This window comes from Schistocerca americana, chromosome 7, assembly GCF_021461395.2.
Source record: "Schistocerca americana isolate TAMUIC-IGC-003095 chromosome 7, iqSchAmer2.1, whole genome shotgun sequence".
In the NCBI taxonomy this organism is placed as follows: Eukaryota; Metazoa; Arthropoda; class Insecta; order Orthoptera; family Acrididae; genus Schistocerca; species Schistocerca americana.
The window spans coordinates 163204575-163275167 of NC_060125.1; the positions used below are offsets into that span (position 1 = coordinate 163204575).

At 40.1% G+C, this 70593-nt stretch overlaps 2 protein-coding genes across 2 annotated transcripts; both read left to right on the plus strand.

The window, feature by feature from the left end:
- Window positions 1-8338: 8338 nt before the first annotated feature.
- On the plus strand, window positions 8339-32583 carry LOC124622817 (vegetative cell wall protein gp1-like). Its single transcript, XM_047148608.1, has 3 exons — window positions 8339-8560; window positions 25128-25505; window positions 31648-32583. Exons 1-3 carry the CDS (start codon window positions 8339-8341, stop codon window positions 32581-32583), a joined length of 1536 nt encoding a protein of 511 aa, XP_047004564.1.
- Window positions 32584-51882: 19299 nt separating this feature from the next.
- On the plus strand, window positions 51883-56270 carry LOC124622639. Its single transcript, XM_047148417.1, has 2 exons — window positions 51883-52284; window positions 56157-56270. Exons 1-2 carry the CDS (start codon window positions 51958-51960, stop codon window positions 56190-56192), a joined length of 363 nt encoding a protein of 120 aa, XP_047004373.1. The 5' UTR covers window positions 51883-51957; the 3' UTR covers window positions 56193-56270.
- Window positions 56271-70593: the final 14323 nt, after the last annotated feature.

Here is a 70593-nt window from a genome sequence, read left to right on the forward strand (position 1 = left end):
AATTGTAGTCGAGCTTTATTGTCACGAAGGGATCAAATTCCGCGTTAAGGGCGGTCTGAGTTGCATTCCAAGCTCAGAACCAGTTTTAAATAACAAGTACGGTATGTTACTTTGAAGAGGAAATCATGAACTTACTACGTGCATTACCTATCTGACGTAATAACTAGATTGGTAACACTTCAGGTATGTCATTTATTGCAATTAATGTGAGCCAACAAGCCTTAAGGACGGTCGTATCTGTGATAAGGTATTCCCTGATATTTGTAGTATCGTGGTATTACTTTACATTTTGAGTTATTGCGATACAGAGCAGAGTTTTCTTGCGGTGACTTGTTGGAACCATTTTCAACAGTCAAACGACTGTACCAAGGGGCGATTAGAGGACCTGCTACACAGCTGCGTTATGCGGGTTGCACGCGAATCAGGCAAAATGCAATTCAGGTCTTCCGGATATTTTTCTAAACGTAAAGTTTAAAACGTAACAGCTCATTCATTTTTTCATAAATTAAATATATTCTAGAGATTCAGACACCTGTAAGTATGGTTTGTATGCTGTGCAAAATTCATCGAACAGTCTCTCTTACTTATGAAGAAAAGTGTACCTATAGCAACAAATGCAGCCAATAGTAAGTGTCAAAATGATGAAATTTCACATGTAAAAAAAAAATTTGTCATGTTTTTGAACTTCCGCTGCTACGAGTGTGAAATCTGAATCCTTCCTGATCATGCTGACATAGTTTTATGAAGTTACTTGTAAAAGTATCGACAATGGAAATTAAAATGTCCTGTGGTGCCTCTCCTAATCCAGTCGGCCCCTTTGACGTCCTACCCTCCTTGAGTACGAGAAAGGCCCACTGAGATTTAGCAGTGAAATTCGGAAAACACTGAGGAAGCAAAGGCTGCTCCACTCTCGGTTCAGAAGAGAACGCGCTAGTGATGACAGGCAAAAGATAACAGAGATGCGTTTTTAAAGAGATCTATGAACGAAGCGTACAACGACTACCACTGTCATAACCTAGCAAAGGATCTGGATGAGAATCCTAGAAAATTCAGGTGCTATGTACAATCGCTTAGCGGTTCTAAGCTTTCATTCAGTCGGCTGTGGCAGTTGAAGACAGCGATCGAAATTTTAAATTCCACATTTAAAAAACCTGTCACGTAAGAGACTCGTGCAAACATACAGTCGTATGAGAACCATACAGAGCTCTGTATGGACGACATGGTAGAGAAACAACTGAAAGAGATGACATAAATATGTCGCCAGATCCGGAGGAAATACAGGTCCGGTTTTACGAAATGTACACTACTGGCCATTAAAATTGCTACACCAAGAAGAAATGCCGATGATAAACGGGTATTCATTGGACAAATATATTATACTAGAACTGACATGTGATTACATTTTCACGCAACTTCGGTGCATAGATTCTGAGAAATTAGTACCCAGAACAACCACCTCTGGCCGTAATAACGGCCTTGATACGCCTGGGCATTGAGTCAAACAAAGCTTGGATGGCGTGTACAGGTACAGCTGCCCATGCAGCTTCATCACGATACCACATTTCATCAAGAGTAGTGACTGGTGTATGTGACGTACCAGTTGCTCGGCCACCATTGACCAGATGTTGTCAATTGTTGAGGGATCTGGAGAATGTGCTGGCCAGGGCAATAGTCGAACATTTTCTGTATCCAGAAAGCCACGTACAGGATCTGCAACATGCGGTCGTGCATTATTCTGCTGAAATGTAAGGTTTCGCAGGGATCAAATGAAGGGTAGAGCTACGGGTCGTAATACATCTGAAGTGTAATGTCCACTGTTCAAAGTGCCGTCAATGCGAACAAGAGGTGACCAAGACGTGTAACCAATTGCACCCCATACCATCATGCCCGGTGATACGACAGTATGGCGATGACGAATACACGCTTCCAATGTGCGTTCACCACGATGTCGCCAAACACGGATGCGACCATCTTGATGCTGTAAACAGAACCTGTATTCATCCGAAAAATGACGTTTTGCCATTCGTCACCCAGGTTTGACGTTGAGTACACCATCGCAGGAACTCCTGTCTATGATACAACGTCAATGTCGGATAAAATTCCTGTCATCTCGACTGCTAGTGATACGAGGCCGTTGGAATCCACCGATTCCATATTCTGCTAACAGTCATTGGATCTCGACCAATGCGAGCAGCAATGTCGCAAAACGATAAACCGCAATCGCGATAGGCTACAATCCGACATTTATCAAAATCGGAAGCGCGGTGTTACGCATTATCCTCCTTACACGAGGCATCACCAGGCAACGCCGGTCAACTGCTGCTTTGTATGAGAAATCGGTTGGAAACTTTCCTCATGTCAGCACGTTGTAGGTTTCATCTGCGGCGCCAACCTTGTGTGAGTGCTCTGAAAGGCTAATCATTTGCATATCATAGCATTTTCTTCCTGTCGGCTAAATTTCGCGACTATACGGCGTCATCTTCGTGGTGTAGCAATTTTAATGGCCAGTAGTGTACTCTATGGATTTGGGCCCTTACTTACGTTGCATTTATCGCGTCTCTCTCGCCCAGCACTGTGTCCAAACCACTGGAAAAAGCGCCGGTGGCGCTTATAATAAGAAGGCTAAAAGAACGGACCCGCAAAATTACAGACAAATATCCTTAGGACCGGTTTACTGCAGAATTCTAGAACAGAATTTCTTAGAGACCGAAACGCTTGTATCGACGAATCATCCCGATTTTAGAAAGCAAAGCTCGTGTAAATCTCAATTTGTCCTTTTCCCTCATGATATACTGCGAACTGTGGATGAAGGACAGATTCCATATTCCTAGACTTCTGAAAAGCATTTGGCACGGTACTCCACTGCAACCTGCTAACGAAGGTGCGAGCATATGGAATAGGTTGTCAGATGTGTGAGTGACTAGAACCCTGTCTGTTGTCGAATAGCTGAAAGACTTCTTAAGCAACAGAACCCAATATGTTGTCCTCGACGGCTATTGTTCATCAGAGACAAGGGTACCGCGAGGAGTGCCCAATGAACGTGTGGTAGGACCGCTACTGATTTTTATATACAGAAATGGTCTGGAGGTCAGAGTGGGCGACAATCTACGGTCGTGTGCTGATGATGCTGTGGTGTAAGGGAGGATGTCGAAGATCAGTGGCTTTGGGAAGATACAAGATGTCTTACACAAAATTTCTACTTGATATGGTGAATGGTACACAGTTCTAGATGTAGAAAAATGTAAGTTAATGCGGATGAATAGGAATAACTAAGCCATAGTCGTCGTATACAGAATTACTAGTGTCCTGTTTGACACAGACACATCGTTTAAACACCTAGGCGTAACGTTGCAAAGCGATATGAAATGCTGCAATCATATGAAGATTGCGGTAGGAAAGGCGAATGGTCGACTTCGGTTTGTTGAGAGAATTTTAGGAAAGGGTGGTTCGCCTGTAAAGGAGACCGCATGTAGGACGCCAGTGCAACCTATTCTAGAGTATTGCTCGAGTGTTTGGGATCCGCACCAGGTTGGATTAAAGGCTGACATCGAAGCAATTCAAAGGTGGACTGCTGGATTTGTTACCAGTAGGCTCGAGCAACGGAAATGGGAATCACTGACGGGAAAGCAGCGTTCTTTTTGAGGAACATTATTAAGAAAATTTAGAGAACCGTAATCTGATGCTGACTGCAGAACGAACCTACCGCCGCTACAGTACATTTCGCTTAAGGATCACGAAGATAAGATAGGAAATTAGGACTCATACGGATGCGTATAAGCAGTCGCCTTTCCCTTTGTCGATCTGGCAGTGGAACGGGAAAACAAACGACTGGTAATGGTACAGGATACCCCCTGCCATGCACAGCACGGTGGCTTGAGGAATATGTATGCAGATGTAGAGTATGCTAGCCAGACTGCTGACACTATGGATTTTAGTCTTTTCCTCATACACATTCAAGGGTGTGTTGTGATGGTTAGCGGCTTTCGTTTTGGTTAATCGTTGACAAACAGGAACAACAAGAAAACTTTTTTTAGCTTGTAGTCCATTCAACGAAGGCCATAAAATGTCGACTTGGGGAAGACACTCGTGCAGTCGCGAACTTTTGTACTGTGGTAGGAGGGAGCCTCAAGGACAAAGAGATGTCGACTCTGACCTGTGGGCGTGATCGTGAAGTGGGGTTGGAGGGGTCGTGTAAATGTCACTCTTTAGATATTTCTTCAATATCTCGAAGACCTCAGGTTCTAGCGAAAATTTTCCCCAGCACACAATTAAACAACATAAATTTCCTACAATAAAGGTACTTTTCTCTAGGACTAATAATTTCCGTATTGCACGGCTGGAAAACTAGTAGATTACTAAAAATATGGTTTTAATGGTACAAAATTGATGTCCAATCTCATATGAAGTACGTTCACAACAATAATTAGATGTGTGTACCACATACAAGTGCAGGACGTAAATTATGTTCTGTGGGTGTAACAGTCTGGAAAGGGGAGTCTGGAGGTAAAGGGCATAGGGAAAGGAAGGTCGCCGGATGGAGGCCATCCATTTCCTTCCTTCATAGGTCTGTAAAATTAAAAGCGAACAGGCAGATCTCCAGTCTTTTTGTCGCACTACGTCACTAAAAGAAGGTACAGGGTATTTCACGATGTTAGCCAGACCCTTCCACTGTCCGCCTAATGAATCACTGGCGACGCACTGTGCCGACACTCGCAGAGTGGATGTTTATTTTCCACAAAGTGTGTCAACCTTACATTGAATGCAGATTTGAGACACACGCTATATCGCCCCAGATTTCCCTTCTTTGTCAGTAGATAAAATAACTTCACTGAGGCCGTGTTTATTTAGTGCAGTCGTATTAATCTTGTTGAAAGAGTAATTTTGTATTGTTGTTTAGTGAGCTTTTAAATAATATACGTTCCTATGAACAGTGGGTGAGAAGTGTTCAATTTGTAAGTGTGGTGTTGTCGGGACCTACGTGGTGTTGGTGGGAAAGGAATTCAGTTGATAATTTGGAATCTTGCTGCTGTCCGTCACTGACTACGCTTTGTGACACACTGTATTCCTCGTGTAGTCCCTTGGTAATGACGTTACTGCACCATGAACTGTGTTACTGATACACAGAGTAAAATATCTTCCACTTAGGAACTGCTGCCACTTGTAAAGTGGAACCACTTCCCAGTAGTCCACACTACATATTGCAAGATGGGTATCAATATGTTTGATGCAACAGGACTGATCATGTTTAAATGTAGAACAGTAATCTGTTATAATGCAATGCTTGACTCTCGTTGAAATATCCGAAGTTCCATATTCCGCGATGCAGGGGATTGAAATACTGCAGATTATTAAATATAGTGTTTCAATGGTATAAAATTGATGTATATTGTTAAATCTCATATGAAGTACGTTCACAACAATAATTAGATGTGTGTACCACATACAAGTGCAGGACGTAAATTATGTTCTGTGGGTGTAACAGTCTGGAAAGGGGAGTCTGGAGGTAAAGGGCATAGGGAAAGGAAGGTCGCCGGATGGAGGCCATCCATTTCCTTCCTTCATAGGTCTGTAAAATTAAAAGCGAACAGGCAGATCTCCAGTCTTTTTGTCGCACTACGTCACTAAAAGAAGGTACAGGGTATTTCACGTCTTTTCTAGAAACCTTAGTTTAATTTTGTACTAGGATAAATTTCCGCTAGAAGCCACAGTTTTCGAGACAGTCAAGAAGAGCAAAAGAACGTTACCTTTAAACTCCCCAAACGCTCTCACCACCACATTGGCACACCACCGGTAAAGGTTTTTGATATGTTATTCTTTTCACCCCCGTACCACTCTACAAAAATTTGTGAAGATACGAATTTTTCCTCTAATTTCCCTTTGTTGACTGGACAGTTAGTGTAACTACGAAGACTGTCTGTTAATACCGATAAATAAATATGCTTAAAATTTAGTCTAATTCATCTCTCAAGTTGTCGTTATCGGCAGCTTCACGACCCGCCAGACGCAATTTCATTTATAGAGGGTGATCCAGGTGGCAGAGACTTGAAGTACCGATAACGTTTACTGTCAGTCGTTCGCCGTCCATGATGTAATTCACATAATTTCAAGTAATGTAAGCTACGATTCATTTCAGTGGGTCGTAAGTGTAGACTAATACGTCTAAAGTGCGACATCTCAAGTTTTATACTTCTCTATATTCACTGAAACTACACTACTGGCCATTAAAATTACTATACCACGAAGATGACGTGCTACAGACGCGAAATTTAACCAACAGGAAGTCGATGCTGCGATATGCAAATGATTAGCTTCTCTGAGCATTCACAAAAGATTGGCGCCGATGGCGACACCTACAACGTGCTGACATTAGGAAATGTTCAAATGTATGAAATCTTATGGGACTTAACTGCGAAGGTCATCAGTCCCTAAGCTTACACACTACTTAACCTAAATCATCCTAAGGACAAACACACACACCCTTGACCGAGGGAGTACTCGAACCTCCATGACTGCAACGCCCTAGACCGCTCGGCTAATCCCGCACGGCGACATGAGGAAAGTTTCCAACCGATTTCTCATACACAAACAGCAGTTGACCGGCGTTGCCTGGTGAAACGTTGTTGTGATGACTCGTGCAAGGAGGAGAAATGCGTACCATAACGTTTCCGACTTTGATAAACGTCAGATTGTAGCCTATCGCGATTGCGGTTTGTCGTATCGCGACATTGCTGCGCGCGTTGGTCGAGATCCAATGACTGTTAGCAGGATATGGAATCGGTGTGTTCAGGAGGGTAATACGGAATGCCGTGCTGGATCCCAAGTGCCTCGTATCACTAGCAGTCGAGATGACAGGCATCTTATCCGCATAACTGTAACGGATCGTGCTGCCCCGTCTCGATCCCTGAGTCAACAGATGGGGACGTTTGCAAGACAACAACCATCTGCACGAACAGTTCGACGACCCTCGCAGCAGCATGGACTATCAAAAATGGTTCGAATGGTTCTGAGCACTATGGCACTCAGCTTCTGAGCTCATCAGTCCCCTAGAACTTAGAACTACTTAAACCTAACTAACCTAAGGACATCACACACATCCATGCCCGAGGCAGGATTCGAACCTGCAACCGTAGTGGTTGCGCGGTTCCAGACTGTAGCGCCTAGAACCGCTCGGCCACCCGGACCGGCCATGGACTATCAGATCGCTGACCATGGACCATGGCTGCTGTTACCCTTGACGCTGTATCACAGACAGGAGCGCCTGCGATGTTGTACTCAACGGCGAACCTGGGTGCACGATGAATCCAGTTCTGTTTACATCATGATGGTCGCATCCTAGTTTGGCGACATCGCGGTGAACGCACATTGGAAGCGTGTATTCGTCATCGCCATACTGGCGTATCACCCGGCGTGATGGTATGGAGTGCCATTGGTTACACATCTCGGTCACCTCTTTCTCGCATTGGCGGCACTTTGAACAGTGGACGTTACATTTCAGATGTGATACGACCCGTGGCTCTACTCTTCATTCGATCGCAGCGAAACCCTGCGTTTGAGCAGGACAATGCACGACCGCATGCTGCATGTAGTGTACAGGCCTTTCTGGGTACAGGAAATGTTCGACTGCTGCCCTGGCCACCACATTCTCCAGATCTCTTACCAATTGAAAACGTCTGGTTAGTGGTGGCTGAGCAACTGGCTCGTCACTATACGCCAGTCACTACTCTTGATGAACTACATGGGCTGCTGTACCTGTACACGCCATCCAAGCTCTGTTTGACTCAATTCCCAGGCGTATCTAGGCCGCTTTTCCGGCCAGAGGTGGTTGTTGTGGGTATTGATATCTCAGGATCTATGCACCCAAATTGCGTGAAAATGCAATCATATGTCAGTTCTAGTATAACATATTAGTCCAATGATTACCCGTTTATCATCTACTTTTCTTCTTTGTGTAGTAATTTTTATGGCCAGTAGTGTACATTGATAGCTACGTAGATAAGCGTGCGTCAGCCTGAACAGCTTAAAATGCTGAGGGAAATATGAAACTGCGTATGAGCAATCAAATCTGTTAACCAGTTGTACGTCAAGTCTTACAGAAAGCGCTCAACACAAAGAAATTTGTTATTACTGTCTGTGGAGATTGTAAATGGTTATTTTCCTTCCACGTTTTACACTGGAAGAAACTAAATCCTATTGTTAATCAGTACGTTGGCAGCACAGTGTATGTTTGCCTGTTGTACCGTATAACAACAATAAATCTTTGCAGTTCAACTTGAGGTAAAGGGGAGGAGTCTCGCAAATTCTGTCACGGACTCTCCTTGTTTCAGGTGTGTGTGGCATGATGATGTCCGTTCAATGGGACAAACATGAGACAGAACTGCTGTCACACCTGTTCCGCTACTTCTCTGGAGAAGCTTTCGTGGACGTGACGCTGTGGTGTTCAGGATGTCACTTCAAGGCACATCGCGTCATGCTGTCCGCTTGCAGTGCCTACTTTGAGGTGAGCCGTCGTCCTGCTCTTGAAAAGACTCCAACACGTGAGACACGTGTATTGTCACAACCTGTAAGACACTCGTGCCTCTGCTGGGGAGTGAACAGTGGTCCCGGCACTTAGTTGTAAAGGCATTGTTTCACTTTAACATGTGTAGACTCACTTCTTGAGAACGTAGTTTATCGACATCGAAAGTGATTAAGACCACATTCTCTATTGTGTAACGGCTGGCGTTTACAACAGGTTTTATTTAGTGAAATGTGTAATTTACCGGAAAGTGGACACTTGTGGCATGTCGTTCTAACTAATCTGTGATGCTATTAAACCAGTATTTTCAGCAAGCAAGATGTGATGAAACGCTTGAACGTACTGTAATTTTAATTTCTGATGTAGTCGCTGGCAAACTGATAGAAACACGTCTGTAGCTCAAATAATTCTTTAAAGAACTTCATGATCATCACGCTGGCTGCTTACATTTTTTTTAAATTGACAGCGTTTCGATCGCATAGATCATGAAATGTTTACCGGCTCTAGGCCACATAAGGCTTTCGCTAATAACTTTTTCTGGCTATGTCCTTATTAGATTCCATTTTTCCTCATTCGGTGCAGACACTTTTGTTACCTAAAATTTACTGTGAGTGCATCAGATCTTTGTAGTTATGACGGAAAGTAGTGTTTGAATCATGTGTCTTGAATTGCTCAAACAAACCTAATAAAGTAATAACGTAATTTTGGTGCACATAGACCTACTGTAATTTTCTAGCGAATGGCCGCTTAGCTTAATTTGCAATACCGCAGATATCGCGAGACAGGGTTGGAGACTCCAAATAACACGATGAATAGTCTCATTCTGTGTATGGATTCAAACTCAGGTCATGCAGACTAAGCAAAAATTTCGTGATTGACGGAAACCAACAGCCATTCCTGACTAGGCATACAGAGAGTGATATTCCTTCATTTCAGACAGTATCAGTTGGCAAATATCAGTTTTAAATTACACAACGGAACCCCGCCCTCCCAAATATACTGTACAGCCACATTATTGTGACCACCGATCAGAAATCAGAGTAACCACCATTTGCTGCGCGATACTTGCAGGAAGAGGGTAAATGAAGTTCTCGAACCTACCGATCGGGATATTGAGCGTTGATGACCACGGAGCCGTGGGCAGCTGTCCTCGATTCTCGACTGGGTTTAAATGTGGGGAGCGTGGCGGCAAGGAGAGTACGGTAAACTCATCCTGTTGCTCTTCAAACCACGCACATACATTGCGACCCATGTGACACCTTTTATGTAATGTTGGTAGATGCCATCGTACTGAGGAGAAACAAACTACATGCAGCGATGGACATGTTCTCCAAGGGTAGACACATACTTGTAGAGACCCATTGTGCCTTCTAAAATGACGAGATCACCCAAGGAATGCCAAGGAAAACATTCCCCAGACCATGACGATCACCCGATGGAGTTTAACCATACATGCCAACGGTCATTTGTACGATAGAGCTTAACACGACATTCATCTGAAAAGGACACCTGCCGCCATTCAGTGCACTTCCATTTGTGGGGTATTGCCGTGCAAATTCTCTCATTCGTCGCCGATGAAAAACAGTCTGCATGGCTGCAGGAGACACGTACATGCTGCAGAGGCCCATACGCAGCAGCGTTCTCACGTAAATCTCAATAGCTGAAACCGGATATAAGCCGCCGTAAAAGGCAAAAGGTCCGTGGACGTTCGTCGAGGAGGCAGTGCTGATAGCTGCTTGGCTCATCTTACAAGGGAACCTCCCCATCGCACCCCCCCCCCCCCCCCCAGATTTAGGGGGCCGACGTCGTAAGACATCCGTTTAAGTTCGTGGTTGATCGATTAACTCAGTCTTCTTTTTATTAGAGGGTTGCTAAACCTCTGACCGAACACGCTGAGCTACCGTGCCGGTAGAGCTCATAGTATCCTTGATGTTGGATATGTTGCGCATGGACTACTCAGTTTGTATATTTTGCTCATTTTTTTCATAGTTGCACACAACTTCTTCCTGTTTTCCCGATTGATCTGTGTTCAGTTTTTCGGGACATATCCACTGTGCCAACTTATAACTAAATCTGAGGGGGGTGCGATGGGGAGGTTCCCTTGCTAGTGGTCAGTTGCTGAACAGTTGCACGTCTACTTCTCGATCACATCACGATTGCTGTCATTCAATTCTGCGGTCTGTGACCTCTGGGGCACCACAGTTGCATCTGCTCCGGTTTTGGATAGAGTCGGAGTGGCCGTGCGGTTCTAGGCGCTACAGTCTGGAACCGAGCGACCGCTACGGTCGCAGGTTCGAATCCTGCCTCGGGCATGGATGTGTGTGGTGTCCTGAGGTTAGTTCAGTTTAATTAGTTCTAAGTTCTAGGCGACTGATGACCTCAGAAGTTAAGTCGCATAGTGCTCAGAGCCATTTTTTGATAGAGCCACACTGCCGTGCGCTGTATGCTTTAACCACGACGCACACAAACGGTTTATAAACTGAGCCGTTTCGGAAATGCTTCTACCCCTGGCAGGAAAGCAACTGGTCAGGCCATTTTGGATGTCATATAAATGACTCCGTTTCCTTAAGACAAGGACGGCACTGTTTGCCGCATCACCCCAACATGTTTTATATATCTTCCGATGCTAGTATTTCCACTTGCCGTCTGTGAGTGGTAATTGCACGTTGACCTGACCGTGTACGTCGCATCATCGCTAGGCATCCTGCAGAAAGTGTCAGCGGTGTGGACTCCCTTTACTGCTAGGTCAGCCGTAACAAATTTCCTTAATCGCAGTATCATAATTGACACAGAAAGTCTACAACACTGCGCTGAAGCCACACTCCCTTCTTTGGCGATCATTTCTCTCCCGTTCGTCTCGAACCTAATTTTATATTTTGCAGGTAGAACCTTAGTGAATAAGTGCCATACACAGTATAAGTTATTACGAAAAAATGTCAGAACAGATGATTGTTGTGAAACAAATAGAAATAAATAAGTTCCGAACTCATTGACATATAGTCGACTGTCTTTCAAAAATGATTTCAACTTTCCCTACTGTTCAGATGTAAGTGAAAGGCTACATTAATGGCGAAACAAGAACCGTCCTTATATATGTCAGGAACGGTAAAAGTAACTTGAGTACGGAAGTGCACAATCCTCCATCCCATGAGGGAAATGAAATTGACCTCCTGTGTGTTCGCTCCTGATATTCATCTTTCTCACCTCAGTGCAATGCTAAATTTAACCCTCAGATAAGTCATAACATTAGAGGAGATAATGTGTTGTATATCTCAGTTGCAAGTCTATAAACGAATGTTTCGTTCATATGTAGTAAGGGTGTACAGATTTGCGAGTACTGAGACTGCAAACCCCTTACCGTGACTACGTAATCAGCAAAGTTCAAAAATATAGTGAAATCACTCAAGTGTGATCAATAGGCATTGCGACTGCTTTTTTTAACGTGGAATGTCTCGGACTTTCTTTCTGCCTTACGACGTGCATGCAGCATTAGTTTAGAAAAGGAAAGACTAACGTTTAAACATTTCTGCTCATATAAATTTTTCTTTACGGACAGATTTCAGGTTTTGGACCTGTGTCACTTTCCTAATAGATACATTTTAGTGAACGGCACTAAAATTAGCACATATACAGATGACCAAAAAATAAAATCTCACTGTTAATTGCAACTGCATTGTACGACGCAGGGGGATGGGAGGTGCTAGGCAAGTAAAATCGGATGTTTGACATTTAAGGCAGACGTTGATGAACAGCAACGGTACTTTATTAACAATATATGCAACTGGTAGCCAATGATTCCACTGGACTAAGGGCGACGACTTTCCAAAATTTTTGTGGGTGCATATAAATGGCGGAAAGTAGTATATGTTTTTTGGGGAGTCTCATTATTTTTTAAAATAATTGATTTTCATTTATAATCTTTTATGAACACTGCCTGTGTCATAAATATGCGTGGTGTGATAAAGTAAGTTGTATCAGTACTATAAGCATACATGAAGACTGACCTATCACAGAAGACCCATTATCGGATTCGTTATTTATTTTTTTTGTCTGAACATGCCATTCACTATTATCGGTGTTAGCAATGTCCACCTGTAACGATGACGACAAATGTGTGACGAATTTGTCCATAGCGACTAGGAAACTGTTCGAATTCTAAAGTATGTATAGAAGCAATAATATTGTGGTTCAGCTGGCCACATGCGCCCAGTAAGCGTTTAAAAACTACGAAAATTTTAAGTCAACTACGAAAATTGTTGCCCGGCGAATAGATTTTGCTCCACGCATCCCGTCAGTAGAGCCAGTTCTTGTACTATTTGTTAATGCGGTAACATCACTTCAGCGCACACTATCAAATCCCGCGTCCTTCAAAGCCATTGTCTCAAAAGAAAAAAAAAAAAAAAAAAAGAGATAAAAATCCGTATTACATGAAAACAATTTCACTGAATTCTTAAACCAGACCGCCTGTTATGTTTAAGAAATAGCCATTGAGGTAACCCGTTACAATCGGCTTCCTTCTATCGCAGATTATTCTCTATTATTGCTCAATATTGGGAAGCACATATTTTAAAACTATTGTTGACGAATGAAGTCAGCGTATTTTAGCGTGTCACTTGTAAGGAAACATGATAGCAAGCCGAAAAGACTGGATATGTCCGCATCTCGTGGTCGTGCGGTAGCTTTCTCGCTTCCCGCGCCCGGGTTCCCGCGTTCGATTCCCGGCGGGGTCAGGGATTTTCTCTGCCTCGTGATGACTGGGTGTTGTGTGATGTTCTTAGATTAGTTAGGTTTAAGTAGTTCTACGTTCTAGGGGACTGATGACCATAGATGTTAGGTCCCATAGTGCTCAGCGTGAAAGACGGGATACCATTCACAGTATAGTGCGACTGTTATTCTGGAGAGCGCCTTTGACTTGGCCACAGAAAGGCAAGAAACGGGGCAGTGTGTTGCTTGGTTGCCTACGCACGAAGACACCTGAAACAGATGAGTTCTAGAGGTCAGAAATTTTAACTTGCATCTTACTGTGTTAATACATTCCTGGAAATGGAAAAAAGAACACATTGACACCGGTGTGTCAGACCCACCATACTTGCTCCGGACACTGCGAGAGGGCTGTACAAGCAATAATCACACGCACGGCACAGCGGACACACCAGGAACCGCGGTGTTGGCCGTCGAATGGCGCTAGCTGCGCAGCATTTGTGCACCGCCGCCGTCAGTGTCAGCCAGTTTGCCGTGGCATACGGAGCTCCATCGCAGTCTTTAACACTGGTAGCATGCCGCGACAGCGTGGACGTGAACCGTATGTGCAGTTGACGGACTGAGCGAGGGCGTATAGTGGGCATGCGGGAGGCCGGGTGGACGTACCGCCGAATTACTCAACACGTGGGGCGTGAGGTCTCCACAGTACATCGATGTTGTCGCCAGTGGTCGGCGGAAGTTGCACGTGCCCGTCGACCTGGGACCGGACCGCAGCGACGCACGGATGCACGCCAAGACCGTAGGATCCTACGCAGTGCCGTAGGGGACCGCACCGCCACTTCCCAGCAAATTAGGGACACTGTTGCTCCTGGGGTATCGGCGAGGACCATTCGCAACCGTCTCCATGAAGCTGGCCTACGGTCCCGCACACCGTTAGGCCGTCTTCCGCTCACGCCCCAACATCGTGCAGCCCGCCTCCAGTGGTGTCGCGACAGGCGTGAATGGAGGGACGAATGGAGACGTGTCGTCTTCAGCGATGAGAGTCGCTTCTGCCTTGGTGCCAATGATGGTCGTATGCGTGTTTGGCGCCGTGCAGGTGAGCGCCACAATCAAGACTGCATACGACCGAGGCACACAGGGCCAACACCCGGCATCATGGTGTGGGGAGCGATCTCCTACACTGGCCGTACACCACTGGTGATCGTCGAGGGGACACTGAATAGTGCACGGTACATCCAAACCGTCATCGAACCAATCGTTCTACCATTCCTAGACCGGCAAGGGAACTTGCTGTTCCAACAGGACAATGCACGTCCGCATGTATCCCGTGCCACCCAACGTGCTCTAGAAGGTGTAATTCAACTACCCTGGCCAGCAAGATCTCTGGATCTGTCCCCCATTGAGCATGTTTGGGACTGGATGAAGCGTCGTCTCACGCGGTCTGCACGTCCAGCACGAAAGCTGGTCCAACTGAGGCGCCAGGTGGAAATGGCATGGCAAGCCGTTCCACAGGACTACATCCAGCATCTCTACGATGGTCTCCATGGGAGAATAGCAGCCTGCATTGCTGCGAAAGGTGGATATACACTGTACTAGTGCCGACATTGTGCATGCTCTGTTGCCTGTGTCTATGTGCCTGTGGTTCTGTCAGTGTGATCATGTGATGTATCTGACCCCAGGAATGTGTCAATAAAATTTCCCCTTCCTGGGACAATGAATTCACGGTGTTCTTATTTCAATTTCCAGGAGTGTAGTTCATTACTTTTTTGATTAAGGTAAGTGAAAAATATTTATTTTATATTGTTTTTACCAAACTAAAAATTTCGAGGTTGTAGCGCTCCCAAGTAGTTGGCGCACAAGCACAGAACTACGTGCACTGGCCACCAATTGCTGACCAAGCGCTTGCAGTGACTGCTGATGTTGTGTCGCGATAAAAGCACGCAGTGCTATGTCACACACGAGAGGTCCCTGTTGCCTAGTGCCAGCGAGGGCTAGTCAGGAACTACCTCGCCCCCTCGGCTGGTGGCGGAATGGGGCACGGCTTCCAGGGCTGGCAGCCAATTTATGGTCGGGGTTTGGGGCCTGGCGGCAGCAGAGGCCGCGGCATCATCTGCATGAGACGAAGCGTTACGGTCCACGATGGCTGGCGAATGACGAATGACGGCGGGATTGAAATTAAGTGTGATGCCCCCTGCCGATTGTGTGATTGTGGCGTCATTAGTGTGTGACGCCGAAACCTCTCATCAACACCATATTTGGTAAGGGCTTCCCGAAAGCGGCTGGGTGTTGTAAGTGGTAGCAGGCCACTTGTGGTAACCATTCGACGCTGTCGGGACATGCGGTCTGATGTAGCACAATACCCGGCACGGTGATCGCTCGCACTGTGTGTCCGCGTTTCCTACGACTAGGGACTGCTTCCACCTGTGTTCTGAGCCTTGGATTTCTACGGTGATGATACGAGGGTAATTCCAAAAGTAAGATCTCCTATTTTTTTATAAGTACATAGACCTATTTATTTCTACAATGGTTTACATCACTTTACAGCTTGAACATTTAGCTATTTTTAGACATAATCACCATTTCTGTCGATGCATTTTTGTAGACTCTGTGGCAGTTTTTGTATGCCCATATCATACCAGCTCTCCACCGTGCTTTTCAGAAATTTATGAACCTCTTCTTTCACCTCGTCGTCGGAGCTGAATCGCTTTCCGGCCAAATGTTCTTTAACAGGTGATAGTCACTCGGCACCAAGTCAGGACTATAGGGCGGGTTGGTGATTATGTTCCACTGAAACTGTTGCAGGAGAGCAACGGTTTGCCGAGCGATGTGTGGGCGAGGGTTGCCATGAAGAATGTATACGCCCTTGCTCAACATTCCTCTTCTCCGGTTCTGATTTGCCCGTTTGATTCCTCTTCGGTTCCGATTTGCCCGTCTGAGTTTTTCCAGAGTTTCACAGAACCTGTCAGCGTTAATTGTGGTCCCAGCGATTCAGCTCCGACGACGAAGTGAATGAAGAAGTTTATAACCTTCTGAACAGCAAGGGGGCGAGCTGGTAACACATGGGCATACAAAAACTGCCACAGTGTCTACAAAAATGCATCGACAGAAATTGTGATTATGTCGAAAAATAGCTAAATGTTCAAGCTGTAAATTGATGTAAACCATTGTAGAAACAAACAGGTTTATGTGCTTATACAAAAAAAAAAGAAAATAGGAGACCTTACTTTTGGGATTACTCTCGTACATAGATTTCATGTCTCAAGGCTGAAAAAATATCTTTGACACTGTTTCGGCAGCCTTTACGTCATTTCAAAAAAACAGAACCCAGTTGAGGTTACTATGCTGAGTGGAAGAGAGGTGCTGATTCAAAATCATGTACACTAGGGATGGCCAAGAATTTGGCAAGCAGGAAGTGCTCTTGCTCTCGTATCGTAACTCTCTCACCAGCATGGTCTCTCCCCCACGACTGTTCATGCCGTCTGATCATGTGGAGGAGGAAGAGTGCAAAACTGCAAAAGTTACGCATTTGGATGACAATGAATTTCGTATTTCGCAACAACACAGATCAGGAACAAAAAGACTTTTCACTATTATTTTTGGCGCATTGAAGACATAATATAGTTTTTTCTGGTACAAAAATGGTTCGAATGGCTCTCAGCACTATGGGACTTAACATCTGAGGTCATCAGTCCCCTAGAACTTAGAACTACTTAAACCTAACTAACCTAAGGACATCACACACATCCATGCCCGAAGCAGGATTCGAACCTGCGACCGTAGCGGTCGCGTTGTTCCAAACTGAAGCGCCTAGAACCTCTCGGCCGCTACGGCCGGCTTTCTGGTACAATCTGTCGGCATTTGGTTAGACACAGATAGTGTCACAGATCTTCGCACTCATATTGCCACATATTTATGACTTGTTTAGTTTTATAACTGAAAAAACCATTTACACACAAATGTTGATCAAATTACACTGCCAGATAAAAATATTAGTACATCTGGAAAGACACCGTCAATTTGGATTTCATGACAGTATATGCCACCTGGGGATAGTAAATGTCTTGATAACGGTTTCAACATCGTCCGGCAACAGATAGCGTAATCGCATAGTTACCAGAGTACCGTCTGTGTCTATCCTTTAAAAGGGAATGCTCACAACCAGAAGGGTCATTGTGCTGGATATGTGTGATGCAAGCAGGAAACTATGGCACAGAAATCGTCATGCTTTGTACAGCCTTCTGAGCGAGTATGATGGATGTAAAATTGGGGCCTTCCTAGTAGCGCTATGGTACTTTCGGAGAATTGCCACACCAAATGGATGTGCCGTGTCAGTTATGCAACGATGCTGGTATCAGTTGTCACGTGAAATATTCATACCTATAGATGATGTAACGGCTGAAAGCAAGGGGAAACTACAGCCGTAATTTTTCCCGAGGGCTTGCAGCTTTACTGTATGGTTAAATGATGGCGTCCTCTTGGGTAAAATATTCCGGAGGTAAAATAGTCCCCCATTCGGATCTCTGGCAGCGGACTACTCAGGAGGACGTCGTTATCAGGAGAAAGAAATCTAGCGTTCTCCGGATCGGAGCGTGGAATGTCAGATCCCTTAACCGGGCAGGTGGGTTAGAAAATTTAAAAAGGGAAGTGGATAGGTTAAATTTAGATGTATTGGGAATTAGTAAAGTTCGGTGGCAGGAGGAACAAGACTTTTGGTCAGGTGATTACCGGGTTATAAATACATAATCAAATAGGGGTAATGCAGGAGTAGGTAAGCTACTACAAACAGCATAGTGAACGAATTATTGTGGCCAAGATAGACACGAAGCCGACGCCTGCTACAGTAGTACAAGATTATATGCCAACTAGCTCTGCAGATGATGAAGAAATTGATGAAATGTATGATGAGATAGAAGAAATTATTCAGGTAGTGAGGGGAGAGGAAAATTTAATAGTAATGAGTGACTGGAATTCGACAGTAGGAAAAGGAAGAGAATGAAACGTAGTAGGTGAATATGGATTGGGGCTAAGAAATGAAAGAGGAAGCCGCCTGGTAGAATTTTACACAGAGCATAACTTAATCGTAGCTAACACTTGGTTCAAGAATCATGAAAGAAGGTTGTATACATGGAATAACCCTGGAGATACTAGAAGGTTTCAGATAGATTATATAATCGTAAGAGACAGATTTAGGAACCAGGTTTCAAATTGTAAAACATTTCCAGGGGCAGATGTGGACTCTGACCACAATCTATTGGATATGAACTGTAGATTAAAACTGAAGAAACTGCAAAAAGGTGGGAATTTAAGGAGATGGAACCCGTACAGAGTGTCAGGGAGAGCATAAGGGAACAATTGACAGCAGTGGGGAAAGAAATACAGTAGAAGAAGAATGCGTAGCTTTGAGGAATGAAATATTGAAGGCAGCAGAGTATCAAGTAGGTAGAAAGACGAGGGCTAGTAGAAATCCTTGTTTAACAAAAGAGATACTGAATTTAATTGATGAAAGGAGAAAATACAAAAATGCAGTAAGTGAAGCAGGCAAAACGGAATACAAACGTCTCAAAAATGTCATTGACAGGAAGTGCAAAATGGCTAAGCAGGGATGGCTAAAGAACAATTGTAAGGATGTAGAGGCTTATCTCACTAGGGGTAAGATAGACACTGCCTACAGGAAAATTAAAGAGACCTTTGGAGAAAAGAGAACCACTTGCATGAATATCAAGAGCTAAGATGGAAAGCCAGTTCTAAGCAGAAAGATGGAAGGAGTATATAGAGGGTCTATAGAGGGGCGATGTTCTTAAGGACAATATTATGGAAATAGATGTAGATGAAGATGAAATGGGAGATATGATACTGCGTGAAGAGTTTGACAGAGCACTGAAAGACCTAAGTCGAAACAAGGCCCCGGAGTAGATAACATTCCATTAGAACTACTGAGAGCCTTGGGATAGCCAGTCCTGACAAAACTGTACCATCTGGTGAGAAAGATGTATGAGACAGGCGAAATTCCCTCAGACTTCAAGAAGAATATAATAATTCCTATCCCAAAGAAAGCAGGTGCTGACAGATGTGAAAATTACCGAACTATCAGTTTAATAAGCCACTGCTGCAAAATACTAACACGAATTCTTTACAGACGAATGGAAAAACTGATAGAAGCCGACCTCGGGGAAGATGTTTGGATTCCGTAGAAATGTTGGAACACGTGAGGCAATACTGACCCTGTGGTGTCACCGCCAGACACCACACTTGCTAGGTGGTAGCTTTAAATCGGCCGCGGTCCGGTAGTATACGTCGGACCCGCGTGTCACCACTGTCAGTAATTGCCGACCGAGCGCCACCACACGGCAGGTCTAGAGAGACGTACTAGCACTCGCCCCAGTTGTACAGCCGACGTTGCTAGCCATGGTTCACTGACAAATACGCTCTCATTTGCCGAGACGATAGTTAGCATAGCCATCAGCTAAGTCATTTGCTACGACCTAGCAAGGCGCCATTACCAGTATATGGAAATGGAGATTATATCTGTACAAGAGCGATGTACACCGATTATGGATTAAAGTTAAGTATTACAAGATTTTCGTACTTTATTGCAATTCTCAAGACATTGTCCTGTTCCAGACATCGCGCCAGCCTGCGTGAGCTTAAGCGCGTGCCTTTCGGCTTCCTCTCCTTGTGACTTGGCTGTCTTGCTAAGTCACAACAGACCTTACGACGTATCTTAGACAATATATTACGGAAAGGCAAGCCTACGTTTCTAGCATTTGTAGACTTAGAGAAAGCTTTTGACAGTGTTGACTGGAATACTCTCTTTCAAATTCTGAAGGTGGCAGGGGTAAAATACAGGGAGCGAAAAGCTATTTACAATTTGTACAGAAACCAGATGGCAGTTATAAGAGTAGAGGGACATGAAAGGGAAGCAGTGGTTGCGAAGGGAGTGAGACAGGGTTGTAACCTGTCCCCGATGCTTTTCAATCTGTATATTGAGCAAGCAGTAAAGGAAACAAAAGAAAAGTTCAGAGTAGGTGTTAAAATCTATGGAGAAGAAATAAAAACTTTGAGGTTCGCTAATGACATTTTAATTCTGTCAGACAGGAAAGGACTTGGAAGAGCAGTTGATGGGAATGGACAGTGTCTTGAAAGGAGGGTATAGGATGAACATCAACAAAATCAAAACGAGGATAATGGAATGTAGTCGAATTAAGTCTGGTGATGCTGAGGGAATTAGATTAGGAAATGAGATACTTAAAGTAGTAAAGGAGATCTGCTATTTGGGGAGCAAAATAACTGATGATGGTCGAAGCAGAGAGGATATAATATATAGACTGGCAATGGCAACGAAAGAGTTTCTGAAGAAGAGAAATTTGTTAACATCGAATATAGATTTAAGTGTCAGGAAGTCGTTTCTCAAAGTATTTGTATGGAGTGTAGCCATGTATGGAAGTGAAAGATGGACGATAACTAGTTTAGACAGGAAGAGAATATAAGCTTCTGAAATGTGGTGCTACAGAAGAATTCTGAGGATTAGATGGGTAGATCAAATAACTAATAAGGAGGTATTGAATAGAATTAGGGAGAAGAGGAGTTTGTGGTAGAACTTCACTAGAAAAAGGGATCGGTTGGTAGGACATGTTCTGAGGCATCAAGGGATCACAAATTTAGTACTGGAGGGCAGTGTGGATGGTAAAAATCGTAGAGGGAGACCAAGAGATGAATACACTAAGCAGATTCAGAAGGATGGCTGCAGTAGGTACTGGGAGATGAAGAAGTTTGCACAGGAGAGAGTAGCATGGAGAGCTGCATCAAACCAGTCTCAGGACTGAAGACCACAACAACAACAACAACAACAACAGATGATATACTGGATGTCCACATTGCACAGACACCCGCCAGGATTCTCGTAATGTAAGGGCAGCAGTGGAGCTTCATACAGCTATGCAGCTACCACAGCACAGGTAAGAAGGCCTTTGAGCCCAGACGATTCAACACGAATAGGGCGTACTGGTTATTACCAGTGGGACTACGGGATTGCATGCCTCTATCCCGTCTTCCACTTGAGCCACAGCATCAACGTGCACAGGTCGACAGACGCCGTGAGAGGATCGCTTGTAATGGCGCGCTATGGTTTTCAGCAACAAAAGCAGATTCTGCCTCCACACCAGTGGTGGTCGTTTGCGCGTATAATGTAGACCTGGCGAGCGCTATCTCGTAGAATGCATTCGTCCAAGACGCACTTGCCGCACCCCAGGCCCTATGATCTGGTCTGCGATAAGCTATGACTTTTTTCACCTTTGGTGTTTCTGGAGGGGACGCCAATCAGTACTAATATCGGTGTTTCAGCGTAGGTCAATACCTTGTAATTCAGAGCAACTTGCCTATTGATTTGTGAATGTAATCATTTTGTGTACTCAAGAGGTACTGTTGTAACACTAAATCTTGATTCAATTGGCCACCTGTAAAATGGTGTGCTAATTTTTGTTCCAGAAATGTGTGTTATCCCATTTGCAATTTCATTATGAAGATATAAAAACTCGTCCCCAAAAAAAATCTTAGTCCTCCTGGACAGTTTTAACCTAAAAAGAATTTGTCCTTTAACGGGAATTAACATGCCGATCAATTTGTTCCATTGGCACATTCTCATGGACGCTTTCAGTTCTACCGGAAAACCGTCTCGAAGACAGATCTAAGATTGACAGCGTCATCAATAGGTTTAGAAAACTATCCTTGTAATTCTTTCACGGTCACAATGAATTCTTCAAAACCTCACGTTTACATTGACGCAAATGAGCTTAGGAAAAGGAACGCTGTTTCCGGTTAGACTATGTCTCTTCCTTAATGCTATTTTCTTTTTTAAATCTATCCCCTTGAAATCAGAGACAGATTTTCTCTCACAGTGCAATGGCTTACTGTGGGCAATGTACAGTAAAAACCACTTAAAATGCAAAGCTGACAATCCATTCCGAATGTTCTAATTCTAATTCTCTCCCCTGCTCTCCTTTTTCTACTATAAATTCAACAATAGCGAATCTTTAATTGAAAAATCATTCAAGGCAAGCCCCTTGTCTAGGCCAACGTACGCTGCAGTAATACACAATATCTCCACGCTCTTCGTTCAGTTCCATCAAAAATTGCCTCAACTGACAGTGGAATGATGCCTGTGACCAGGAAATTTACTATTCGTGCAACAAATTACACAGAGGTGATAGAAGTCGTGGGATAGCGACATACACATGTGCGTTAGGCGGTAGTACCACGTACACAAGTTATAAAAGGACAGTGCATTGATGGATCTGTCATTTGTACACAGGTGAGTCTTGTGCAAAGGTTTCCGACGTGACAGTGGCCGCACTACGCAAATTAACAGACTTTGCATGCGGAATGGTACTTCGAGTTGTTAGGGAATACAGAATTCCGCTATCTACAGTGCCGAAAACACCAAATTTCATGCACTACTTTTCACCACGGACAACGCAGTGTCCGATGTCCTTCAGTTGACGACAGAGGTTGGTTGGTTGATTGATCTTGGACAGGGGACCAAACAGAGAGGTCATCAATGGTTCAAATGGCTCTGAGCACTATGGGACTTAACATCTGAGGTCATCAGTCGCCTAGAACTTAGAACTACTTAAACCTAACTAACCTAAGGACATCACACATATCCATGCCCGAGGCAGGATTCGAACCTGCGACCGTAGCAGTCGCACGGTTCCGGACTGCAGCGCCTAGAACCGCGTGGCCACCGAGGTCGGCAGTCCCACCAGATTAGGGAAGGATGGGGAAGGATATCGGCCGTGCCCCGGCATTTTCCTGAGTCGATTTAGGAAAATCACGGAAAACTAAATCAGGATCGCGGGACGCGGGTTTGAACAGTCGTCCTCTCGATGCGAGTGCATTGTGCTAACCATTGCGCCACCTCGCTCGGTAAACGACGAAGAGCAACGGCGTTTGCGTGTAGTTGTCAGTGCTAACAGGACGAGCGACGACGCGTGGAATAACCGCAGAAATCAATGTGCGACGTACGGGGACCGTATCCGATAGGACACAGGGTACTTTCCCAGATCAATATTATGTAAAAATCAACACCTATTTCTTTCTAGCACTGTTTATAACGTATATGTTTTATAGATTTTTTTGTTGAAATCAGGTAATGCAGCACACTTTCTAAGCAAGTTAGAAGTAAACATTTTTGAACCTGCTTAGGGTTATTAAAAAAATACAAAGAAATTCATGAATTTTTTCCAAAATGCTTCCTCAAATTGAGGTAGCATTTAATCCAATGTTATGCATTTGAAGGAGACCAAATGTTTACCAGATATGCAAGACATGATGGCTGAGGTATTAGACGTATTTAATTCCACTAATATCACATCTTACATTTTAATTTTTATATTTTTTCCCTACTAAAATGTTATTTTTTCTATAATTTAGTTGATTCTGAAATAAAGCTTAGGTTTGCTAAATAAGTATGGACTATTGCAAGTTACAGAAAACAAATAGAGCAATGCTTTATAAACTTTAGTAAATATTTGTACCTGAATTCTTAAAAATACAACTTGCGAGAAACAGCGATTGAAGATATGAGTCCTGTGCTTCAGAACATTCCTGAAGCATTGTCTTCATCCTGCAGCATTTCTTCGTCTTCAGGCTTCCACTTGGTATTCCTTTCAGCACTTCTTGCTTCTTTGGTAACTTGAAGAGCGAATCATTCAGCTTCATGCACCCGTTGTCTGCCACACGCAAGCAGTTGATCTTCCATATTAGAGCCATATTTTGTGCCTGAATTTCTCAAGACTTCCAACTTCCTTATCACTCCATCATTGAAACGTATCACTGCATCTAGTACACCAACTTTTAATGTATTTAGTCCTACAAAAACATTCTTGGGTAATCTTTCACATATGCAATAGTTGAAACTTTCATTTGTATTCTGAGTGCCACCATGAAGACATTTACTAAGCAAAACAGGGTCACTCAGGTCTCTAAAAATTTGTTTTATTTCATTTCTAACAGGCAGGAAGAGAATGGTTATGATGGTGTATTTGACCACTTTCTTTTGATTTTTGGAAACCACACCAAGAATCTGCAAAGTCCATGAACAGGGTGGTCATCTGTAGACATCTTATGAATGTAGGTTGCCCATACAGCTTTTCTCATTGTTGTAACATCATTAAGAGGTGCAGTTCGTCTAATGGCCGGTCCATAATAACTCTGAAGAAGGCCTATTTCAATTTCTGTCAATCTGACTCGGCCAGACAGAAAAATGGGTCTGAGCACTATGCGACTTAACTTTTGAGGTCAGCAGTCGCCTAGAACTTAGAACTAATTAAACCTAACTAACCTAAGGACATCACACACATCCACGCCCCAGGCAGGATTCGAACCTGCGACCTTAGCGGTCACGCGGTTCCAGACTGAAGTGCCTACAACCGCACGGCCACACCATCCTTAATATTACAATGCCTAAAAGCAGGATACTAAACGGCATATGAATCAAATTTCCCATCCACAGGACCAGTTTTACCGCCATAATTAAATTCAACACTAATAGTTTCCACAAATTGAGTAGCCATCGACACATTTTGCCAAGAGGAATTGTAGAAACCTTAAGCGGACGTCTACGATTCCATCGTCTCCTCCTGCGAATAACACCACGCTTCATCGGACGACATCTCCCATACCGGCGTCTGCGGACTGCACGGGGCCGACGAAATTTCCATCTCCTTCTTTGCAAGCAACCAATGGCCGATAAGGCAATTAGAGTGAACAACATTTAGTCGAGACAAAAGAGCTTCGTCGTCCCTGACATACACCAGGTACGTAAGGAGTTGCACAAGAAAGGAGAGACGACATAGAGGTTCAAGCCCTGTCCGAATGGTATTCGGTATTGCTGGAGCTCTTTGTCTCATTATAGGCTGCCGGAGATACATGGCATCTCGGCCGCGGCGCGAGGCTACCAAACAGTGAGGCTCGGCCCTGTATGTTACAGCGCGTGCTGTTGGAGCACCACAGCTGTGGCGGGAAGCCGGTGGCGGTAATGCTGCACGGCATCGAGCCGGAGAACATGTACCGTCTGCTGGAGCTCATGTACCGCGGACGGACGGAAGTCTCGGCATCGGAGCTGCCTCGCCTGCTGGAGACGGCGGCGGCTCTGGGCGTGCGCCTGCTGCGCTCCAGCACGCTGCGCGTCTGCGCCGCCGGCGCCGATCCGTTGGCAGCAGCCGACGCCAGCACTGCGCCTCCTAACGGCGATGCTACGCAGTCTGCGCCTCAGTGCGATGACCAGCTCACGGTAAGCTATATTCGCCACAGCCAGTCACTGCAACGCAAATTGTTACCTTCCAAAACTTTTTGGTACAGCTGTCTCATGACAAGTATCGAGTGAACGTTCCCCACTTTACTCTGCCCTGTGCTTCTGCCTCACTATGCTGTTAATTTTCCTTCACTTATCAGCCAACATTCCAAGTGCCCTTCCCTTTTCTCTCTCTCTCATTATCGCAATTATTCCTCCAGTATCTATTTGTTGTTTTCCGGCCGGCCGAAGTGGCCGCGCGGTTCTGGCGCTGCAGTCTGGAACCGCGAGACCGCTACGGTCGCAGGTTCGAATCCTGCCTCGGGCATGGATGTGTGTGATGTCCTTAGGTTAGTTAGGTTTAACTAGTTCTAAGTTCTAGGGGACTAATGACCTCAGCAGTTGAGTCCCATAGTGCTCAGAGCCATTTGAACCATTTTTTATTGTTTTCCTCATTCCTAGCAATCCCACAACTGTTCCTTTATTTCCCATCCTCCTTTCTGAATCACTTCTTCATTCTTTACTCTCTCATATCATTTCTCCCTCATAAAACACTTGAAGAATCTTTCTCCCAATTGTAGAAGAATTCATTTTCTTGTTCAGGGTGTATACGACCCGGGGCAACCGGGAGATCCGGGAATAACTCGGGAATTTTTTCACCCGGTAGAAAACCGGGAAAAATCCTGGAATTGTTTAGAATTGCGGGATTTTTTCATTGATGTAGTTTTCAGTTAAATTTTTGTTGTTTTGCCCGGTAAGAACCGATACTCTAAGAAAGGATATTACTGTATCCCGCTACTGCAGAATAATTCTGCAGCAACAAAACATGGGGTTTCCTGCGTCATCGTTGCTGCGGAAGTGCGGTGACGCCTGTTATCTGGCGCTCTCTGGCAACTGCTGAAACCGACCTATTTCTAACAGGTCGCGGGAAAATGTTGCGATTGGTGGTTCGAAAAGCGTTGCATTCAAAGTAAATTTCCGTTTACGCAAGATGAACTATGTGCGAGAATGTACGATGAATTTCTTAAATCACAAAGCGTTTGACTCTCATTTGAAAATCAACTCTTTGAGGACGACCATTTAGAAGAATTTCGAGCCCAGAAGACATTTACATCGTTGTTAAAAATTTACTGGCACATTTGTGTGATGTATCTTAGAGGGTAACATGCTCAAAAAACATCAACATTATATGTGGAAGCTTAGCTTCTCTTCCAGCTTATTAATCTTCTTATGAGAATGCTATGTATATTAATTTAAACCAATAACTTTCCTTATTTGTGTGTTCGAGCTACGTAAGAGTGATCTTGCTATTGACTGACTGCATCACGTGTCTTATTCTATTATCAGCTGGCGAGATCACTTGACATGAGCTATGACTGGCTTACAAAAGTGCATCGCAATCTCGATTTCAATGCTTTGGAAAGTGACATGCGGTGTTTGTTTGGAATTCAGATTTATACCTTCGTAATACGAAAATTTGCAGCGTACATGTTGCTACACATGAAAGGTATTTCAAAACGTGTTTTTCCTCCCTGAGTTTCGTTTTCGAAAGTGCCAGAAATTTCTATGTCGGAATATAAAACCATAAACATTCAAAGGATTGATGAGTTTTACAGTGCCGAGGAAGAGTATACTGTCACTTAACACAGAAAAAGTGTATTTTTACCCGGGAGAAAGTATATTTTTAACCAGGAAATCCGGAAAAAATCCGGAAATTTTTTTTTCCTTGTCCACGTATACACCCTGCTGTTAACAGAACTTTCACCTTTTCAAAAACTCTGTTACTACAGATATTCTACTTTTTATTTCCTCCATATAGTACCTGTTTCCTCCCAGCAAACATCCTCAGTATATAAAAGAGAGTTCTTGATCCAAACTCTTTTACTCCAATGAATTTCTTGGCATAACCTTCATGACTGCTGATTTTTATCACTGTGAACTAGTTTTCGTTTAATAAATGAAAAGCACCAGTTTACTTTTGTTCTACAATATTACTTTTACTTTTTTAACCAGTTTTCGCCTTACAAGGCCATATTCAGACATTTATTGAATATTATCACCAAAGAAGTTACAATGTTTGCAAACAACATTGGCAGAGAAGTAACATGTGTAGACTGAAGTACAAACAAACAGTAAGTAACATCTTTGTCAGTGTGGTGGTAATGCAATGAAAAAGTAAAAATTGAACAGTACATAAATAACAATGGAGTAGACAGAAAAACCTTAAACAGAAAATAGGAATAGCATGCCTACACAACAATTTCTATCAATAAACAAAACTAATAAAATCAAATGAAATTAGTACTAGACAAGGATACATCAGGAGGTATGAAACATGGAGAGTGATACATAAACCAATTAAAAGAAGACTCAATTATCAATGCAACCACAGAATACATGAGGAACTGAAGCAATATCAATAAGATAAACAGAAATACTTGAATGCACGAAAATGGAGGCGTTTGAGGGAACCTACAGTAGATGCAATCTTAGAGAGTGTGGTGGTACTGCATTTTAACATTAACATTATAACGAAAACAGTGGTTATGTAACAGTTTGTATTAAATAAGTGAACAAAGTCAAATATGAGCAATATTTGATGAGACAACTGCAAGGGGTATTAAACATGGACAGTAATACTAGTACCAGTTGAAAGAAAGCCTTAACTATTGAAACTACAGTCTATATGGAATACAAAGGCAACTTCAACAAAACCAGAGAACTTAATGAATACAGGGAAATGGGAATATGTAGGAAGAGACAGTGTGGGAAGTAATGAACAACAGAGATGATTATATGAAGTTTAGGAGAGGGGAAGTGTTGAGCTGTGTCTGGTCATTTAGGATTAGATCTGGACTGTCAGCAAGAGGTTTGTTAATTTCCAGGGCTTCAGCAGGTTGAGTTTATGGCCTTTGTTTGATAGGTGAGGTACACGGGACGCTGGCTGGTAGTGGTGGCCATCACTCAGCACATAGTTGGCAAATCCAGAGTCAGAATTCTGAAACCTCCAGCTGTGTTCATGTTCAGCCAGCCTAGTTGATATGTCTGCCTGACTGACCAATGTAAAATTTGTCACAATCAGAACAGGTGATTTTGTATACCCCACTGTTGGCTAATAAGTGGATCTGATCTTTGCTATTAAAACACATTGAGCTGTCATGTTCCTGACATGGTAGGAAAGCCTGTAGTTGCAGAATTTCAGTGCCTTGGCTACAATGTGTGATACCTGACCTAGAAATGGTAGTGTACACCATTTCCTGCAGCCAGTGGATGGGGAAGCAGGTGGGGCTTACAGAAGGGGTATAATTTTCCGTTTTTGTTTCCTGTGCAAAATTTGGTTAGTATGAACTGGTTTGTAACCAATGGCTGTGGCAATAAATTTTACTGAATTTAACACTGCTTCAAAATCATCTCTGGACATGGGGATGGATATGAGACGGTGTATCATTGAGTGGAAAGCTGCATGTTTGTGTGCTATGGGGTGTTGTGAGCAAGAAGGTATTACTGTGTCTGTAATTGTAGTTTTTCTGTAAATTTGGAAACAATGTGTGTGTGTACTAATGTCAAAGGTGTGACCTAAGAAGTTTATGGATTTTTTGAACTGGATATTTTTATGTTGACTGTTTAGGTTTTCCAAAAATGTGTTGAGGTGTCTTGTAGCACCAGTCCACATACACAGGACATCATCTGCATATCTAAACCAGTATTTGACATTTGCACTCAAAGGTTCTTTTAAAAAAATTTGTTCAAAATGGTTCATAAATCTTCCAGCCAACAGTGGACTAAGAGGAGAAACCATAGCTAAGCCATCTTATTGTTTATAAAGAGTCCCTTGGAACTGGAAATAGTTCTGTCCCGGGCATATCTGCGCGGCTAGTCTCAAATCATTCAATTCCACAGGACTGACATTAGACTTGTGCATCAGCGCTGTCAGAGTATCAATGCATTCTATCACTGGTATGTTAGAAAAACTGCAGACATCAAAGGATACTAATTTACCATTGTGAGAGACAGATATAAATTTTAACTAGGTCCATGGAGTTTGAAATACCATGCTTTGGTTTGAATTTAGTCTTGCTCTTAATTAGGACATCCAGTGTACTAGCTACTTTGTAAGATGGAGCAGTGAATGATGATTCTACTGGACGAATAGGAACACCTTGTTTATGCAGTTTAAGAAGCCCATACTTTCTAGGAGGCACTGGGTTCATATCAGTTGACAGTTTTACTTTAAACTCAGAAAATACGCTTTTGCATGAATTGATTACATATTTAACATCCTCTTTTAACAATTTAGTAGGGTCATTAGGAATGACTTCGAAGCCTGTGGTATTCATGAAATTATTAGCTTTATCCAATTAATCACATTTGTTCAAAAGCTCAATACTGTGGCCTGTATCAGATTTTGTGGCAATGATATCTTGGTGTTGTAATTTCTGTTTAAAGGACTTGAGGGTGTGAAAGTCAATAGACCGTGGGATGTTACACACGAAATTGCTTTCATTCAAATGGTTCAAATGGATCTGAGCACTATGGGACTTAACATCTGTGGTCATCAGTCCCCTAGAACTTAGAACTGCTTAAACCTAACTAACCTAAGGACATCACACACATCCATGCCCGAGGCAGGATTCGAACCTGCGACTGTAGTGGTCACGCGGTTCCAGACTGAAGCGCCTGGAACCGCACAGCCACACCGGCCAGCTGGTTTCATTCTTTAGTGCATTGGCAACTATATACTTTGCCTTGGTGTCATTCGTTAGAATATATTCAATATCTCCTATCAAAACATCCAATTGTTTTTCTGATGGAGAGTGGGGAGGAGCATATTTAAAACCTTTCTCAACCACTTTTTGTTCATTTGGAGACAGAAAAAAGTGCGAAAATTTTTGTTTACTATTTGAGGTTAGAGGTGCACTCACCTTCCTAATCATAGATATTTTCTTGTTCTGCCGCAAAAATACGTCGTGAATAAAATCACTTACACTTTGGAGAACTTCTCGATCGGAAACTTCAAACTCACAGGGTAAAACTTTGATGTGATTGCCTTATGTACCACTTTTAGATATGTGCACACGTTGTCACGAACACGACAGCATTTCTTCATTTCTTCCTATATACACGTGTATCTCGCGACGTCAACGGCTTTATTGGCAGCGGCGGATGTTTCTCTTGACTTTATGGACACGTATTTTGGCGTAATTTTGCGTTGCAAACACTGTTTGTTAAACCAAATGTGTTGCGTTCACTTTGCTTTTGTCTCAATAATCTGATATAAACGACGGATAACTGTGCTGTTGTGGCACATTTTATCCTGTTAACAGAATCTTCCGTCAGTTCTTGGTAGAACAACATTATAATAAATGAAAAACACCAGTTTGCTTTTGTTCTACAGTATTAGTTTCATTTTGTTAACCAGTTTTCGGCTTACAAGGCTATCTTCAGACATTTACTGAATATTATCACCAAAGAAGTTACAATGTTTGCCAACAACGTTGGAAGAGAAGTAACACGTGTAGACTGAAGTACAAACATACAGTAAGTAACATCTTTGACAGTGTGGTGGTAATGCACCGAAAAAGTAAAATTTGAACAGTAGATAAATAACAATGGAGTAGACACGGAAACCATTAACACGAAATAGGAATAGCGTGCCTACATAACAGTTTATATTAATAAACGAAACTAATAAAATAACATAAAATTGGTACTAGACAAGGCTACATCAGGAGGTATGAAACATCGAGAGTGATACACAAACCGATTAAAAGAAGAGACAGTTACCAATGTAACTACAGAATACATAAGGAACTCAAGCAATATCAATAAGACAAACAGAAATAAATAAATGCAGTTTGTATTTGTTCTCATTCCACTCTACTTTCTGGCTTTTACGGTACCTGTTTCTTAAATCTAGTTTTGTGACATTTTCTGGCGTCTGTGTGGATATGCTGTTCCACCCCAAATTCAAGTGATTTACTACTTCCAGTTGCATGTTAATTTAATGGAGAACTTAAACACTTCTCATTGAAGTATAATTTAAATGAAATAAAGTGTAACAACCATTTGAGTTGCTTATTACGACTCTTGCTAAGGTGCATTTGCTAGTCTCATTGAACTACTCATTTCTATACGAACGCAGGAAACGAAGAATCCCTCAGAGAAAGACGTCGGTACTTCTGAGTTTGTGACGATGAGTAGTGCACCGCCGTGCACCATTGTCTCATCCGCCAGCCAGTCATATGAATCGCCCAACGACGCTCACCAGGCCGACGACCCAGCAACTGACGGCCACGGTTCCAGTGTCATGCTGCCTCCAGCGCTACCGCCATTGCCACGTTCACCACGACCCCTGCCCCCGCCGTCGTCTCTGCCTGCAACCTCACTGCCACCGACTGCCGACGACCCACAGCTGTCGCCCTCGGTATCCACAACAGACCCTCCACAGGAACCCTGCAGTATAGACCAGTCCCTGGTTTCTCCGCAAACGTATTCCTCCCACCAGAGTCGCAATCCCATGCTTTCTCCAGCTCCACAAATACTGCCACTTCCACCACCATCGTCTCTAACTTCATCCCCACTGCCAACAGTTGCCGAAAATCCACAGCTGTCGTCCCCAGTATTCGCAGCAGTCGCTCCAAAGCACCCATATACAGTTGATAGGTCCAACATTTCTTCACAGAAGCATCTCCCAGGTGTACAGTTCCATCAACTTCAAGAGCAGCTAGAGGCACATCCTAGAGACCTAGGCCCAGCTTCGCAGGGACGAAGCGATCCGAACCCAGCGTGCAACTCGAGTTACTCGACACCAGCTGACGCCCACGAACCAACTGCACAAGTACTGATGCCTGCCTCCCCAGCTGACAGCGTTCAGCGTCATTTAGTGCCCGTCACAGAGATCCATGGCACAGACGACATCAACATCACCAGCTCAATCGCCTCTCAAACTGAGAAGTTTCATGGATCATGGGTGAGGCCGAACGTCCAAGATGACTCCATCCGTCACCCACCTCAGCCAAAAGTTGCGTGGGAAATGCAGTCGCATTTCTTCCCCTTGCAACAGCAGGTTGGTGACTAACATCACGTACTCATTGTCTAGTTTAACGACCTGTACGCCACCTACAGTCAACTAATCTTCTTACTAGATAGGAAATAACTCCTAATTCAATAATAGAATTTTGCGTACTTCATTTCGTTATGTTATCCTACTGTTCTTTCTCCTCCTGCTCTTGCTTAACCCTTTTGATGTACGGTACTTCACTTTACTGACCGTTTCTTATTCACGTCGATATCACTAGCTGAAACGATTTGGAGTGTGAGATTTTTATAAAAAGAAGCTTATTTGTTATATTCTAAACGATATGGAAAAGGGTTCATGAGCAGATGCAGCAATTTCCTGTTTACAGTTAGGTTTGCAAACTGAATTAGAAATTAAACAGAGACAAACTTTCCTCAATCTACGTGCTCTTTTGTGGTAGGTAACTTTCAGACAACCGTAATTTCATTCGAAAATAGGTGAATTCCGTGAGTTGCCTGTTGGCGTAGGGTATAGACAAAGTACCCAAAGCATGTGACACAAATTTGGTTCACAACACCACAAAGGAAAAAATTCTAGAACCTATAGTTGCTTCATGTTACCAAATAAACGTATGGGGAAAGCCCAATGCAACAGATTTCCAAAGGGCATTAATTACAACGTTCAATAAATGCCAACTTGGTAATGGAACGGTAACCTTAAACATTGCAGTAGAACAAAAATACTTGAATGTACAACACAGCTTTTTAAGACTGTTTGGTACAGTACATGCGAAGATATGAAGAAATTTGCAGTGAAGGAAAGGAAATACACGAATGTGTTAAGTAAGTAAGAAGACCATAGGTCACGGAGTCAACTTGTTTACCTTTAGTACCTACTGCCCACGAAACCGAAAAACAGTTAAATAACACAGATAAGGAAAAACTAGGCTATACATCCTACAAGCAAATGAAAAGTACTTCTCCCCACACGTTACTCTAGAGTCTCATTGAGCTCTGGAAGAGCATACCTCGACAGGAAAACAATGCTCTGTGTAGATAGTAGACTGTCATTCTAGTAGACAGATTAAAGAAGATTTCAGTTTTTTCTTATCTCGTAACTGGTACGGTCGCTCATGCATACCCCACGCGCCTTTTTATTTTTAATAGATTTTCTATAACACTGTAATGCTGCAGGGCACTTTATCTTTAAGACGATGTGCTCTCGCCTGTTTAACTGAGTGGTTATGTTAACAGCAGGTAAGTTCGTGACGGTAGATAAACTTTTAATTAAGTATGAGATTTTTGTAACGAAGTAATTTCTGCCATCTCAGTTTGAAATGGTGTTATCTTCTCGTAATGAAGCGAACGGACGTGATCCTGAACTCGACAATAGCATACGGTGAGTAGCTGCTGGAGTAACGATTGAGTTCAGCGGCAATGATCACTCAGGTATTGATCTGGATTATACAACCAAACATTACAGTGTTTCATAGTTGGGCGAGGAACTGGAAAATGAAGACGCGTTTGGAGCAACTAGTGATGTAAAAATACGTAATGCTGAACATTTGAATAATAGTAGTAATAATTTATTCAAAAGGAGCTCTGTTCTACTACCAGTGAATGCTCGAAGTCGAGCTCAGAATTTGTTTATACTAAAGGTCTTTGTCTGTCTTGCTTTGAATCCAGCACCCTGCACACCTTGTAGCAGAAAAGAAGACGACGTATCACGAAGAAATTACTCGTATTGGACGCAAATCTGTAGATGGGAACTACATGTACAGACAATGAAATTATTAAAATTTCATAAATATTGTGTGTGCACAGTGGTGTTATCTCCTAGCATGTTGTACTTTACTGAGTCGAGATAAATGTATGTGTGGGATGATGACAGTCACCTTGTCAACTGATCATCTTTGTCTGCCCCCATAATACCTGAAGGTAATGGCTGTCATCTTGTTAGTTGATCTTCATTGCACCACCCATTAGTACCCAGGGGTAATGGCAGTAAGCCTCAGTTTTACTGTAACATGAAGATGCGACCTCATTGCTTGCTTAGCATTATCAACATAAGGTGACAAACATTTTGTATGAAAGATAAAATCAGTACTCTAGCTTGGAATTGCGATAAAGCCTGGGTAACCTTGAAACAACGGCAAACTTTGTTTATTACCTATATGAATGTGTATTACTACTGTTCAGTATGACATATCCTCCAAGTGCAACCTACTCACCATTATGTGACAACACATGTTACCACTACAAGCAGAACGCGACAAACGTTTTGTTCTGCAATGTGAAATTGATATCCTAGCATGAAGTCGCTATAATATTCGGATGACTCTGAAAGCATAACAACCCTAATGTCTTACCTATATGAATTTGTATAACTAACTGTCTGGGGGACTGATGACCTTCGCTGTTTAGCCCCCCTTAAACATCCCAACAACCACCACCACCACCACTACTAACTCTCAGTATGCTACTCCATCGAAGTGTCATTTACATTCCCCTGACCAAGGGTTTAAATTCCAACACGAAGTTAATACCCTTGCGTGGGTCACTACCATAGTTAGCAATATTGCAATTGTGTTTTTGCATCACCAGCTTTGCTCATGTTGTGATCAATGTAGACACTGCAGTAGTTCTATCTGTATATTACGAAAATATGCAGTTTGTATGCTACATCACAATAAAAATATCAAAAATCTCCTTCATTCATTCACAAAATTGTATTTGTTCAGTTAGTTTACCTACAGTTTGGCGTTATTTAGTAGGTGATTATAGGAACAGGGATGGCTCTGGAAAGGTGCTGGGCGAACCGTGCCACCGGCCAAGGCGCCAGGTTTTGTGGGGTGGCAAATTTTAAATTTTAATTTGGTTCAAAAAGATGAAGGTTTAGCATGAATAAAAACGTCTGAGAACAAATTGGTAATACTAATGATCCGCAAAATTCATTGTTTACTGGAAATTATCTACGATACTGTAAAACAGATGATAAATGAAGCTCCCTTAGCAATATATTTTCATACCAAAGGTTGCGAATGGCGTGTTCACACCTTAATCCCTACCACACGCCTACACACCAGTTTTCAGCTTGAAAAAGAAGCGAAACAAGTTATAATAAATAAAGAAAAATGAATGACAGCATATGATGGCATAACAATGCTTTATACACGTACAGTAATATCGCTGAGAAAAGCACTTTGTAATGAATAAATAAAGATTGAGTGAAATATGCAATGTGCACCGCATGCCATAGGCTTTTGAATCGAAACATTCTCATTAAGCGGCGTTTATATGTGGATAGATAAATGGTACAGTATATTTTTTTCTCCCACTTCCTAGCAACTTGATGTGCCATTTATACCATCTTCACTCCTCTTCCTTTTGCCACACTCCTATAAATTAATTTTTTCTGCTTTTTCTGTAACGTCTTTTAAGTTTTCCCATGCCATAATCAATTGAATGCCTTTGAAAAAATGTGAGAATACGCAGGTTCATTTTTTTTTTTTTTGTTCGATGAGAAAAATTTATGACAGGCAGTCTTGGATGTTTGTAAACCTGCCGTGATGTTAAAGCCACTAAGCACAGCAGTACGGGAAAGTAGGACTGAACCAGTCGCCGCTGTTAAGAATAACGTTATGCATGGGTTGAAATAGGCAAAGATAAAAATACAGACAGAATACTTGCACCTATGGCTCGCAGTTTGGCAGACCTTACCCAGAATTTTGAGTTGTGTGGTTCAGTGGCGACCTGATATGAGATATATCACTCAACATTAATATTAATCTACCGATACTCGAAAAGAGAGTATTTCAAAAATTACCGAGATGAGCCAATATACCAAGATTATTCACTTTACTTAAAGAAACTGACAATCCAACTTTTTTCTTTAGGTAAAGAAACTGACAACCCAAATCCATGTAGGAAACTCATCCATAGGTGGTACAACGCAGATACGAAAGAGACGGAAGAAAAAACGGTTCCGCTGTCAGGGAGATGATAAGAAAATTGATTCAGAATGCGGTACAAAGAAGAATTTTAGTTAGAAGCACTGGATGTTATTATATGCGCTCTCAGTAACAGATGTGAACAGTTTAGAAGTCAGAGTGGACTTTTTGATTTAAAGACAGGTCACCTGACGTTATATGTCATAAAAGTTCCAAATTGTGTTATAGTTGCAGTCATAGACATTCTAACGCCATCAGTACTGTCAGTTTTAAAGATGAAGTTAAACTGATCTTAACATTGGTAAAGCCATGTAGCGCACCAAGCCAGACTTTGAAACTCATACAAAGAGTACCGATTTGTGCGTAATGTACAGAGCAGCATTACAACTTTTGCGAATGCATCTACTGACAGTGGCAAGTGATAAAAACAGTTTTTCGAAACTTAATCTGATTAAAACGTGACAGTGGTTAACAATGTGATAGGAGGTACTTTGTGACCTGGCAGTGGTGTCGACTGAACATGAGTTAGCTGAATGTTTGGATTTCAAGGAAGTCATGCAAAAGTTCACTGATGCCTAAGCAAAAAATCTTAATAGAAGGTAAGTGTGTAGAAATATGTTTATCACTAATTTTGAAAGTTTTTCGTTCTGAGTCTATAGCATGAGCATGAGTATTACATTTTTTGCCAGCTTTTCACTTAAAACTGAATGTATTGTCGTCTCTTATGAAAAGGTTGAACTGAAATTACTATTGTAAACAACGTGCTTCAGTGCACATATTTTTGTGATGACAAAACTAATTGGCTTTCACTGTGCAGGAAGTTAAATCAAAACTGTTACATAAAAACCACTACCAAAATGAAAATGTGCAGTGCCCATAAAGTTGAAACACAGAAATTACACACCAACACACACTGTACACTGGCCCACTAACAAAATAAATTACAAATAAAATGCTTCGAATCTGCGTAGTGGGAACGTGAAATGAGAAACGAAAGAACCGACAATATACAAAAGGAATCTCACCTGAAAAATTACAGGACAATCGGCAGCTACAGCACAGCATGAAGAAATCGCACCAGCTAAAATATGCGAAAGTAAAACTCAGCTGCTGGGAGAAACATTGGTGTTCATCCAAATGACCATCAAAAACTTATCTTGAGGTGTTTGGTGTCTGGGCAAGGGACCAACAGAAACTCCTCTTGCAGTGAAACACTAAGCAATAACAGAAGTCTGACCAAGCAACAAGAAGTCAATCAGTATCTAAAATAATATGTTCCATAACAAATTAACAAGTGGACCAGTATAAATTCCTACGCTCATTGAAATTGTCTGTTGCAATAACAGCTGAGGGTTTTGGCTGACAAATGGTCTCTTGCCTGCTAATGTCAAGTATTGGAGAAAAAACTAAGTGATGCACTAATTGTTTTATCCTTTTCACTTGCAAAGATATTACAAAGTATAAAAATGATGTACAATATTTCTACATGACACAGAATTGTATCCACAAAAAATCACATAAACATATATAAGAAATTACATAAAACATCACATATACACTTACGCAATATATAGGTAAAATTCAAACATTTGGAATAAACTATTCATGATAAAGTAGAAGGTAAGAGATATTGGACAAGCAAAGAAGTCACATAAGACACACGTACGACATCTAAAAAACGAGAAACACGGTAGTGTAATAACAACAAATTCATTTGTATTCAGAAGAAATCGAAAACATATTAGAAATTATGAAAATTAAAAAAATAATGTATCATTAGAAAATTATAGTCTTTCATATCAAAATTATCGACACTTTAAAGTTCCAGATATTTGACTTGAATTCATGATCAAGTTTTTAGGGAAGGGAAAATGGAGCTGTCTTAGTCATATATCAACAAGCCATGTTCATTAAAAATAGTCAAACATTCCCATGCATGCATCACATATCCATTTAATCACCTGTACTTGAGATATTCCTCAAATTATTTCTGTCCTTCAACCTCTTCAATCTCAAAGAACTTATTTCCAAAATCCCTTATTCACCACTTATCATATTCTTTTAGCAAACCTCATACCTCACATCATCATTTCAAATCAATTCTTTAACTCTCATTCTCAATCCTGGTTAACTATCATCTTAACATATACCTCTGGTAAATTATTGCCAACTCATGAGTTTCTACCTTATATCTATTACTGGAGATCTAGCTGATATTAGAGTAGCATATCACACCCATTCACACAATGTAGAAAAGAGCAAAGAATCTAACTACAAGCAGAAGAAGGGCCAATCTTGATATACAACATAAGATCCAAAAGAAATTTCATCACTAACACAATTGCACACAAAGAATCCTCGAAACCACAAAATCATAGAAGATTAAGTTGTCATTGCACATGCAACTGTGTACCACATCCTAGCAAAAATTTGTTTAACCAGTTCAAGATCTACTGCACAGCAACATGAAACAATCTGCCTCTCAAGTCACATAATCCTTATATTAATACGTGTCATGTAGTAAGTTAAAACCTTAGATGAGAAATATTTTGGTAAGTACTATAATAATTATAAATTAGTAATTATTTTGCCCTTTTTCCTTCGTGACAGATTTCCTCTCTGATTTCTCACAGTTTCTGAGTAAGTCTCCCCCAATAATCTTTCAGTATGCAATCATTTTCCAGTAAAGTTTCTCATCAGAAACTTTCAAAAGGTCTGGTGAACAGAAAAAGTTAAAGATTGGTACAAAGTGGTAAGACTATTTTTAAGTGTACATAAGCATCTAAGGGAAATTTTCAAGAAATACTGGGGTCATGCACACAAAACATCATTCACAAGAGATGTGGTATTGATAGGAAAAGCAGCAAAATCCATGTAAAATTTTGCTAATCCTTACGTCAACTCTTTCAGGTACTCAAGCAAAAATTTTCATGTAGAATGTGTAAATTATTTCATATCATTCAATGTCAACACTTACACACTTCTTAACTTGCAACCTAATCAGTGTAATATTCTCCTAAAAACACGTGTCAACAAAATTAGAGTGCCTAACCAATCCCTAGTCATCATTACCTCAAATACATCAAAATATAGCCGGCCGGTATAGCCGTGCAGTTCTAGGCACGTCAGTCTGGAACCGCGTGACCGCTACGGTCGCAGGTTCGAATCCTGCCTCAGGCATGGATGTGTGTGACGTCCTTAGGTTAGTTAGGTTTAAGTAGTTCTAAGTTCTAGGGGACTGATGACCACAGATGTTAAGTCCCTTAGTGCTCAGAGCCATTTAAACATCAAAATATACATCACAGTAATTAACATAAACTTCATCATACATCATCACACAAAATGTAGCACCAATGGCTTCAATGTGCAAATTACCTCATGTCCCATAAAACTTCATTAGTTTTCAAATACAGTGCTTAGTCTGTACAAATTGGCATAACAGAATAACTACATCGTTATCTACTTAATAAGAAAATTATTAATAGTACTGTTCCCATTCTTCACTTAAAACCAGAAAACTTGAATAATGTTTACCACTGTTACCCTACATACATCATGGAATTGTATACAACATCACCAATATGCGGATGACTTAGTTGTGACGGCAGATTCGATTGAAAGTTTGCAGAGTAATATTTCAGAGCTAGATCAGAAATGTAAGGACTATGGTACGAAGATTAGCATCTCCAAAACGAAAGTAATGTCAGTGGGAAAGAAATATAAACGGATTGAGTGCCAAATAGGAGGAACAAACTTAGAACAGGTGGATGGTTTCAAGTACTTAGGATGCATATTCTCACAGGATGGCAACATAGTGAAAGAACTGGAAGCGAGTTGTAGCAAAGCTAATGTAGTGAGCGCTCAGCTACGATCTACTCTCTTCTGCAAGAAGGAAGTCAGTACCAAGACTAAGTTATCCGTGCACCATTCAATCTTTCGACCAACTTTGTTGTATGGGAGCGAAAGCTGGGTGGATTCAGGTTACCTTATCAACAAGGTTGAGGTTACGGATATGAAAGTAGCTAGGATGATTGCAGGTACTAGTACATGGGAACAATGGCAGGAGGGTGTCCACAATGAGGAAATCAAAGAAAAACTGGGAATGAACTCTATAGATGTAGCAGTCAGGGCGAACAGGCTTAGATGGTGGGGTCATGTTACACGCATGGGAGAAGCAAGGTTACCCAAGAGACTCATGGGTTCAGCAGTAGAGGGTAGGAAGAGTCGGGGCAGACCAAGGAGAAGGTACCTGGATTCGGTTAAGAATGATTTCGAAGTAATAGGTTTAACATCAGAAGAGGCACCAATGTTAGCACTGAATAGGGGATCATGGAGGAATTTTATAAGGGGGGCTATGCTCCAGACTGAATGCTGAAAGGCACAATCACTCTTAAGTGATGATGATGATGATGATGATCACCAATATACTTGATAGTCATGCACTAGCTTAGTAGAAAACAAAACTGCATTCATTCCTAATGAGTTACATGAAATTCCGTTTGTATCACTATCTACAGCATTAGGTACTCCCAAGATAGTATTTACTCAACAAATACCTTCGTGTGTTATTAGGTGCATTCCTTGGGAGTTCTGAGTATATAGTATTTCAACTACGATGGCATTCTTTTGTGGCTTTCTGTTGTAGGGAGAATAATTTCTCACCAAGAGAATTACCTTCACTTGATACTGGATGAGATATGACCAAAACTTACTGTCCTATATGGAATTTCCTGGCTTGTGTCTTCATATTATTAGATTTTCTGCATTTTTCAGCTGAATTCTGGACATTTGTTAAGGCTAGTTGTATGATAACTTTGTGCCATAATTTTCTGCTGTGAGGAAACTGTACGAATTCTTTCATTTTGTCTGGCGGTTGTTGGTATTTTAACACTAAGGCTGGTAGTATAGAAGTTGAGTCGTGAAGAAACACTTTTAAGATAACTCGAAATGAAGGGATATATTTATCCCAGTTTCTATGTCAACAGTAGCAATAGATTTTGCACATTTTGTTAATCTCTTTCATTACCCATTCTGATAGGTTTGGGATTAGAGAATGTAATGAAATAAATATTGGCTGGATCTTGTATCTCTTTAATGTAAGTAACCAAACATTTCCAGTTTTTTGGAGTCAGGAGCAATACCTTTCAGGAAATTATATGGCCTAATCATTTTACACTCACCTTACTAAAATGCAATTTTTCTGTTTCACTGTCGAACTTAAACCTTCAAAAATGTTCAACAAATTTTCTAAGATTTTGTTATGTCTTGATAAAGTTGATTCTGCTCTCAAAATATCATCGATGTAGGTGCTGTGTCACTTCAGATGGTCTGGAAAAGTAGTATTTAGCCCACAAATAAATACTGCTGATGATACGTTTAAACCAGAACGCAATTTACAGAACTGGTAATACGTCCCATGGCATGAAAAGGCTGTATACTTCCAGCAGTCAGGCTGTAACTCTATTTGCCAAAAACAGGAGTGTAAATCTACAGATGATAATACTTATTTGCGATAGAAGTTTTATAAAAATTCTTCAAGTGCCTGGGTCTGTCTGTTTGCGGAAGAACGGTAGTATTGACCTGACATTAATCCAAGACCAACCTAATTAAACCACCTCTTTTTTCAACGATGTGCAATGGACTGTTGTAGGAGCTGACAGCTGGCTCAATATCACCATTTTCTAACGTCGACTGGTTATGAACTGGTATTACATAAGATCATACACAGAATTTGCTGTGATCTCTGACTGAAGGTGGTATAGCAATCTCTTGATGGTGCTGGGTCTAAGTGTAAACACTACAGCATGTTTTTCTAAAATTTCGCTAAGTTCTTTGTTGTCATGTTCATGAAAATTCTTTGCTTCCTTTTGCTTGCGAGCCGCGGTTGCCAAGCAGTTCCAGGAACCACGCGGCTGCTACGGTCGTAGTTTCGAATCATGCCTTGGGCATGGATGTGTGTGATGCCCTTAGGTTAGTTAGGTTTAAGTAGTTCTAAATTTAGGGTTCTCATGACCTCAGCTGGTAAGTCCCATAGTGCTTAGAGTCCTCTGAACTATTTGAACCTTTTGCTTGAGTAGTATACTTACATTGATTACCTTATCGTAACTGTCGTCGTTTGTCCAATGATATGCTGTATTTCTGTCAACATAAACAGCTGATCATTGAAAAGGATTATTATGCAGGAACATGGATGGTTGGTCTCTTCTTCTTGTGATCTTAAACAATATTCAAATTTCCTAACAGTCTCATCACCTGTTTTTCCCAAAATGGTCCATTATGTTTTAATTTTTCTAAGAGGTAGAATCAGGTAAAATGTTGTTTTTGTACATTTATTGCATGCTGAAGCGCTGATAACTGCTATTGCTCTGCCTGTGCACAAAATGCCGTAAAATTAGCAATGCAAATGTTGATTGTAGGATGTAGAATTTCTATTGGTCCATCTTCGTTTTCCTTGAGCAGAATGTCCCTAACATCTTCGAACTGCATGAAGTTAGTAATTACAGCAACAGAGTCATCTGTTCACTGTCTTTTCCCTTCAGCTGCCGGGGCCTGAAATCACTAGTTTCTCTTTTTATTCTCTCACTGACTTTCGTTAGTTGTCGGTGATCTAATTTCGACTATTACCAGAGTTGTGTCTTATAGACCTGTTTTGCTGACTGTTATTCTCATATTTTTTGTTGCCTGAATTTCCAAGGTTATGCCAGGTGTTGTTTTGGCCAGTCTGCTTACATTCCTGATGACTTGATTGTCTATGATTATTACTATCGTTGTTATTATATTTATGACTGTTTCCTAAACGATGTTTATTAGTGGAATTAGAATTCGTAGCTTCTGAAAGTGCGCCTGTCTTTGTAGTTGTTTTGATGCCATAATTGTGTGTCGTACAGATAGTGTCCATGATGGTGTCGTGATAGTTATTACCATGAAATTTATTTTATGATCTACCATTGTTCTTTTACGAGCAATCGTAATTATAAAACTTGTTCTCAGCTGATTTTCCTGTTAGGGCATGGTCATTGTCTAATTCCAACTATTGCAAAAGGCTAAAAAATTCCATTAAATCGTCCTCACTAGATTTTACAGGTTTTCCAAGATTATTTGACGTAAGTGGGTAGGTAATTTCGTAAAGCAAATTCTTATTAACTCAGGTAGGCTGAGCGGATGGTATAGGTATTGGTTCCGCAACGTCATGTCCTCAAAATTTTGTACTGAACTTAAGAATTCCAACTGTTCAAAGTTGATCGACATGATTATATGGTGTTTCACTCTGTCCTGCTTTGATGTAGACAAGTATTCAGTTAAAATTGCCTCCTAAAAGTCCTCTTCTGATTGAATGAATTCTCGTTCATTTTATAGGTATTTGAACGTGAATTCTAGCTTGTGTTCAAGGTACCAATTTGGTGGTAACGCATAGATAAACTGATCAATCCATACCATAGGATAAATTTCGTTAGTGAATTTTAGGAAAACTTTGCATTTTCCTACAGTGAGAATGAGATTATTGTCAAATGAGTTTTTGCGCCTCGGCGCAGTGTTTTCGCGGTTGCGCCAAGCGCTCTTTTCGCTGTCATATCTTGACATCTATAACGGTTCACATTGGTAATCTCGCAAGCGCTGTAGGTTACTTTTGTCGCCTAGGTTTTCACAGTATGGACTGTGTTACTAAGTATGAACTCTTGTTTACGGTTATTATTGATCAGTTTTTCTTCAACACAAGTGAGTTGTGACTGTACGATTGCAATATCATTCCTTTCCTGTTTATTGATTTTTATCTGATTTTCCTTGAAATGTTTCAAACATTGGCATTAGATTATGTTCGCGAAGTGCACAAGCACTGTGTCATTGAAATTTGGATAATTGTTGGCAGACGAATTTGTTATTTTTGCTCACAGTTCATATGTTTCTTCGGGATCTTTACTTATTTGTTCTTTCTGTATTTCTGATCGTAAGTATAAGGTTTCGGATTTTTCGTTCATTTTTTGACATTCCCTTGTAAAAATACGGTCTGTTCTTTTACCTAAATAACTATTTCGTTGGGGCGGACGTCGCTAATTTTCACCATTACTTCTGCGCGGTCGGCTTTTTGTGTATTTTTAATTTGCACAATGTCGGATTTTAAAGGTCCTAATCGGTTAGTAACACCGTCAAATATTGGTTGAAAATCTTTCCTTATTTCTTCTCTGAGTTGCTTAATAAACTCTGTATCTTTTCTTGTGTCTGTTTAAACTGCTCATTAGTTTGTTCTTGTGACTGTTTTATCTGTTCTCTTGAAACAGTTCGACATTGTGACAGATTCTGATCTATTAAAAAAAAGATGCAAAACCCGAATCTGTGCAATTCAACTGAACATCCCTTTCTGTGTTGTTCACTGTTTGCGGTCCGGTTTGCATGTTACAAACTGACGACTTATCGCTTAGCGATTCTTCTTCTTTTTGACAACTATCGCTCTTTTTCAGAATTTTGTTCTATTTCAAATATAGGCACCTCTACCTATACTTGCGTAATTAGATTACGTTCGTGTCAGTTGTAGTATTGATGCTAAACGGCAACTGTTCGTTATTAAATGAGTTAAATGATTTGCTTTCTCTGTGTTGCGTCAAGTTCTGTTGCTGCTCATCGCTGCGCTGAACGCGTCTGGTAGTCGCTGTTATAACATAATGAGATTGGCAACCGTTACCAAAAGTGCTAAACCGTAATATGGTCCATCGCTCAATATAAATTTCTAAAAAAATTGCAGTAACTGAAAACATAACGTAGCCGTTGCCCAACAGGAAAATCAAGTAGTCAAATTTTTACACTTAATTAAACTTGAAATGAATTAAACTGAAATTACCTAAACTGTGGTGGGAGGTGAACTGTTGTGTTGTGACATTATCAGTATGTGCAAGTAAAAGTTACTACCTTCAAAACATTTCAAAAATGCAAATCCATTCTGTCTGTTCGACAAATGCAGCTGCGTCTCCAAGTCCTTCCATCAGATTAATAATTCCTGACAATTTTATAAAGTAAAATCCTCCTGCAGTATACGCTACGCTAAAAGTCCCGCCATCTTACTCCATGTCCAACACTTGACTGCTCTCCAATGTCCAGCAGAGCCAAAGCTACCCAAGGTCAGAGATACTACTGTCACTGCTGTTGACCATTTCACAGACGTCACATGGGGCTGCTTCGCTCTCGTAAAATGAAACTTCCACTCATTCTGAAACTACCCGAGAATAAATGTCCAGTCAACTTATACAACTTCACCTTTCAATTTTAGTTTTGATTTATTTACCTATGTGGTGATTTTTCATTCTTTTATGCGGCATAGGTTGCCAATTGTCACTCACCTGTTCGAACACATTCTTGGAGATCATGTTTCACATACTATACTCCGTTTACTTTTCCTTGTTCACTGGGACCCATATTTGTGCTAGGAACTCGTTGACTTAGTTTCGGAAGTTTCATGCGTTTTGCAATTTCTGCCAGTGTATACGTTGTAGAATTGTTCAGCACTGCAGTGAATAGTTGTTCAGTGCACTGTGAGTTGGTGTGCGTTTGTTTCTTCACACAGGGTGGTGCACGATATGTGTTACCAATTGTTTCTTTCACAATTAACGGCGCACATTATATATCCCACTTGGATCTCTACAGCAGTACCAGCGCAGCTTGGAAAAACAAATGAGTTACGAAATGACGTGTAATTCACGATACTGCCGCTAGGAGACTTGTAAGCAGCAATGGCTGACAATGGAAGAGACAGCTACGATCGGCAATTGTTACTTTTTCATGAAACGAAAATCCTTGTTGTGACTCAGAGGCGATTTCGACAACGTTTTAACACACGATGGGTCCCTTGCAAGAAGACCATCGACACGTTGTACGATAAATTTGTACAGGAAGGAACAGTATTGGAAGCGAAGCGACCTCGGCCTAAGCCTGTTTGTTCGCCGGAGAATATTGAAGCGGTACGACTTGCTGAACAGAGAAGTCCCGGGAAATCGTGTAGAAAGGCAGAAGTGCAACTGGGAATATCCAGACGCTCCGTTCAACGCATTCTTTAAAGTGACTTCCATATATACAAGATGACCTGTCCACAGAAGCTCACTGAAGAACACAAGCAGCAGAGACTACTGTTTGCTCGGTGGGCGGAGGATAGGGAAGAAACTTTCAACAACGTTTGGTTTTCAGACGAGGCACATTTTCATTTAGACGGTGTGGTTAACAAACAAAATGTACGCTTTTGGGCCACTGAAAATCCACAAGTGCTTCATGAACGACTACATTATGCTCCGAGGATTACAGCGTGGGCAGCAATTTTCCTTTCAAGAAACTGTGAACAGCAAGCCATATTTGAGCATACTTCGCAGTAGCTTCATTCCACAGCTTCTTGCTACTGCCTTGCCCTTCAACACCCAGTGTTTCATGCAAGATGGAGTAAGGCCACATACTGCAAACACTGTGTTGGAGTTTTTACACGAGCATATCGACATGCGGATCATTTCACTCTGGTTTCCAGGTCCCTTCAATGACGGACAAAGTTGGCCCCCCAATAGTCCAGACCTCAATCCATGTGACTTTTTTCTTAGGGGGTATCTAAAGGAAAAAAATTTCCCGAAACGTCCACGTGATTTAATGGAGCTCAGAAGACTTATTCTTCAAGCTTGCAGTGAAATTACGGAAGACATTTGCCGTAGGGTAATCACTAACTTCAGTGTTCGTTTGAAAGAAGTTAGGAAACGAAATGGTGGACATATTGAGCATCTGCTGAGTTAGAACAAATCTCCATGGACGGCTCTTCATTGTAGTATATGTGCCTTTCAGATTGTATTGATAGTAAAGTTTGTATTCAAAAACAAAGTGGTAACACATTTCGTGCGCCACCCTGTATTTGTGGTGTGCTACAAATATGTACCATAAGCGTAGAAAAACGTGTAAGTAAATTCGCGGTTTCTCGAAACCTGTCTCCCCTCCGCATTGTTTACATCACAATAGGCAGCCAGTATGAAATCCAAATAGTGAACGTTGGAAGTACTGTGAGAACTACTCCCAGCCTGGTATCCTCGTGGCAGTGGTCATGGTGCTCTTCCCTCTGCAGCGCACGTTCAAATGGCTCTGAGCACTATGGGACTTAACTTCTAGGGTCATCAGTCCCCCACCCAGCACATGTTCCTCTGAGCTCAGTGGACGAGAAAAAGGGAACTGATTTTACAGTTATACTCTCCGGAAGTGACGAAACCTTATTTTTTTTGACATAACTAATTTTTGTGTTACAACTCGTAATACTTTACGCTGTTAAGTTTCACTTCTGCTTCACTGACTGGTACCCTACACCTTCTTCTGGTCTTCAAGGCGCATTTACGTCATAAAGACGTATCAATAAGTGCTATATGTCAAAATAATACGTCAAAGATTAATGGCAATGTGAAATAGTTTCGTTACATATGATTATACAAGGAGAGCGTTATGTGGGGAGTTGATTTAGAGGTTGAAATTTTCATATAGGGCGACACTATCCCTGGGACCGGGTCTGCGTAGGAAATTGACTGCAAATATTTTGGAGACCTTTCACATCATAGTTACGATCAATATATATTGCAACTTCCCTCAAAAGTTTATCTTGTATGTAACTTCTAATACCTTTGCTCCAAATGTAAAAAAACGGTACCTTTATTCCAAATGCAAATAAAAGAGCAATATTAGGCTGTTAATGACATCGATTATTTTTTGACATGTAGAACAAGATGCGTTATCTTCGTTCCTTTTAAAATGGTACTTGCTAAGAAGAAGCATTACTGGGAAAACGCTCATTGATGACAGTTTGTTCTAAGAACTAAAAACAACATTTCTTCAGATTGAAATCACAATACCGTATACAAATTTTAAGAATGGAGATAGTATCGTAGCACTTTATAAAGCATGATAGTACCACTTAGGCGTGGAAACATTTGATTTGAGGGTGCACTGTGTCTTACACAAAGTGTAGGAGTAAATAAAGGAATTCATTACGTTCTTACAGTAGCTGCCAATAATTCAGACTGCCAATTTGTTTTCTCACTTGCCTGTATTAAGCAAAATTGTATTCTCCAGTTATAAGCTTCATCTGGTCAGTTTCACTATACCATTTAACTTAGGTTTAAACTTGAAATTTCCTTGCCTGATTAGCATGTTATTTTTAGCCACATATTATTAGGCATCGAAATAGCATTTTGGCTCTCTCTCTCTCTCTCTCTCTCTCTCTCTCTCTCTCTCTGTGTGTGTGTGTGTGTGTGTGTGTAAAAAATGTGACACTCAATGTAAACAGTCTATTACCACGTTAGTGATGCATTTTTGCAGACTTTTAAGTACTGAATTAATATGTGACAGTAGACAAGAACCTTACAACCTTTGCAATTATTTATTTGAATGAAACAATGTTATGTCACTTGAGGTAAGTGTTACATTTTTGTATTGTTGAAGTATTCTGCAGACATTTTAGAGTCGGAAAGAACACTGTGACAATGAACAATATGAGGACTTTAATTTGGGGCTTCCTTCTGCCTTACCCCATGTAATTTCCAGAAACTGAACTTTACGTGTCCCCTGATCTGCTTAACCTGTACATTCATGGGATAAACATTGTTTACACGTTGTGTGTGAGTGCATGCATGCATGTGTGTGTGTCTGTGTGTGTCTTTTATTGACTTATTTTAGGTGTTGAAATACTGCTAGAAACACCATTTATGTATGTTTTGGGAACAATTCTATTGCAAATGGTGCAGAGGAAATACGGATCATCCAGAATGTTTTGATTACAGCCAACATGGCTGCTGCAGCCTACATTGTCATTTCAGTTTAATGCCCACTGAAACAGTATGCTGTTATTGGGTTATTCGTTTCAAATGGTTCAAATGGCTCTGAGCACTATGGGACTTAACATCTTAGGTCATCAGTCCCCTATAACTTAGAACTACTTAAACCTAACTAACCTAAGGATATCACACAACACCCAGTCTTTAGAGAAGGAACTGCGGTGCGGTCTTCCTCTGTGAAACAGCTTTGGACATCACACACATCCATGCCCGAGGCAGGATTCGAACCTGCGACCGTAGCAGCCCCGTGGTTGCGGACTGCAGCGCTAGAACCGCACGGCCACCGCGGCCGGCCGTTATTCGTTTCAATTCCGTGTTGAGGTTATGTGGAGATGGAAAGGAGCAGGATGGAGGGGGTGAAGGTAGGGCAAAGAGGAGGTGTGGAGACAATGAAAAGGGGTGGGACATATCTTGCCATGCGATGATGGTGACATGATTGGTAAGAAAGGGGTAGCATGTCGTGCAATAGATGTAATTTAGGTGTGGCTTGTGGCATCAGTGGTTGGGAGCATGCGGTGGGCACATACATCCTTTGCAACGTTCAGCAGATGACTGAAGATCAAATTTATGCAATTTGTCGAAAGGTATACTACACATAAAATATCTAAACCGTCAATTGACTTAACTAAACAAGTAAGGTGTGCCATGTGTTCGAAATCAGAAGACAGAAGAACAAAAGTTTGATGTATTAGTTGTAGCACACTACTATAAAATGGCTATGCAAAACGTCTTTGTAAGGTCTGCGTATTATACAGGAACCAACATGGTTTTGTTTCCTTCCTGATACAGGTAGTTCACAATTTGCATTATTCCACTCCTGTGTTTCCTATTGCTACTATCAATTAATATTTTCTAAATGTCAACATCTTTGTAATGGAATACACACCATATTCTTTTGATATGGGGAGGATTTGTCTGGAAACCAGTATGTGCCAGAAATAATCTTGTATTAACAGGAATATCAAGGTTTATTGATAATTGTCTTGTACTTACATATTAAGTCCTTTGCCGCAAGACCTTAATAAAATCCAAAAGAATGCAAATAATGAATGAATAGAGTTTGACTGTGAAATATAGCAATGACCTAAAATTACAATAAGAACACAACCTTAGCAATGACCAATCAGCTTAAATACTAATGAGTAGTCAATGTTAAATTTGGCTTTCGAATACAAGATAGCAGCAAAATGAAAGATGCTAATGAGTAGCCACCATTAAACTAAATGGTGGCATGCAACATAGTAACAAAATGACAGTTTTCCTTGAGCCATGTATTTGTAGTACTTTGACAACCTCAGCAGTGACTTATAATGAATAGTCACGCTAAGTAACCATGCAAGATGACTTGGGCGCCTACGAAATCCTTGGTAGTAGTGGAAATGATGTCTATTGCTTTCAAAACTGGCGTACCAAAAGAAGACACAGTGCTAAAATGGCAATAACAATAATTTTCAAAAATAATATTTGTTTAAGTGCGTTTTCATTAAGTGTGAAATCAGCATATTTCAGGAGTAATTTATCACATTAAATACTGCTGAGTAATTACACGTAAAACATTCAATATGACCTAGCAGAAAAATGCAAATAACAGATTTTTAATAATTTTTTTAAATTTCCTTAAATATCAATCATGAAATCCATAAAAATGACCTTACCACATATGCTGCCAACTATTGACTAGATAATGCTATATCCAATTAGTATCAAAATTAAGATGAAGCAATACATAAATACCGAGCAAAAGCCCCTCCTGGGTTTTCACACTCTCATTACAGCTACCTGTGGGCGACTTCCATAGTGTCTCAACCAGTTCCTTGCAAAACAAGTGCACTCGTTTAAGGCTGTCCGCTACTACAACACATAAATCCACCATTAGATAAAAGCAAATATTCAGTATCAAACAGCACTACAACCGAAACGTTTGGCGAGCAGGATGGATGAAGCTAGTGTATGTGGATGGAGGAACAGAATTAGATAATTCAAATAAGTTATATTCTTTTGCAATGTTGAAATTTGTCCACTGACTAGGGACTATGAACGTTCGTCATGACAGAACATTATAATTCAAAGTCAACAGTCACTTCGAGCCATACAAACATGTTTTATCCTTCCAGCAATGGAGAAAATACGGTCTGAGAACACACCAAGTATTCAGTTTTTTCTCAGCATAAGCTTGCTCTTTGCGCCACTGATTCTGAATGGGCAACGAAGATCGGATAGCTTGTCAACCAGTTAAAAGAAATCGGATTTCTCCTTTACCTATGAATATTGCTACACTATCAGTCCACTTCACGTCCCTACAATAATTCCCAATTATCCTAAGTATTACAAGAGAGAAATTAGTCACTTTTTATGCATACTGAATAGAATGTTTACTATGTGTTGTATTTCGGGGAAAATCAATTGTGTTTGTACAAAATGACTTTTCCTAGATGTAATTGTGTAACATGATGACGTTTTGTTGTGCAGGTTAATCTGCAAGAAGGGGGCTTCCAACTGGAGGAGTCCACCCGTGAAGGGCAGAGCAAGCTGTCTCGAACAGACGCAGGCAACAACGAACTCCAACAGCAACAGCAGCAGTCGCACGCCTGTCTCAGCTCGCTGGTATGCTGCGATAGGGTGGCGCCAGGCAAACAGCCTGAAGGCATCTGGCTGATGGAGCGGCAAGCCGTCCAGGCCAGTAGCCCCCCGCGCATCTTCACCGAACTGTTACCTCCAGTGAGCAGCTCCCAGCCTGCCGTCAATGTGCCAGTCGCCATGACTTTCACAGGAGACGAGAAGCCGGACAGCTGGTGCCCAGAACTAAAAAACGACCACAATGCAAATCCTACCTACGCAAGAAGCGCACAACTTCAGATGCAACAGCCGATATTGCCCAATGACCAGCAGCGACAGTTTCTTAGGAAAAATACTCTAGCCCACGAGAAAGAATATGTTTGCAAAACATGCTCCAAGAGGTTCGCCACACGCTATTCTCTGAACGTAAGTTGCCATTTCTAGTTGTTGGTATAGTGGTTTCCAGTCGGACGACTGGCTTAATGCTGCTCTGCGCGCTACTCAATTCTGTGTAAGCCTCTTCATCGACGAATAACTGCTGTTACCTACACCCATTTGAATCTCTACATCTATATCAACATCTACAGTAGGTGATCAAAAGTATCCAGGCACTTGGCTGAAAATGACTTAAAAGTTCGTGGCGCCCTGCATCGGTAATGCTGGAATTCAATATGGTGGTGGATCACCCTTAGCCTTGATGACAGCTTTCACGCTCGCAGGCATATGCTCAATCAGGTGCTCGAAGGTTTCTCGGGGAATGGCAGCCCATTCTTCAGGGAGTGCTGCACTGAGGACAGGTCGGCCGGGCGGTAGGTGAGGCCTTGCTCGAAGTCGGCGTTCTAATACATCCCAAAGGTGTACTATAGGATTCAGGTCAGCCCTCTCTGCAGGCCAGTCCATTACAGGGAAATTATTGTCCTGTAACAACTCCGCCACAGGCCGCGCGTTATGAACGTGTTAAAGGATGCAGTCGCCATCCCCGAATTGCTCTTCAACAGTGGTAAGCAAGAAAGTGCTTAAAACTTCAATGTAGAACCTGTGCTGTGATAGTGCCACGCAAGACAACAAAGGGTGCTAGCCCCCTCCATGAAAAACCCGACCACACCATAACACCACCGCCTCCGAATTTTACTGTTGGCACTACACACGTTGGCAGATGACGTTCACCGGGCATCCCTCATACCTAAACCCTGCCATCGGATCTCCACATTGTGTACCGTGATTCGTCACTCCACACAACGTTTTTCCACTGTTCAGGCGTTCAATGTTTACCATCCTTACATCAAGCGGGGCGTCGTTTGGCATTTACTGCCGTGTTGTGTGACTTATGAGCAGCCGCACAACCATGATTTCCATGTTTTCTCAACTTCCTCCTAACTGTCATAGTACGTGCAGTGGATCCTGATGCAGTTTGTAATTCCTATATGATGATATGGACAGATATCTGCCTCTTGAACTTTCGGCGATCTCCGTCAGTCAACAGACGAAGTCGACCTGCACGCCTTTGCGCTGTACGTGTCCCTTCATGTTTCCAACCGGCCGCTGTGGAAGAGCGGTTCTAGGCACTTCAGTCTGGAACAGCGTGGCCGTTGCTGTCGCAGGTTCGAATCCCGCCTAGGGCGTGGATGTATGTGATGTCGTTAGGTTAGTTTGGTTTAAGTAGTTCTAAGTTCTAAGGGACTGATGACCTCAGATGTTAAGTCCCATAGCGCTCAGAGCCATTTGAACCATTTTTCATGTTTCTAACCCGCTATCATATCGGAAACAGTGGACCTAGGGATGTTTAGGAGTGTGGAAATCTCGCGTGAAATAGTATGACACAAGTGACACAAAATCACCTGAGTCTGTGAGTTCTGTGCTGATATGGAGTACCTGGCATTAGATGTCAGTCCAATGCACCTAATATGAAAAATGAATGCTTTTGGGTGGCCGTCCGCGGTGGCCGAGCGGTTCTAGGCGCTTGAGTCCGGAACCACCCTGCTATTACGGTCGCTGGATCGAATCCTGAGTCGGGCATGAATGTGTGTGATGTCCTTAGGTTAGGTAGTTTTAAGTAGTTCTAAGTCTAGTGGACTGGTGACCTCAGTCCACTAGTGCTTAGAGCCATTTGAACCATTTTTGTTTTTGGGGGTATCCGGTACGGATTCTTTTTATCACATAGTGTTCATACATACCTCACAGGCAACAATACAGTGGGTGGTGGAGGAAACTCTGTTTTACTACTTGTCATTTCTTTTCGTGTTTCATTCGGAAACAGAGAGAGGAAAAAAGAGGGTGTCTATATGCCTCCAAACAAGCACTAATTTCTGTTATCCTTAAGCGAAATGTAAGTTTGCAGTAGGATGGTTATGCAGTCAACTTCAAAAGTTGTTTCACTAAATTTACTCAGTAGTGTTACTACAAAAGAATGTCGCCTTCCTCTAGGGTTTCATATTGTAGCTACCAAGGATCTTCATGTTGCTGGCGTGTTGTTCGAACCTACTGAAAATAAATCTACCAGCCTACCCTGAATTGCTTTGATGTCTTCCTTTAATATGAGCGGGGAGAATCGCAGACACTCGAGAATTACTCAAGATTGGGTGGTGCTAGTGTCCAACACATGGCCTCCTTTGTAAGTGAGCTGCACTTCTCTAAAACTCTCCTAATTAACCCAAGTCGACCATTCGCCTTCCTTATCACAATCCTTACATGTACGCCCATTTCACATCGTTTTGTAACGTTACACCTTGGTATTTAACAGATATCACCGTGTCAAGCAATACACTACTGATGTCTTCAACCATTACGAGCTAGTTTTTGCTGCTGCTCCACGTTAATTCACATTACTCTCCATTTAGAGCCAACTGCTAGAAATTTTATCTGAGTGATATGGGATCTTCCTACGGTGTTCAACACCTTTCTGTACACCACAGCATCATCAGCAAACAACCGCTAAAGCGAAATCTGATGCCTTCCGACCTGGTAACTTATTTGCTTTCACCTGCTTCAATTGTTTATCTGCGCCAGGGATGCTTGTTAGCATACCCTCCATTCAGGAGTTTGTGTGATGGTCACACGAGGTCATGTCTGTACGAGTCTCTTTCGAGAACGATTTTTTAAATACGAAATTTAAAACTTTGGCTTTTCTTTTGCTGACTTCTTCTGCGATACAAACTGGTCAACCAGTGACTCGATAGAAGCCTTAGACCGGATTATCTGTTTTTCGTAGGACCTGAACTTTCTTGTATTCCCGGCAAGAACATTTGCTAATGTAAATTGGTGGTAGTTCCTGTATGCTTCGCGCATCGATCGGTTTACAGACACACCAGTTTCTATTAACTATTGACTGACTTCAGTTGGGCATTCTCTTCTGTACCAAGGGGGCAACAGCCTTTGTCTCCTCAGCACTTTCGAATTCCATTGCTAAACCACGGTGGGCTCTTTCATCCTTAAACCACGTACTTGGGACGTACTTCCTGAAAGAGCAATTTGCCACTCTGTTAAATTTTACCCATAGTTCTTCTGTGTCCATAATACTGGAACTATATAATGTCAATTCAATGTCTAAGTGTGTTGTTAACAGTTGCCTACCTGCTCTTTCTAGCAGAGATATTCTCCCAGCTTCTCGAGTGATTTATTAACTTGAGTAACTATAGCCCTGTGATGAAATTATCGCCACTAATCCCTCTCTCTGCACAGACGCCGTTATTAAAGTCAGGCATATGTCTCCCTCTGCAATATTTACTAATGAGATTTAATTCTAATAGAAAAATCGTGATATCTTGACATATCAATCGATCAACTGATTGCTTCTTTAGTCAAGTTAGACCATGAACTTATTATTTTCCATAATTAGACTCAGTGCTTCCTTATTAATTACTCGGTCTACCCATCCGATCTGCAGCATTCTTCTGCTGGGTAGGAGTTTCAAAACTTCTGTTCTTTTCTTGTGTGAACTGCCTCCTTTATCCATTTCACTTCCATACAAGGGCACCTTTCAGGCGAGTACCTTTGGAAAAGATTCCCCATACTCAAACTTTTACTAGACGTTGCTAAATTACTCTTTTTAGGTATGCGTCTCGTGCTAAAGTCTGTCTGTATTTTACGTCCTCTCTATCTCAACTACCATCTGTGAGTGTATGTGAATTTGTCTTTTGAGGGCATCCCAATGGCGAGGGCAGTGCCCTTACATGTGTTGAAGGAAATGAATGTGGATAAAATTCCGAAAATTTTTGCTTGTCAGAAGTACAAGGGAAGTGGATTTTGTTATTATATCAAATATGTAAATGGACGCTATAACTATCCTGTTGTTTTTACAGGACCAAATAGTTGGAAAAATTTTATTGAATGTATAGAAAAGAGGTTTAAAGAATTAGAAGAATTTATTCTGAAGTTGAAGAAACGAAATCATTAACTTCTGAAGAACAATCAAGATATACAAGATTCAAAAATGTACATTTTGTAACTTTCATTATTCACTAAAACATGAAAAGGATCATCTTCCTGATGATTTAACTGGCGAATGTATGAATCCATTATGTAATAAATGTTATTTGCAGCTAATGCATCAAATTTTGTACCAATTTATTTGCATAACCTATCAGAATATGATTCACATCTGTGTGTAACTAATACACCTACCTTCATTGTTTGGTATTAAATCTATGTATTTCCTATCATAGCGAATATGATAGGAAATATATAGATTTAATACCAAACAATGAAGGTAGGTGTGTTAGTTATGTTAAGAGAAAAGAAAGTTAGAAATGAGATTTAGTAACGGATTTAAATTTATGGCTTCTTCACTAAATAAACTTTCATCAAATTTGAAAAGACATCAACTGAAAAACGTTAGAAAATGTTTCTCAGAAGAGTTATTTAATTTAGTGATCACAAAACTTTATATCCATATGACTACATGGATTCTTGGAAAAAATTTGAAGAGACACCATTACCAGCGAAAGAAAAAATTTACTCTAAACCAACTGACTGTGAAATAAGTGATGAAGATTAAAAATATGTAAAAATACTTCAGAAAAAATTAGTGTTAAAAGTCTAGGTGAATATAAATATCTATATCCTAAAACTTATGTATTGTTATTGTCTGCTGTATTCGAAAATTTTAGAAAATCTTGTACAATAGCATGAGATTTTCATCCATCTAGCTATTTTACTGCACCAGGATTATCTTGGGATGCAATGTTGAAATTTACTAAACAACCACTTGATTAATTACATGATTGCGATACGATTTTAATAGTTGAAAAGGGAATAAGAAGAAGAGTATCACAGTGTTGTAAAAGATATTTTAAAGGAAACAATAAATTTATGAAGGGTTTTGATAATGAAAAGATATCAAATTGTCTAAGATATACGGATGCAAATAATTTATATGGGTAAGCAATGAGACAGTATTTACCATATGGTGAATATGAATGGGATGAACCAAATAATTTTGATTTTGCAAAAATAAGTGAAATTTCAAATACTGCTAAAATAGGAAATATGTCTGAAGTAGAATTATAGTATCCCAAATAATTACATGATTAGATAAAGATTTACCATTAGGTCCTGAGAATGAAATGGTGCATGGTGATAAGGAAAGAAAATTCTTAACTACCTCAGAAACCAAAAATTAAATGTAGTTCATTATAGAAACCTTAACCAGTACTTACCATTAGGAATGAAGTTGACCTGAATAGGTAGTTTTAATATTTAAACAATCAGATTGGTTGAAAAAGTAAAGAGATTGAAGTACAGAAATGAGAACTATAGCCAAAAATGATTTTAAAAATGATTTCTATTAAATTTTGAATAATTCGGTCTCTGCCAAGACAATAGAAAATTTTAGAGGTAGAGTTGATACTTAATTAGTGTCCAATGGAGAAAAAAGTGATAAATTAATAGCTAACCCAAACCTTAAAGCAAGAAAATGAAAGATGAAGGCTATGGAAAAATAATGGAAGAATTTTGTAGTATGAGAACAAAAATGGATGCTTATGAAGTTGGTGATAAAATAGAGAAAAATTTTAAGGAGTTAAGAAATATATTGTTAAAAACAGAATACGCTTAGAAGATTATCAACATTGTTTGTTTAACAACAGAGAACAGTGCAGAAGAATTAATATGATTCAAAGTAGAAAACATGATATATACATATTAGAAATAAACAAAAAAGCATTGCATCCTATGAAGACAAAAGATATGTTCTGAAAAAGAAAATAGAAACATTTCCATATGGTCATCACAGATTTAAAAAAAAAAATTTGACAACAATTAGTCTATATAAATAGCGACTCTAATGTAGAAGCTCAGTAATGTGAGTGTATCTAAGGAGATTACAAAAGTAAGTGAGATAGGTATAAATGTTTTATCTAATGTTACTCGATATGAATATATATATATACTAGATATGGAGAAAAATTTTGTATTGAGCTTAATAATGTGTTTATGATTCATTTAACAGGTAGATATTCTAGATTAATTACTGATTGGGATTTTCAATTAAACAGTAACAAACAGATGAAAATGAGATACAAATGAATGAAGAAACTCAAAACAGATACAATGAATTTCATGGTATTGAATTCATAGTGTGAAAATTTTGCAATCCTTGATAATGAATTTATTATTCGTATCTGTGGGTTTACAGATATGAGCACCCTATAGTGGCTCAACATCATGCATTCTTTCTTTTTTTAATTGTGACTTAAGCTCTTCTGGCCTGTTATTTATTTTATATGTGACATGTAAGTACTGCCTCTGTCTTGTGTTGTTAGTCAGTATTTACACTTTCATATAAAAATTTTATTATCCCATAAATTTGTAATTATGTTATAGGCCACTGAAAATATTTAAATTCTGATGAAGGCACACTTAGAAGTGTTGAAACCTCGTTAATACGAATAAAAACTGTGCCCAAAGGCTCATTTGTTTCAACTTTAATTTTTAAACAGTTACTGAACCAAAAAGCCATGTTTAAAACTTTGAGATTTTTGTATGGGATTAGCTAGCCAAATTTGACTGGCTATGTTTTAGCTCCTCTGTCATTTTACTTGGAATTTACTCACTTCTATAGCACGTTAACACCCTTTCTCCGTTGTCTTAAGGCGTGTCAAAAAGAATGTATGTGTGGGTCAGTGAGAATGAGGTGAGATTGAGTGCATGAATGCAGTTTCTTAGGTTTCGTTTGCACAGTGTACAACAATTTTCGCAATTTTATCCACACCTGTTTCCTTTAACATATGTAAGGGCATTGACAACCTCGCCATTGGGGTGTCCTAAGTAGAAATACAAATACAATCACTGATGCTAGTAGTGATAGAGAGGACATAAAATACACAAACTCTACAGCACGAAACGCAAATCTGAAAAGAGTAATTTAATAACGTCTAGTAAAAGTTTGAGTATGGGGAATCTTTTCCGAAGGTACTTGCATGGAAGGTGCCCTTGTATGGAAGTGAAACGGATAAAGGAGGCAGTTCACATAAGAAGAGAACAGAAGTTTTGAAACTCCTACCCAGCAGAAGAATGCTGCAGATCGGATGGGTAGACTGAGTAATTAATGAGGGGGCACTGAATCTAATTATGGAAAATAATAAGTTCATGGTCTAACTTGACTAAAGAAACAATCAGTTGATCGATTGATATGTCAAGATATCACGAATTTTGTATTAGAATTAAATCTCATTAGTAAATATTGCAGAGGGAGACATATGCCTGACTTTAATAACGGCGTCTGTGCAGAGAGAGGGATTAGTGGCGATAATTTCATCACAGGGCTATAGTTACTCAAGTTAATAAATCACTCGAGAAGCTGGGAGAATATCTCTGCTAGAAAGAGCAGGCAGGCAACTGTTAACAACACACTTAGACATTGAATTGACATTATATAGTTCCAGTATTATGGACACAGAAGAACTATGGGTAAAATTTAACAGAGTGGCAAATTGCTCTTTCAGGAAGTACGTCCCAAGTACGTGGTTTAAGGATGAAAGAGCCCACCGTGGTTTAGCAATGGAATTCGAAAGTGCTGAGGAGACAAAGGCTGTTGCCCCCTTGGTACAGAAGAGAATGCCCAACTGAAGTCAGTCAATAGTTAATAGAAACTGGTGTTTCTGTAAACCGATCGATGCGCGAAGCATACAGGAACTACCACCAATTTACATTAGCAAAAGTTCTTGCCGGGAATACAAGAAAATTCAGGTCCTACGAAAAACAGATAATCCGGTCTAAGGCTTCTATCGAGTCACTGGTTGACCAGTTTGTATCGCAGAAGAAGTCAGCAAAAGAAAAGCCAAAGTTTTAAATTTCGTATTTAAAAAATCGTTCTCGAAAGAGACTCGTACAGACATGACGTCGTTTGACCATCACACAACCTCCTGAATGGAGGGTATGCTAACAAGCATCCCTGGCGCAGATAAACAATTGAAATAGGTGAAAGCAAATAAGTTACCAGGTCGGAAGGCTTCAGATCTCGCTTTAACAGGGAGGGCTCCACAGCACTGGACTCTTCCATAGCTTTAATTTATCATGGAACTTCGGCCGAGTGACTATAATTAAAGCGCAGGTGACTTAATGGGGTGCAACCTGGGATAGGAATATGCGGTTGTTTGCTGATGATGCTGTGGTGTACAGAAAGGTGTCGAACACCGTAGGAAGATCCCATATCACTCAGATAAAATTTCTAGCCGCTGTACTGAGTAGCAGTTGGCTCTAATTGTAGAGTAATGTGAGTTAACGTGGATCAGCAGTAAAAACTAGCTCGCAATGGTCGAAGACAACATCAGTAGTGTATTGCTTGACACGGTGCTGTCGGTTAAATACCAAGGTGCAACGTTACAAAACGATGTGAAATTGGCGTACATGTAAGGATTGTGATAAGGAAGGCGAATGGTCGACTTGGGTTAATTAGGAGAGTTTTAGAGAAGTGCAGTTCACCTACAAAGCAAGCCATGTGTTGGTCACTAGCACCACCCAATCTTGAGTAATTCTCGAGTGACTGCGATTCTCCCCCGCTCATATTAAAGGAAGACATCAAAGCGATTCAGGGTAGGCTGGTAGATTTATTTCCAGTAGGTTCGAACAACACGCCAGCAACATGAAGATCCTTGGTAGCTACAATAGGAATCCCTAGAGGAAGGCGACATTCTTTTGTAGTAACACTACCGAGTAAATTTAGGGAAACAACTTTTGAAGTTGACTGCATAACCATTCTACTGCAAACTTACATTAGGCCTAAGGATAACAGAAATTAATGCTTGTTTGGAGGCATATAGACACCCTCCTTTTTACTCTCTCGGTTTCCGAATGGAACACGAAAGGAAATGACAAGTAGTAAAACAGGGTTTCCTCCATTACTTACTTTTTAGTTGACTGTGTGGTATGTATATACACTGTGTGATCAGAAGCATCCAGACACCCACAAAAACATTCGTGTTTCATATTAGGTGCATTGTGCAGACACCTAATGCTAGGTACTCCATATCAGCGACCACAGCAGTGATTTAAGATCGTGAGAGAGCAGAATGGGGCACTCCGCAGAACTCACGGACTTCGAACGTAGTCAGGTGATAGGGTGTCACTTGTGTCATACAACTGTACGCGAGATTTCCACACTCCTAAACATCTCTCGGACCACTGTTTCTGACGTGATAATGCTGTGGAAACAAGAAGGGACATGTACAGCGCAAAAGCGTATAGGTCGACCTCGTCTTTTGACTGACAGAGACCGCCGACAGTTGAAGAGGGTCGTAATATGTGGTAGGCAGACATCTATCCAGACCATCATATAGGAATTCCAAACTACACCAGGTTCCACTGCACGTACTACGACAGTTAGGCGGGAAGTGAGAAAACTTGGATTTCATGGTCATGCAGCTGCTCATAAGTCACACATTACGCCAGTAAATGCGAAACGACGCCTCGCTTGGTCTAAGGAGGGTAAACATTGGACGGTTGAAGAGTGGAAAAACGTTGTGTGGAGTAACGAATCACAGTACACTATGTGGCGATCCGATGGCAGGGTATGGGAATGACGAAGGCCCAGTGAACGTCATACGCCAGCGTGTGTAGTGCCAACAGTAAAATTCGGAGGCGGTGGTGTTATGGTGAGGTCGTGTTTTTCATGGAGGGGGCATGCACCCCTAGTTGTTTTGCGTGTCTCTATCACAGCACAGGCCGACAGTGATGTTTATTTCATTGCACATGTGTATTCTGGATTTTGTTGACATTTGTCAGTCTTCAATACCATACTTTAAAAATCAGCATAAATAACGAGTGGAAATTTATATGTATGTTGATAATTTATAAAACTTACGTAGGAACCTTGTTACAATACATTTTGAATGTTACTTAAGTTTCTTCTGCCTGGTCCATTGATGAATGAATGCGAAATTTCCGTGCGTCACAAAATTTATTCAGATTAACTGACATCCAAACTGCTCAATCGTCATGCAAACAAAACACGTATAAATTTCACTGATCTCTTTCACTTCCGAAAGTAACTGCAGAACTGACTTGTCCCAGCATCGCTGCATCGCTTTATATAGAATTTTAACAATAGCTTCCGAAATAAAGCATTATTAATTCTGTGCAATGTAGATATTATAATTAAAATATACAAAACGTAAAAAACTGATGTTACAGCCGAATATGGTATATAATACAACCTTGAATGACAATCTTTTATAGTAATATCCTTAGTTCTCCATAAGAAAATCATCCTGAACTTAATTTACATTAATGTCTCTTGTATTATTATAGTTACAAATCAAATACTGTTTGAATTTGATTACTAACATTCAGTAGTAGTACAGAGCTTGTGCTTTATCAGATTACATACATAAAACGTCCAAATAAGGCCTTAAATTCTGGGAATTGGAAAACTGTGAGATATAAACAATTGGGGAGTTAATTAGAAATGTAGTGACAAAGAATATTACTTACAGATAAAGAAATAAAAATAAACAACAAACGCAAATAGATCATTTGGTTACAATATTTAAGCTGTTTCTCAAGATAGTAAGGTCTTCTGTTACTGAGCATGGTACAACACAATAGGAATAACATCTTCCTCCATACAAAAATGCCATATATTATATAGACTGAATCTCCAAAGGTACCTGATGAAAACCAGCTTTTAAGTTTAAACTAGACATGTACTTCATGTGTTGAAACTAATGTAATAACTCGTCTATGTTCTCAGGGTGATCAGTTTGCCTCTCAAGGTATTTGTTTAAATGTCTTACTCCACCATCATGTTTGGAAACTACCACCAGCATGCAGTATGCAATATTGCACCTTTCAATTACTTCCCTCTCTTCCATCTTACGTAGTTCTTCTTCAACAGCTTTTCTTTTCGAGATGAGTGCTCCATAAGGTTTGATGAAAAATGGTTTGTGAAATTTTAGTTTAAGTCTACATTCATAGTTTCTCATTTTCCCAGGTTTCTCACTAAACACATATTTGTATTCCCACCTAACTGGTCTGTCTGTTCTTCATCTAGACTTTAAGCTTCTTTTAGTTTGGTAGCCACTAATTCAGCATACTTGTCTTCACTGTTTCTTCTTCATTGCCTTCCTCATTAACATCGATCTTTTCATTTGCGCAAATCACTCTTTTAATTTGAAAATTGTTCTCTAGATAATTTTGGATGGTTAGTTCAGTCATATGTATTACCTCTGTCTTTTGATTTGTAAGTTTTAACTTTTTGTTATTCCAGTTCTTGTATCCAGCTCATTTCGAAGAAAATATTTTCATTGAGGTCAGGTACTACAAAACATCCTTGGTTATATTGTACACCATTAATGGTGAAAGATATTAAGGCTTGCTGTTTACAACTTTGCGTGCCTACCAGTTGCTCCCTTAACTTTGATTCCAATTACAGGATATTCTTCAAAGTCAGCACCATGTCCTATCTGGTCTCTACATTTGTCAGAAATGGCACACACTGGGCTGCCTGTGTCTAAGAGGCAAACTCCTTCATAATTTGCAACTTACATATATATATATATATATATATATATATATATATATATATATATATATATATTTACAGGCAACCCAAAACTTTTTCCTTCCTGCTTCCCTCATCTGATGCCACAAATCATTCTCAATCTCAGATGATCGCTTGATTTCGTGTCCCTCTTTTACACACTGTCTACTTTTCCGGGAATTGGTCTCAATGTAAGCCTGCTGATTGGTTCTACTTTCCCAGTTGCAATGCAGTTCGTCACAAATAATCTTGATGGCCCATTTTACTCTGTTGGTGTCACTATAACGCTTGTAAGTATCCCATAAAGTTTCTAGCATCACATCTAAATCATAATGTCTGTACACATGTTCCTTACCTGATGGTACCTTGCAGTTTCCATGGGTACAATCTGGTTCTCATATTCTTCACAAATACTACTGACATCATTTTCTTCACCATTAATTAAATCTTCTTTAACCTTCATATGCACCATGCCACCAAATTGTTCCTCCCATTCATCATTACTACCGACATTTTCACTATCAAAATTGTCACACATGCTATCATCTCCAGTACTAGACACTTCTACAACATCTTTACAATGATCATCAGAATGTAATTATTTGCGATGTTTCTGGGCCAGTGGTGTTTAGTCTGATTTCGATACTTATTTCTCGCCCCAAACTAACAGTCTTCCAATGAAGTGTCTATCAGTTTAAGTTGCCCGGTCTTGATTGGTGATTATCCAATTGTCTATTATTATTCTCCCAAGGTCTCTCCCTGTTATCACATCCTCTGTTTCCGTTCCCATTTCTATTTTTATTCCATCTATTATCGATTCTGTTGTAATCACTATTATTATTCTGATTTCAATTGTCACTCCTACCTTCATTCCTGATCTGATCCCCCCCACCCCAGATGGTCGACTGCCAAATCTGCCATTATGTAACTGCCCATTTCTCTCAAAGGCTGCATCCAACTTATCAACATATATCAAGAACTCATCTACAGAATTGTCTGGTCCATAAGTCAACGCCCACTGTACTCTTTTCAGTAGTTTCCTTTTCAAGACACCTATATGTATTAGTTCACCAAAAGGTATGTGTAAGTGTACTAATTTCCTCAATTAGTTTTCACAAAAACACTTCAAGCTACCATCACCTTCCCTATACATTAGACCATTCAAAAACTCAATCTTAATCCTTGCTTACTCAGAGTCTGACCAAAACTTATTTAAGAACTTTCTTTCAAATTCATCATATTACATTAAACATTATAATTAGCCCGTGAGATTGCTTCTCCATCCAAAAATCTCTTAACAGATTCAATTTTAATATTGTCTGTCATGTCATTACTAAAATTATCTTGACACTGCTATAAAAATCAACAGGATGCTATTTACCTTCTCCTGGAAAGCATTTTAAAGGTATACCACCCTGTACAAAATTAATATTGCAAACAAAATTTCTTTGAGCTACACTCTCTTGGAATTCTACAACTTTCTTGCTTAAGTCTACAACATTATTTTTACACAAATCTATTTTTTCATCACACTTCACTTCTACACTGCTTATTTGCTTAGTAATGTCTGTATGTTTTGACTCAGAGTACCTTCTGCAAGATTCTACTTCTTCTAAAATTCCCCTACTCTGGATAACCTCTACTTCCAGTTTAAAATTTTCTATTTCTACATGTTTATCTGATTTTACGAATCTCTCCTCATTTCTTGACAACTCTTGTGTGAAGATAGTTTCTAATACCTGTAACCTTCTTTCTACTGCTTCTACACGAATATTGAGTTCACCCTGCCCTGTCTCAACAGCAATTTTTAGTGCTGGCAAAGCCTCCTGTATTTCCCTTATCTGATTTGTATTTTCAGTTAATTGATGACTCATGTGTTGGGTTTTCTGACCAATATCCTGCCTAATCTGTCCCATCTGTTCCTTCGCTTCTTTCATATGCTGCATTAGTAACATTAACAGAAGACCTCCGCCTACTCTTCGCTGTGCAGTTGGAGTACTCATGGCGACATTTTCACTGGAACCCTCTCCACAAAAGCTTCGATCTACACTTTCATTACTACTGGGCGATAGTTCACTGATACTTGCTCCTAGGTCCAAAGTGCTTTCTACAGATTCACTGTTAACACCTTTTTTCTCACTCATTTTTACATAGTCTTTATCAGCCATGGCAAAATATAAAATATAAAACTTCCCACACAAATGTATGGCACTTTCACAAAACACTAATTAAGAAAATAAACTATTACTTATCTGATGGCTGACGGTGCTGTCCGAGAATTGTGTCCTTTTTTTTCCACACCAACTCTTCCTATGTGGCAACATCCATTCGTTCAGTGTGTCCATAACACAAAATTTTCAAGAGAATTCGTGTTTGGCATTCGTTGTACATTCACTTGAAACAGTCACTTATTAAACATATTTCCACATTTCAGACACTGATCCAAGCTCAACACCACCATTTGTATCGTTTCGTGTTGAATGTTAGTACTTATGTTTCTTCTGCCTGGTCCATTGATGTATGACTGCGAAATACTCATACTTCACAAATTTTATCAAAATTAATTGACATCTGAACTGCATACTCGTCATGTAAACAAAAGACAGAAAGACTTCACTGATCTCTTTCACTTCCAAAAGTAACTTCAAAACTGACTTGCTGCAGCATCACTTTAAATAGAATTTTAACAGTAGCTTCCAAAATAAAGTGTTACTAATTTTGTACAATTTTGATGTTACAATTAAAACTTACACAATGTAAAGAAACTGATGTTACAGCCAAATAAGGTATAAAATACAATCTTGAATGACAATCTTTTATAGTAATATCCTTAGTTTTCCATAAGAAAATCATCCTGAACTTAATTTACAATAATGTCTCTTGTATTATTTTAGTTACAAATTAATTACAGTTTGGATTTGGTTACTAACTTTCGGTGTTGGTACAGAGCTCTTGCCTTATCCGATTACATACACAAAATGCCCAAATAAGGCCTTAAATTCTGGAAATTAGAAAACTGTGAGATATAAACAATTGGAGAGTTAATTAGAAATGTAATTACAAATAATATTAACTACAGATAAATACATAAAAATAAATAACAAATGAAAATAAATTACATGGTAATAACTTTTAAGCTGTTTCCCAAGATAGTGAGATCTTCTGTTACTGGATTTTTGTCTTACCATTTTGTTAATTAGAAGTATTGATATTTCATGCTAACATCTCTGCACTCTCGAGTTATTTATAGCAATAAAGAACTCATTACTTCAAATTCTTGATTAGTTACTTCATTTAGTATATATACATAATATAATCAGTGACAACAATACACTGACAACTATGACAATTCACTACCCTCCAGAACATTCCATATGATTCTGCAATGAATATCAAGTTTCTTATGAAATATCTCAGAATGATATATATTAATACACACATACAAGGCCTTAGGAAGCACTGAATTGTCCAATAAGTATCCAGATGCATACAAAAAAGGATGGTATCAGACATTTCACATGAATTTTGTGGATAGCTGCTATAATCTCCCTCTGGCATTTCTAGTTTCAAGGGTTTGTTAAGCAACCAGCTTGATGCGTGATTTTTTCTTTACTAGTGAAATGGAGTAAACATATACCACAAGTAAATGTTAGTTCTTTGAGTGTATTAATTTGAGTCAAAAGAAGCATAGATAATTTTTTGTACAACAATAGTATGAACTATTTCCCTTCTTGAAATAAAGGAGGTTTACATATTTCTCTTTCTTATTTTTGGTAATTTTTGATGGATACACTTGATAGTTCATATCAAACGAATAATCATCGATGGATACATTTTATATTTCATTTTCAATTTTTTAATATGAACAACTTATTCAGCAAACTCAAAATTTTCTAGTTTCTGATCAAGATCAAGACCAATATTTTTAAATTTCGCAACTCTTTCTGATTTTTTAACTACAGGATACAAAGTAGATTTTATTGCCAACAGAAACACTTTTGTTGTTTATTTTTCACATTGATACAAGCGTTTTTTATTTCTTATTTTATCTGATTTTTCAATGTAAGGTGATCGTCTCTGTAGAACATATCAGTTGATTCCCAGTTGTAAACAAATTATTCTATTTAATATCATCCTGTTTCACATGCTTGAAGAACTCCCATTCTTGATAAAATATTTTGTTTCCCTATCTTAAATTATTTAATTACCTTTCTTTAACTTGTGATCCTTTGGTTTTGTGTCTGGAACTGAAAATCCACAGTATTTCTGGTTGTCTGCATTTGGAAGTCACAGATAATTCTTCAAGTTATTTTCGATCCACAATGCATTCTTATACTATCTTTTACGATTTTCGTAATTTTCGGTGTACCTAAGTTAAGAGTTGATAAAGTTCAGTTAAGTTTATATTATTTTCAAAATCTGTAGTTTGTAACCTGTTTTCAAATGCAGTATCAGCTACATAATTTCTGATCTTTTCACTTATGATTCTCAAATAAATTAGCATAATAAGGAAATAATACTTCCTAATTAATTGTAGTTTTTGGTTTTGCAAACATATTGGCAAAAAGGGGAAATCTTCTGAAAGGTTTATCTTCTATAGTGTCGAAAACATCATCGCCATTTTTAATTGTATGATAACATACTTATCTTCAAAGACTTCATCCTTGTAGAATTAAGTTTGTCATGTGATATCTATTAAAATCTAATTAAATTGGCTTTATTTAATTTTCTATAACCCTTTAAATAAATCCTTTTAATGTTATCATGAAGTTGAACAATTGTGAACCACTTCATTTTGTCTTCTATTTGTACAGAATGATATTCATCGAATTAGTAGAATTTAATTTTTCAAAATTAGTCAGTGAGAAGTCTTATGTAGTTTTTTAGGTTTACTATTATGAATGTATTTATGAGATGGATTTTTGTGAAAACAATCAAATACTTCATATCTTGACAAGCTTCACATTTCCAGTGTACGATTTTCTAGTTTTTCTTCAGTATTCATCAACAATAGTATTTTAGAATGTTCTTCACTCATAATTCTTTGCAAATGATTTTTATAATAATATTTTAAAAAATTTTCCACATACATAAGGAATTTGATTACCATTACATTTTTTACATGATGTTCATTTACACAATGACTACACATTTTTCTATATACATATCTTGTACATTTCTCTGAAGTAAAATTATATATTGACTCCTCAGAATTAAAATATTTACAAAAGCTGGATTTCACAGAAAGTCTTCTGTGGTTGTTGAACGTGCTCTATTTGTAAAGAAACAAATTTATTACGTTTGCAAAACGTAAAATTCTCTAATTTTTCTATTCTATATTTTAAAAAATTTATTACATTATGCTAAATTGTTGTACATCTAATACCAAATAAAGCTAAATCAACTGTACCAACTGTAACTAATTTTCTCTGGAAATCCATTATATTCATAAAAAGTATCACCCTTGATGTAAGACAACAATCCTTTAGTCTATCTGAATGCTAAATTCATTCTGTTAGGTCACGCTGGAAAATCTCTAGTTATATATCTTTGCAATTTACATATAAAATTACAGTCACCCGGTTGCACATAGTTAAGTTCATTAAAAAAACAAAAATGCTCTATCAGAATAATTGTTGACTACACTATGTAGTAAAACGTTTTTACGCAATCCTGTACTAGCTATTGATTTTGGATATCCCAGAATTAATTGCAGTGTTTGTAAATTTGCCATATATATCACATTTTCATCAAGTAACACAACTTCATCAGTTTGTCTTTGATATATTTTCTATTTTTAGTAAAGATTGAGGTAAAAATTTTAACCAATTAGGTATAAAATGTGAGTTCATATCACAACTTATCCATGTTCATTTCTGATAAAAAGTATGTAGAACTGCATTCATAATTAATAAGTGACGAAATTTATTAACTTTGATAGCACTTTAATTGACACATTTAAATTAATTGTTGGTACCATTGGTGTAAACTTTGCATAGTTATTTGTGTTGATATTTTTTACCATACCAAATTTGAATACTATCAACATCATCTTTAACCAATAGTCTACTAAATGTGGACCATGATACAGTGGATATTTTATTGATTCATAAACATCTGAACGATAAGAAAGAAATGAGTGTCCAATTTCATGGACTAAAACTTCAAGTAAATTTTTTTGATATGTTGGTGTATTTTTTATCAATTCCTGTATACCACTTCTCATCTCAATCCATATGCTTCTCTACAGGATTGTTATTCTTCTTTAGAAAATTGCATGACTTGTCACATAGCCTTTTCCATCTAGTTCCTTCGAACATCGAAGACCAGATATTTCTGGTATATGTCTTTTACTTTTAATTAAAGTATCAGGTCTGTTCATAAAATTTCAGATTTCTTCACTTAATTCATCATTTATCTGAAAATTCATGTTAGTTGAAATAACATTGCTGTTTCTCTTAATAAACCATCATTCACTTGAGTAAGTATTGTATAATTTCCAGAATGAGATTTTCGCTCCGCAGCGGAGTGTGCGCTGATATGAAACTTCCAGTCAGATTAAAACTGTGTGCCCGACCGAGACTCGAACTCGGGAGTTCGAGTCTCGGTCGGGCACACAGTTTTAATCTGCCAGGAAGTTTCATATTGTATGATATGTCTGGATATCTAAGAAACCATAATCATATCAATATCTAATTCCCTTATTCTTATCATATGGTGGCTGGACTATAGCTGGCAGTATTGAAACAACTATCATATTT

Excerpts from the sequence above, each read along its gene's own strand:
- LOC124622639 (XM_047148417.1), top strand. The coding sequence starts at position 51,958 with ATGGAGCGGCAAGCCGTCCAGGCCAGTAGCCCCCCGCGCATCTTCACC. Across the intron at positions 52,285-56,156 it reads CCACACGCTATTCTCTGAAC|GACCAAATAGTTGGAAAAAT; the intron begins GTAAGTTGCCAT and ends TTGTTTTTACAG.
- LOC124622817 (XM_047148608.1), top strand. The coding sequence starts at position 8,339 with ATGATGTCCGTTCAATGGGACAAACATGAGACAGAACTGCTGTCACAC. Across the intron at positions 8,561-25,127 it reads CACGTGTATTGTCACAACCT|GCTGCCGGAGATACATGGCA; the intron begins GTAAGACACTCG and ends GTCTCATTATAG. Across the intron at positions 25,506-31,647 it reads AGTGCGATGACCAGCTCACG|GAAACGAAGAATCCCTCAGA; the intron begins GTAAGCTATATT and ends ATACGAACGCAG.